Source organism: Mustela nigripes, chromosome 3 (assembly GCF_022355385.1).
Source record: "Mustela nigripes isolate SB6536 chromosome 3, MUSNIG.SB6536, whole genome shotgun sequence".
In the NCBI taxonomy this organism is placed as follows: Eukaryota; Metazoa; Chordata; class Mammalia; order Carnivora; family Mustelidae; genus Mustela; species Mustela nigripes.
Genome location: NC_081559.1, coordinates 3,457,952 through 3,530,040, shown reverse-complemented (window position 1 = coordinate 3,530,040; position 72,089 = coordinate 3,457,952). Strand labels below are relative to the sequence as shown.

General features: G+C 40.4%; 2 protein-coding genes and 1 long non-coding RNA gene across 3 annotated transcripts; 1 reads left to right on the top strand and 2 right to left on the bottom strand.

Moving 5' to 3' along the window:
• Positions 1-12,017: 12,017 nt before the first annotated feature.
• Positions 12,018-35,775, bottom strand: LOC132012805 (nascent polypeptide-associated complex subunit alpha, muscle-specific form-like). Its single transcript, XM_059392626.1, has 3 exons — positions 34,441-35,775; positions 29,800-29,932; positions 12,018-12,073 (listed from the first exon to the last, which is right to left on the bottom strand). The coding sequence occupies exon 1, from the start codon at positions 35,764-35,766 to the stop codon at positions 35,146-35,148; it is 621 nt and encodes a 206-aa protein (XP_059248609.1). The 5' UTR covers positions 35,767-35,775; the 3' UTR covers positions 12,018-12,073; positions 29,800-29,932; positions 34,441-35,145.
• On the top strand, positions 29,505-35,048 carry LOC132013368 (uncharacterized). Its single transcript, XM_059392999.1, has 2 exons — positions 29,505-29,601; positions 34,450-35,048. The coding sequence occupies exons 1-2, from the start codon at positions 29,505-29,507 to the stop codon at positions 35,046-35,048; spliced, it is 696 nt and encodes a 231-aa protein (XP_059248982.1).
• A 20,442-nt stretch (positions 35,776-56,217) lies between the features above and the next one.
• Positions 56,218-64,440, bottom strand: LOC132012804 (uncharacterized). The gene is made up of 4 exons (XR_009402763.1): positions 64,010-64,440; positions 58,656-58,729; positions 56,832-56,968; positions 56,218-56,360 (listed from the first exon to the last, which is right to left on the bottom strand). It is a non-coding gene; the product is annotated as an uncharacterized LOC132012804 (long non-coding RNA).
• Positions 64,441-72,089: the final 7,649 nt, after the last annotated feature.

Genomic DNA, 72,089 nt, shown 5'->3' with positions numbered 1-72,089 from the left:
CAGGCGCCTTTTGAACATTTCTCTTTAGCACACATCTCTAGACTATCTTCCTTTGCCTTCATAAACCTTCCCAGGAGCGGGCTTTCTGCTCTGTTGTTGACCACAGATTGAGAACTGCCAGGATCTTCTGAGCCTCACTTTCTAACTAGAGTGTCACAAACAGCACGGACACATATAACCCCAAATTGTGCTTCGATCACTGTGTCCTCTGATGTTTACGTTTTCCTGCCCGTGTGTATTCTTCATTGCTTCCCCTTTTTTCTTCCTTTCCTTTCCTTTCTTCCCTTGTATACCTCCTGGCTTCTCCTCTTCTCCATCAGGATTAATTAACCCTTCAGGTGGGGTGCTGTCAGAGCCAAAAGATCAAGGCAATAACTTTTCACTTTTTACTGTTGTAGTCAGTGCTTCCCTTTCGTCGTTTGTAGCAAAGCTCACTCCCTCAGAGGAAAGGATGAGCAACATAAAAACTTTAAAGTTGAGAGGTACTATTCTAGATATAAAAATACTGGCCTTAGTTAAGAAACATTTCATTTTCATTCTTAAAGGTGTCATATGAGTATAAGGACTCTTAACAGAAATATAGAATCCCAAAGATTAATTCATTGATTTATTTACTCACTAAATATTTGTTGAGTAACTTCTACAGGAAATACTCTTCCAGGTGCTGGTCATACAAAGATAAGGCTTGATCTTTGCCCTGGGGGAGGTTATCATTTAGTAGGGAAGCCAGATGTGTAAACATAAAATTGTAATACAGAATTCTATTACAGAACTGCCAGAATTCTGGCAGTTTGTGTAAACTACTGTTTTGTCAAACGGAGATAGTCAAGGACTCTGCAGGCTGGGGCAGAAAAGGCTTCCCTGGGGAAGAGATTTTGAGTGATGAGAAATAATGGAATTCACAGCAAAGAGGGAGGCGTGAGCACTGACTAGTGAAGTTTGCCTTGAGCATGGAGCTCATGTTAGGGTTAGTAGGAGATTTAGCCCCAGCGATAGCCAAACTGAAAATGGAAATACGAGAAATGCTGAGGATGTGAAGTGACAGGTAGGGCTCAATAATGTGGCCCAAGATGATGAAGAGGATCCCCAGGTCTCTCTGTTTGGAAAGAGGCTAGATATTGTTTAGTCCCACTTTTGACTAAATGAAGGAATCTTGTTCACAGCATCGGCACGCGGTGACTCGCTAGACTCTTTTGGGACACTTCCAGGCGCGGAAGCCATCTGACTCACAGGCAGCAGGCCTGCTGCAATCTGGACAGCTTGGACTGAGGAGAGAGCCGCTTTACAGAGACCTGATACCCGCCTGCCCTTAAATGCCATCCACTGTTCTTAATTCTGCAAAGACTTGGTCTGTTTTCTTTACTCTCGGTCTGGGCGTCTTGATTCTTAGAACAGTCATTTATCACTCCATAGTCTTCTCCATTCTTCTTCCTTCAGAACATTCCTAAGGCTCCAGAAAAATCCTCACAAAATCTCTATTGATCATAATGCTGACATTTGAAAGAGGCAGCTTTTCACCTTCTTCCAGAGATGGGATGTGGTGCCACAAGTGTTTAATGCCATGACCTTAAAATACGAAACTCTCTGGCTTAGTGGTCATTTGAAGTAACAGTCTTGTTTTAGTATTGCAGAAGAAAAGATGATACAGTTTTACTGTTGGAATCGCCATCATCAAAACGCAAATGATAACGAGTGTTGGCATGGTTGTGGAAAAAGGAGAACCCCTGTGCACTTTGTTGGGATTGTAAATTGGCACAGCCAGTATAGAAAACAGTATGGAAGAGCATCAAAAAATTAAAAATAGAACTGCTAAATGATCCAGAAATCCTACTTCTGGGAATATATTCAAAGGAAATGAAAACAGTAACAGGAAAAGATACCCTCACCCTGATGTTTATAGCAGCATTATTTATAATAAGCAAGACATGGAAACAACCTAAGTGTCCACTGACACCTGAACAGATAAAGAAGCCATGGTATATGTAAACAATGGAATACTATTCCGCAATTGAAAAAAAAGAGAAAATCCTTCCATTTGCAGCAACATGGGTGGACCTTGAAGGCAGTATGCTGAATAAAATCTCAGACAGAAGAATGCAGATACTGTATATCTCATTTATATGTAGAATCAAAGCAAACAAAAACAAAAACAACCTCATAGACGAAGAGACAAATTTGTGGTTGGGGGGTGTTGGAGGACAGGGGTCGAAAGGCACAGACATCCAGTTGTAAGGCAAGTCAGTACTAAGGATGTAATGTACAGTATGATGACTGTAGTTCATGCTGCTGGATGGTATAGACGGAAGTTAGGAGAGTTAATCCTAAGAGGGCTCGTCATACGGAGCTTTTTTATACTTTTTTTTTTTTTATCTATATGAGATGATGGATATTAATCATTGCATGGTATATGTGAATGGAATCATCATGCTGTATGCCTAAAACTTACCCAGCAGTCTATGTAAGTCAGTTATTTCTCAGTACAACTGGAAAAAGGCATTACAGCTTGATTCAAATAAAGTCAACATTTCAGACTAAGAGAATGAAATAACATTCAAGCTTAAAGTGATCTTTGAGATGTTCTTACCCAAGCCCATTTTATAGACCAGGCAATGTATGACGGCTTGATGATGATGAGTCAAATTATTTGTTAATACCATTTGAAGATTAGTTGATGGGTGACTAGACACTCCTGTATTTCCAGATTAACACCAAATAGATTATTTTCTTTCTTAAACTTTATTTTGACTCCTACATAGTTGGCATACAGTGTTGTATTAGTTCTAGGTGTGCTATAGTGGTGCAACACTCCCCCACATTACCCCGTGCTCATCACAGCAAGAACAATTCCTTTCTCCCCATTTTTTATTTCGCCCACTCCCCCACCCACCTACCTCCTGGTAAGCAGCCATTTGTTCTCTGTAGTTAAGAGTGTTTCTTGGTTTCTCCCCCCCTTTTTTTTAATCCTTTGCTTGATTGTTCAATTTCTTAAATTCCACATATGAGTGAAATCATATGGTATTTGTCTTTCTTTGACTGACTTATTTTGCTAACATACTCTTCAGTGCCATCCATGTCATTGAAAATGGCAAGATTTCATTCTTTTTTATGGCTGAATAATATTCCACTGTATATATACCACTTCTTCTCTATCCATTCATCTACCAATGGACACTTCGCTGCTTTCATAATTCGGCTATTGTAAATAATACTGCTATAAACATCAGAGTGCATGCATCCCTTTGAATTACTGCTTTTGTATTCTTGGGGTAAATTCCCAGTAGACTGGACTGTAGGGTAGTTCTGCTTTTAACTTTTTGAGGAATCTTCAACCTGTTTTCCATAGTGGCTGCACCAGTTTGCCTTCCCACTAATCGTGCACATGAGGGTTTTTTTTCATCCACGTCCTCACCAACACGTGTTGTTTCTAGAGTTTTTTTTTTTTTATTTTAGCCATTATGACAGATGTGAAGTGATATCTCATTGTTGTTTCAATTTGCCTTTCCCTAATGATGAGTGATGTTGAGTATCTTTTCATATGTCTATTGACCATCTATCTGGATGTCTTCTTTGGAGAAATGTCTCCTCATGTCTTCTGTCCATTTTTTTATTGGATTATTTGTTTTTTGGGTATTGTATCAGTTCTTTATATATTTGGGATACTAACCCTTTATTGGATATGTCATTTGCAAATATCTTCTTTCATTCAGTGGGTTGCCTTTTAGTTCTGTTTCCTTCACTGTGCAGAAACTTTTTATTTTGAAATAGTCCTGGTAGTTTATTTTTGCTTTTATTTCCCTTACCTCAGCAGACGTATCTAGAAAAATGTTGCTATAGGCAATTTCAGAGATATTACTGCCTTGCTCTTTTCTTGGAATTTTATGGTTTTAGGTATCACATTTAGTTTCTCAATTTATTTTGAGTTGATTTCTGTGTATGATGCAAGAAAGTGATCCAGTTTCATTCTTTTGCATGTAGCTGTCTGGTTTTCCCAACACCTCTTGTTCAAGACAGTGTCTTTTTCCATTACGTATTCTTTCCTGCTTTTTTGAAGATTGACCATGTATTTGTGGTTTTATTTTTGGATTTCCTGTTCTATTTATCTATGTGTCTATTTCTGTGCCAGTACCGTACTACAGCTTTGTAATATAACTTGAAGTCTAGGACTGTGATTCCTTCAGCTTTGTTCTTCCTTTTCAACATTGCTTTGGCTATTTAAGGTATTTTGTGGTTCCATACAAATTTTGGGATTGTTTGTTCTAGTTCTGTGAAAGATGCAGTTGGTATTTTGATAGGGATGGCATTAAATCCATAGATTGCTTTGGGTAGTATAGATATTATAACAATGTTTGTCCTTCCAGTCCATGAGCGTGGAATTTCTTTCCATTTCTTTGTGTTGTCTTCAATTTCCTTCATCAATGTTTTATAGTTTTCAGAATACAGGTTTTTCACCTTTTTAGTTAGGCTTATTCCTAGATACTTTATTATATTTAGTCCAATTATAAATGGGATTGTTTTCTTAAGCTCTCTTTCTGCTGCTTCATTATTAGTGTATAGAAACGAATCAGATTCTTTCATATTGATTTTGTATACTGTGACTTTACTGAATTCACTTATCTGTTCCAGTAGTTTTTTGGTGGAGTCTTTAGGGTTTTCTACATTCAGTATCACATCATTTGCAAATTGTAAAAGTTTTACTTCTTCTTTACTAGCTTGGGTCCATTTTACTTCTTTATGTTTTATAATTGCTGTGGCTAGGACTTCCAGTAATATGTTGATTAAAAGTGGTAAAAGTGGACATCCTTGTCTTGTTCCTGTTCTTAGGGGAAAAAGCTCTCAGTTTTTCACCATTGAGTATGATGTTGGCTGTCGGTTTTTCATATATGACCTTAATTAAGTTGAGGTATGTTCCTTCTAAACCTACTTTATGAGGCTTTTATGAAATGGAAGTTGTCCTTTGTCAAATGCGTTTTCTGTACCTATTGAAATGATCATATGGTTTTTGTCCTTTCTCTTACTGATATGGTATATCATGTTGATTAATTTGTGAATAATAAACCACATGTTTATCTCATGATCAAATACCATTTGATCATGGTGAATGACTTTTTTAATGTATTGTTGGATTCAGTTTGCTAATATTTTATTGTGGATTTTGTCATCTATGTTCATCAGAGGTATTTGCCTATAGTTCTCTTTTTTGTAGTGTCTTCATCTGGTTTTGATATCAGGGTGATACCTCATAGAATGAATTTGGAAGTTTTCCTTCTTGTATTTTTTGGAAATATTTTGGAATAGTTTTTGGAGTATTTTGGAAACTACTTTGGAATAGTTTGAAAATAGGTATTAACTCTTCTTTAATTGTTTAGTAGAATTTTCCTATGAAGCCATCTAGCCCATCTGGGAGTTTTTTTGATCACTGATTCAATCTCCTTGCTGGTAATCAGTCTATTCAAATTTCCTATTTCTTCCTGCTTCAATTTCAGTAAGCTATATGTTTTTAGGAATTCAACTCTTTCATTTAGGTTGTCTAATTTGTTGGCATATAGTTTTTCATAATGTTCTAATTGTTTGCATTTCTGTGGTGTCGGTTGTTATTTCTCCTCTTTAATTTGTAATTTTCTTTGAGTCCTTTCTCTCCCTCTCTTCTTTTAATGTGTTGGCTAGATCAATTTTGTTGATCTTTTTAAAGAACCACCTCAACTCCTCGTTTCATTCATCTGCTTTACTATTTTTTTTGTGTGTGTCTACGTCCTTTATTTCTGCTCTAATCTTCATTATTTCTTTCCTTCTGCCATTTTTAGGTTTTGTTTGTTGCTCTTTTTCTAGCTCCTTTAAGTATGAGATTAGGTTGTTTGAGATTTTTTTTGCTTCTTGATTTTCTTGCTATAAAATTCCCTCTTATACTGCTTTTGCTATGTCCCAAATGTTCTGAACCATTGTATTTTCACTTTCCTTTGTTTTCATGTACTTTTTGATTTCTCTGATTTCTTGGTTGACTCATTCATTGTTTAGTAGCATGCTGTTTAAGCTCCAGGTATTTGTGGTCTTTTCAGAATTTTTCTTGTGGTTGATTTCTAGTTTCATAGCATTGTGATGAGAAAAGATGCATAGTATGACATTGCTCTTTTGAAATTTGTTGTGATATGTTCTGTGACCTAATATGTGATGTATTCTGGAGACTGTTCCTTGTGCACTTGAAAAGAATTTGTAGAATCTCCACACTGTTCTCCAAAGAGGCTGCACCAGCTTGCATTCCCATCAACAGTGGAAGAGGGTTCCCCTTTCTCCACATCCCGTCCAACACATGTGGTTTCCTGTCTTGGCTAATTTTGGCCATTCTAACTGGTGTAAGGTGATATCTCAATATGGTTTTAATTTGAATCTCCCTGAGGGCTAGTGATGATGAACATTTTTTCATGTGTCTGATAGCCATTTGTATGTCTTCATTGGAGAAGTGTCTGTTCATATCTTCTGCCCATTTTTTAATATGATTGTCTGTTTTGTGTGTGTTGAGTTTGAGGAGTTCTTTATAGATCCTGGATATCAACCTTTTGTCTGTACTGTCATTTGCAAATATCTTCGCCCATTCCGTGGGTTGCCTCTTTGTTTTCTTGACTGTTTCCTTTGCTGTGCAGAAGCTTTTGATTTTGATGAAGTCCCAAAAGTTTATTTTCCCTTTTGTTTCCTTTGCCTTTGGAGACATATCTTGAAAGAAGTTTCTGTGGCTGATATCAAAGAGATTACTGCCTATATTCTCCTCTAAGATTCTGATAGATTCCTGTCTCATGTTGAGGTCTTTTATCCATTTTAACAGTGTGGAGATTCCTCAAGAAATTAAAAATAGAACTTCCCTATGACCCTGCAATTGCACTCATGGGTATTTACCCCAAAGATACAGATGTCGTGAAAAGAAGGGCCATCTGTACCCCAATGTTTATAGCAGCAATGGCCACGGTTGCCAAACTGTGGAAAGAACCAAGATGCCCTTCAACGGACGAATGGATAAGGAAGATGTGGTCCATATACACTATGGAGTATTATGCCTCCATCGGAAAGGATGAATACCCAAATTTTGTAGCAACATGGACAGGACTGGAAGAGATTATGCTGAGTGAAATAAGTCAAGCAGAGAGGGTTAATTATCATATGGTTTCACTTATTTGTGGAGCATAAGAAATAGCATGGAGGACATGGGGAGATGGAGAGGAGAAGGGAGTTGGGGGAAATTGGAAGGGGAGGTGAACCATGAGAGACTATGGACTCTGAAAAACAATCTGAGGGGTTTGAAGGGGCAGGGGGGTGGGACATTGGGGTAACAGGTGGTGGGTAGTATAGAGGGTACAGATTGCATGGAGCACTGGGCGTGTGCAAAAATAATGAATACTGTTATGCTGAAAATAAATAAAAAATAAATTAAAAAAAAAGAATTTGTATTCTGCTGTTTTAGGATGGAATGTTTGGTGTATTTATCGGTTACGTCCACTTGATCCAGTGTGTCTTTCAAAGGCAATGTTTCCTTGTTGATTTTCTGTTTGGATTATCTGTCCAATGATGCAAGTGGCGCGTTAAAGTCTCTACTGTTATTGTATTATTATCAATTATTTCTGTTCTTGGTTAGTAACTGTTTTATGAATTTGGGTGCATAAATATTTACAGTTGGTATATCCTCTTGTTGGATTGTCCCCTTTATATATTTATATAGTGTCCTTCTTTGTCTCTTATTACAGTCTTTGTTTTAAAGTCTGTTTTGTCCAATGTAACTATTGTTACCCAGGCTTTCTTTTGACATCCATTTGCATAATAAATATTTCTGTATTCCCTCACGTTCCATCTGTAGGTGTCTGTAAGTCTGAAACGAGTCTCTTATAGGCAGCATTTAGATGGGTGTTGTTGTTTTATTTTAATCCACTCTGTCACCCTTTGTATTTTGATTGTAGGATTTAGTCCATTCACATTCAAAGTAATTATTGATAGAAATGTATTTCTTGCCATTTTATTTGTTTTGTGATAATTTTTGTGATTTTTTCCTAATTTTTTCTTTTCTTTCATGGTTTGCTGGTTTTCTTTAGTGATATACTTCGATTCATGTTTATTTATTCCTTGCATATCTATTTGTGGTTTTTGATTTGTGGTTACCATTATGCTTTCATATAACATCTTCTGCATGTAGCAGTCTATATTAAATTCATGATTGCTTCAGTTTAAAAATCCATTCTTTTAAGTTTCCTCTCTGCCCACCCACCTTTACATATATAGTGTCATATTTTACATCCTTTTATTTTGTGAGTCCCTTGATTGATTTTTTGCAGAAGTACTTATTTTTCCTGTTTTTGTGTTTCCGACTTTTTAAAAAATTTTTTAAATTTTTTTATTTGACAGACAGAGATCACAAGTAGGCAGAGAGGCAGGCAGAGAGAGAGGAGGAAGCAGGCTCCCCACTGAGCAGAGAGCCCGACGAGGGACTCCATCCCAGCACCCTGAGATCATGACCTGAGCTGAAGGCAGAGGCTTAACCCACTGAGCCACCCAGGCATCCCAGTGTTTCTGACTTTTCATACTCTCAGCTATGACCCCTTCTGGCCAGCAAAGTTCTTGGTGAAAAATCTTATAGCCTTATGGGATTTCCATTGTACACAACTGTCTTCTTTTCTCTGCTACTTTTTAAGTTTTTTTCTTTATTTCTACTTTTTGCCATTTTGATTACTGTATGTCTTGGTGTGGACGTCCTTTAGTTGATTTTGTTGGGGGATCTCTGTGCATCCTGAATCTGAATATCTGTTTTCTTCCCCAGATTAGGGAATTTTTCAGTTATTACTTCTTCAAATAAATGTTCTGCCCTCCTCCCTCTCTCTTCCACTTCTGGGATCCCTATCATGCAAATGTTATTATGCTTGATGAAGTCACTGAGTTCCCTAAATCTATTCTCATTTTGCATAATTCTTTTTCTCTCATGTGTTCAGCTTGATTACTTTCCAGTACTTTTTCTTCCAGTTCACTAATTTTTACCTTTGCTTCTTCTAGCCGGTTATTTAACCCCTCAAGTATTTTTTTTATTTCATTTATTATATTCTTCATCTCGGACTGGTTCTTTTTTATGTTTCTGTCTCTTTCTTAAAGGTATCACTGATGTTCTCCACTATTTTATTTTATTTTATTTTACTTTATTTCTTTCCAGGGTTCCAAAATTCATTGTTTATGCACCATACCCAGTGCTCCATTGCAATATTGCCTCCATAATACCCACCACCAGGCTCACCCAAACCCCCACCCCTCTCCCCTCCAAAACCCTCAGTTAGTTTCTCAGAGTCCACAATCTCTCATGGTTTGTCTCCCCCTCTGATTTCCCCCCAACTCGCTTCTCCTCTCCATCTCCCAATCTCCTCCATGTTATTCCTTATGCTCCACAAGTAAGTGAAACCATTTGATAATTGACTCTCTCTGCTTGACTTATTTCACTTTTTTCTCAAGTCCAGTGAGTATCTTTATGATCATTACTTTAAATTCTCTATTAAGGCATATTTCTTCTTTTAAAAAAAATATTTACTTATTTGTGAGTGAGAGAGCACACGCAGAGGGGAGCAGCAGAGGGAGAGGGAGAAGCAGGCTCTCCACCAAGCAGGGAACATGACTCAGGACTTGACTCCAGGACCCTGGGATCACCTGAGCCAAAAGCAGATGCTTAACTGTTTTGGCACCCCCAAAACAGTTATTTCTTATATCCCTTTTGCTTAAGTCTCTTGCTGTGGTTTTGTCCTGTTCTTTCATTTGTGACATATTCCTCTGTCTCATTTTCCTTACTCTCGTGTCTGTTTCTGTGTGGTAACAGAGTCAGGTATGTCTCTTGTTCTTGAAAGTAGTGTGTGGATTTCTGCAAAACATGCACAACTGGGGGAGGGGTGCAGTTTTAATAAGGTGCATCTGTCCTCTTGGAGGGGGCAATATTGACAAGGTTTGCATGGGTCTTTTGGGGGAGGGGATCCACAGCGTGGGGCCCAAGAGGGCCTGGCTGGAGGGTTTGGGGCATGGTATAAGCAAGTTAGGTAGTCAATGCTGGTGCTGCGCTGGTTCCCACTGGTGGCTATGTGTTTATGATGAGGGGAACAAGACAGAAATGATGCCTGCCAGTTCCTTTGTTCTTGGAGAAGTCCCTCAATAATTTCTGAAATTAGTAACTAACTCTTCCTTCCATAAACCCCATGCACCTTTAAAATTGCTGTTTCCAAGCTGTATCTCCATGGGTTGTTTGCTCTACTGTCTCTTTAAGGGCAGTGCTCAGCTTCCTCTTGCCCTCTGGGCTCTCTCAGAGCTAAGCCCTTTGATTTGTTTAAAGTTCCAGACTTTAAGTCCCACTGGTTGTAAGCTTTCATGGAAATCAGAGGGACTGAATTTCTTGAGTGCTTACATGAAATTCAGTCCCTCTGACTTTCCAAGCCAAGTGCTATGGGGATTTCTCTTCCCCTTGCAGCCTTCCTAGTGTGATAGTCTGTCTCCGGTCCCTTCTGCAGTTCCCTCCCTCCAGCAGTCAGGTCTTTGGTGTTTAGGAGTGTTCACTCTTTCTACTCTCTTTGATATAGCCTCTTTTCTACATTTAATTATGGAGTTTGACCAGTCTTTAGGTCCCTTTCTGGATTGTTTGCTCTGATGCAAGCGTTACATAGTTATGTCTGTGGCACAAGATGAGTTTAGGGTCCTCCTTCCCTAGAAGTTCAAACAGATTATTTCCTAGTCACAAATGAAAATAACACTATACAATGGAGGTATCCAGTGGTCATCACAATAAATAAACAGTTAGGTTTAGGTTTCTAATGATAGTTCATCCACATAATATCTTCTAATGAGATTGAACATGCAAAACTTGACATCACCTATGATGTAATTTAGTAAGCAAAAATGTGTATTAGAATACACGAAGTTCAACAGATGGTACTGGGACAGTTGAATATCCACATACAAAGAATGAATTTGGACTCTTTCCTCACACCGTATACAAAAACAATTCAAAATGGACCAAAGACCTAGATGTAAGCACTAGAATGGTAAAACTCTAAAAGGAAGCACAAGTATAAATCCTTGTGATTTAGGATTAAGCAATGGATTCTTAAATATAACTTCAAAACACAAACATTTTTTTAAGAAAAATATTAATTAAAACTTCACTAAAATTAAAATATTTTTTGTATCAAAGGTCATTATAAAGAAAGTAAAAAGACCACATATAGAGTGAAAGAAAAAGTTTGTAAATCATGTATTTGTTAAGGGTCTAAAATCCAAAATATATAAAGAAACAACCCAATTTAAAAGTGGGCAAAGGATTCAAATAGACATACCCCCAAAGAAGATATACAAATGACCAATATGCACCTGAGAAAGTGTTCCATATTATTAATTATTAGGGAAATGCAAATCACAATGAAATACCACTTCATACCACTAAGATGAATATAATTTTTTTTAATGGAAAATAACAAGTGTTGGTGGGGATATGGAAAAATTGGAACTCTCATACATTGATGATAGGAATGTAAAATAGTATAGCTACTGTGGCAAACCATTTGGCAGTTTTTCAAAAAGTTAAAGATACAGTTACCATATGAACCATCAGTTCCACTTCTAGATATATAGTCTAGATAACTAAAAACTTTTCTTCATTTAAAATAAAAAATGTGTGCAGGAATGTTCATGGCAGCATAACTCATAATAACCAAAAAGTAAAAACCATTCAAATGTCCAAATGTCCACTGCCTTCAGCTCAGGTCATGATCTCAGGGTCCTGGGGTCGAGCCCCACATTGGGCTCTCTGCTAAGCAGGGAGCCTGCTTCCCCCTCTCTCTCTACCTACTTGTGATCTGTCAAATAAATAAATAAAATATTAAAAAATAAATAAAACAGATCAACAGCATCACAACACTGCTCTTCTGGCTGCTACTGACCTACTGAAAAGGCTCTACTCCACCAGGGCCGCTCCGCTGGTGCTGCTCTGGACGTGGGGCTTGCAGGCCACAAATGCAGTGTCTCCACTCAAAGAACAGATTATAGCCTTTGCAAGCAAATGAATGCTCCCCTTCTGGACATTCTGTTGAAGAAAAATGAACATCTTTTCTGAAGACTGTCACATATTTTCATGATTTAACAAATTCGCTTTACATTAGAAAAAAAATGTAATGCAATATTATTACAATGTAATATTATTCAGTGATAAAAATGTAACAAGTACTGATACATGCTACAACATGAATGAACCTTGAAAACATTATGCTGTGTGAAAGAAGACAGATATAAAAACAAAAATTACATACTGCATGATTTCATTTATATTATGTGTCCAGAATAGATAAATTCATAGAAACAGAACGTGGATTATGTTGTCAAAGCATGGGGGGAGAAAGGTGTTGGGAGTTACTGGGTTTCTTTTTTGAGGTGATGGAAGTATTGGAATTAGGTAATGGTGTTGGATACACAATATTTTGAATATACTAAAAGTCACTGAATTCAACACTTGAAAATTATTAAAATGTTAGCTTTTATAATAAGTGAATTTTTATCTTAACCAAAATCTTTAAAAAATAATACAGTTTTTTAAAAATTTTTTTAAAGATTTAATTTATTTATTTGACAGACAGAGATCACAAGCAGGCAGAGAGACAGGCAGAGAGAGAGGAGGAAGCAGGCTCCCTGCTGAGCAGAGAGCCCAATGCAGGGCTTGATCCCAGGACCCTGAGATCATGGCCTGAGCTGAAGGCAGAGGTCTTAACCCACGGAGCCACTCAGGCGCCCAATATACAGAGTTTTATATGTGACTTCCATTTCACAGTAGATTCAGGCACTAGGGAAACAAACTAAATGATAGCAGGTGGGAGCAACAGAACAAACCCAGAACAATTGGACTGACCTTCAATAATAACATAAAAAGGTGACTGTGCTAGATATTAGAAAGATATAATAGAATACCCTAAGAAGTGTGTGCTTTAATAGTAAGAATATAATGTTTTCACTGTTTTGTCTGTCAGCGTTTGATTATTTTCTGACAAGCAGATGTACCACTTCTATAAGTATATTTAAGGTTCTCACTTGAGGTTATATAGCTAACGGGGGGAACTAAAACAATTCAGAAAAAGACTGAAAAGTGCAAGGTAGGACTCACACTTAGATATTGGCTCCAAGGAATAAGTTCCAAATATCTGGGTTTGGAAATGAGCACAATATCCGTATGTGGGTGTAACATGAAGATTTTCCTATTCGTTCCTATATTTATGTTTCTTTAAATATTTTCCCTCTCTCCCCCCTTTGCACCTTTTCCCTCCCATCCTTCACTTTTGCTCTTTCCTCTCTTTCTGTTTCCCACCCGTCTCCTTTTTGTTTTCTTGGTTTCTTTCTTTGGCCCTTCTCTGAGGGTCTGCATCTTCCCTTCTCCGTTCCCATGGAAGATGCTCTTGATTCAAGTAGAAAACAGTAGTTCTTAGGATGAGACCTTGGCTGCTCTGACATTGCTCACAGAGGAAGTTACTCTTTTCTAAGCACAGGCAAAGGAAGTCAGTGCTGCTTCCAACCTTAAAGACATCAAAGTTTGTAAGGGACTGTACTATGGGAGATAGTGGGTGAAACTCCTGGCTCCATCCATAATTTGGATAATGGAACTGTAAACATAGGGAGAGGAGATTGGGGAAATTGGACGAAGTGGATCCTTTCTTCTTGTTGTTTATTTCAAAGGACAGATGTTTGCAGCACTATGGATAGAAGTGGATTGGATCGAGGATTAGCTCCTGGAATGTCTGATACCATAATTTATCTACAAACTGATTCAGTCTTTGAGAGTCTGTATGCTATATCAGGAGTCAAAGGTGGTAGTCAGAAAGACATGAAAGAACTCAGGAAGGGTGATAACTTTGATAATTTTTTTGTATTTGATAAATAACAAGGTATTTTATGAATTACAAGGTAAAAAGAAATTGTTTTATTATGAATGTGTTGACTGATACATAGATTTTTTTTAAAAATCTGGTTTTTTTTTTCAGCATAACAGTATTCATTATTTTTTCACCACACCCAGTGCTCCATGCAATCCATGCCCTCGCTAATACCCACTACCTGGTACCCCGACCTCCACTCCTCGCCCCTTCACAACCCTCAGATTGTTTTTCAGAGTCCATAGTCTCTCATGGTTCACCTCCCCTTCCAATTTCCCCCAACTCCCTTCTCCTCTCTAACTCCCCATGTCCTCCATGATATTTGTTATGCTCCACAAATAAGTGAAACCATATGATCATTGACTCTCTCTGCTTGACTTATTTCACTCAGCATCATCTCTTCCAGTCCCGTCCATGTTGCTACAAAAGTTGGGTATTCGTCCTTTCTGATGACTACGTGATCATCTATAACTTGAGTTTCCCCAGGCCTTGCCAGCCTGAGGTATATATGAAGGGAGTTAAAGGTACATTTTGCATTGTTTATATTTACCCTACTTGCTCATGTAGGACCTCAGATTTCTAAAAGATTTGCCCTAAAGAATTTCTGAGAATCTACACAGCATCCAATCAGCTATAATGAGCTGTTCTTCTGCTGGCTTCCTCTCCTGAGCGGGCAGCTGTGTCCATCAGTGTTGCCTCATTCTTCGCTATACACTGGCAATCTCCACCCCTGCTTCTCCAGCCCACCACTGCTTCCTGTTCAGTCCTTGTGTCTCTGTGATGGTTAATTCATGTGTCAACGTGATTGAGCTAAAGGATACCCAAAGAACGAGTAAAACATTATTTCTAGATGTATCTCTGAAGGTGTATATGAAAGAGATTTGCATTTGAATTAATAGAGGGAGTAAAGAGCATCCACCCTTTGCAAAGTGGGGCATCATCCAATCCATTGAGAGCTCCAGTAGAACAGAAAGGCAGAGGAAAGGCAAATTCATGCTCTCTCTTCTTGAGCTGGGCCTCCATCTTCTTGAGCTGGGCCTCCATCTGGCCCTGCTGCCTTTTTGTAACCGAGTTCTTGGTTCTCAGGCCTTCAGACTCAGACCAAAGTATTCCATTGGCTTTCCTGGTTCTACAGGAACCAGGAAACAGTAGTGGGAACATATAGTATTTCTATTTTTAATTTTTTGAGGAAACTCCATACTGAGAAACCTCCACAGTGGCTGCACCAATTTACATTCCCAACAACATTTCCAGAAGGATTCCTTTTTCTCCACATCCTCACCAACACTTATTTCTTGTCTTTTTTTATTCTAGCCATTCTGACAGGCATAAGGTATCTCATTGTGGTTTTCATTTATATTTCCCTGACAATTAGTGATATTAAGTATATTTTCATGTATCTCTTTGCAATTTTACATCTTCTTTGGACAAATGCCTATTTAGGTCATCTGCCCATTTTTATTTGGGGTTGGTTTTTGTGGGTTTTGTTTTGATGTTGAGTTGTATAAGTAAGGCTTTTATATATTTTGGTTATTAACCCCTTATTGGATATATTATTTGCAAATATCTTCTCCCATTCAGTAGGTTACCTTTTTGTTTTCTTGATGGTTTCCTTCACTGCAAAAAAGCTTTTTATCTTGTGTAGTCCTGATAGTTTATTTTTGCTTTTGTTTCCGTTGCCTGGAGAGACATATGCAGAAAAATGTTGCTAAGGCCAATATAAAAGAAATTACTGCCTTAGTTTTCTTCTAGGAGTTTTATGATTTCAAGTTTCATGTGTAGATGTTTAATTCATTTTAAATTTATTTTTGTGTGTGGTATAAGAAAGTGCTTCAGTTTCATTCTTTTGTATATAGCTGTTTAGTTTACTCAGCAGCATTTATTGAAGAGGTTATCTTTATTGCCCTGTATATTCTTGTCTCATTTATTGTATATTAAGTGACCATATAATCATGGGTTTATTTCTGGGGTTCCTATTCTGTGCAATGATCTATGTGTCTATTTTTGTGCCACTAACATACTGTTTTGATTACTACAGCTTTATAATGTGTCTTGAATCTAAAATTGTGATACTTCTAGCTTTGTCCTTTTTCTTAAGATTGCTTTGGTATTCATGGTCTCTGTGCTTCCATACAAATTTTAGTATTATTTGTTCTAGTTCTGGGAAATATGCTATTGGTATTTTGATAGAGATTGTATTACATCTGTAGATTGCTTTCGATATGGATATTTTAACAATATTAATTTTTCCAATCCATAAACACGCTACATCTTTCCACCTGTGTATGTTGTCTTCAGTTTCTTTCACCAGTGTTTTATAGTTTTCATAGTACAAGCCCCTTAGTTTTTTGGCTAAGCTTATTCCCAAGTATCTCATTATTTTTGGTATAACTGTAAATGGAATTATTTTCCTAATTTCTCTTTCACAGAAATGCAAATAATTTCTGCATATTAATTTTGTATCCTGCAACTTTACTGAAGTCATTTATTACTTTTAATAGGTTTTATATGGAGTTTTTAGGATTTTCTATGTATAGTATCATATCATCTGCAAATACTGACAGTTTAACTTCCTTCTTACTAATATGGATGTCTTTTTTTTTTCCTGTCCGTTTGCCATAGCTAGGACTTCCAGTACTATAATGAATAAAAGTGGTGAGAGTGGACATCCTTGTCTTGTTCCTAATATTAGAGGAAGGGCTCAGTTTTCAGCATTGAATATGATGCTGTGGGTTTCAAATATGGACTTTATTATGTTGAAATCTGTTCCCTCTAACTCCACTTTGTTGAGAGTTTTTATCATTAATGGATATTGAATATTCTGAAATGATTTTTCTTCATCTATTTAGATGACCATATGATTTTTACCCTTTGTTTTGTTAATGTGATATATCACAATGATTTGCAAATATTGAATCACCCTTGCATCCCTGGAATAAATCCCATTTGATCGTGGTGAATGATGCTTTTAATGTATTGTTGAATGTGGTTTGCTAATATTTTTTTGAGGTTTTTTAATCTGTGTTTATCAGGGATATTGCCTTGTAGATTTTGTGTGTGTGGTGTTTTTGTCTGGTTTTTGTATCGGGATAATACTGGCTTTATATATTTAGAAGATTTCCTTCTTCTTCTATTTTTTGGAGTAATTTGAGGAGAATAACTATTAACTCTTCTTTAAATGTTTGGTGAAATCCATGTGTCAATCCATCTAGTTCTGGACTTTTGTTTGTTGGTAGTTTTTTGATTACTGTTCAATTTTGTTATTAGTAATTAGTCTGTTCAGATTTTCTAGTTCTTTCTGATTCAGTTTAAGGAGATTGTATATTTCTAGACATTTATCCATTTCTTCTACTTTGTCCCATTTGTTGGCATAGGCCATTGTCACCAATTTAATAGCCATTTCAATATATGCCTAAATTTCTTTGGAATCCTTGCTGGATAGCTATTTGGCAGAGTATGTCAATAAAAGTATGTACATAATAAAGTTACATTTATTTGAGATGAAAATTACAATATAGTTTGTGGTCTAATGGAAAAGTAAACATTGAAAGTAAGCAGAGTGTGACATGTAGGGTAATAGCAAAATCAATTTAGAAGACTGGCACCATATATATAAATTTATTAACCTAAGGCAGGAAGTTCAGACAATCCTTGGCGAGATTTTCAAAAAGAAAAAAAAACCATACGAACTGCCTGTCTCCCTCTCACTCTAACACTCCTGTGATTGCATCTGAGCTCCCTGCCCACCCACATATTACAGTAGTTCTTAAAATGGCTGTACATTGAGAAGATCTGGGAAACTTTAAAAACCACTCATTCCTGAGCCCTACACCAGAAGTTCTGAAGTAATTGGTTTGTGATTAGGTTGTTTTTAAAGCTCCCCAGGTGGTTCTAATATTCAACTAGGGACTAAGCACTGTACCTGGCTTTGGGAGTAATTTAAGCCTAGACTGAAGAATTAAAATGACTTCTGGTGCAGAGCACCCTGACTTTGCTGGTTCTTACCTCATTCTTCAATTCCAAACACTGGGCTTCTGCCTTTTCCCGACACAAAGTGCCCCACCTTATTCTTTCTTCCCTGCTTTGTTCTTTTCTTCCTTCCATGCTTCCTTCCTTCCTTCTTTCCTTCTTACTTTCTTACGGAATCCTGCCTCATTGTGTCTATGGGTACTGCTGCTACATAATTTTTCTGGATTTTCACAAATTACTTATTCTTAGATCATTTCACACATGTACTTCCTGGGACTACTCTGATACAAACCCCTAATTTGGGTTACCTCCTGTTGCTTTTCACTATACTTTGTATATCATGTTCTACCCAGATAGTTATTCATTTGTTTGCAGCTATATTCTTCATCATAAGGTTTGAACTGTCCCTAGGGGAAGTGGCCTACCCCAGACCTTAGCCAGTTCTCCTTCTCCTCCTAATGTGCAAATAGTTTTTCTCAGCTTGATGGTGTCATTTTATAGGATTTGTAGTTAACGTTGTCAGAGAAGTATAGGAGAAACTTCCCAGGTCAGTGGAAGTTTTGAAAGGTACCTCTTTAAAAGCAAATTGGGAGAGGGGGTCCCTAGATGGCTCAAGAGGTTGAGCAGTGGACTCTTAATTTTGGCTCAGGTCACGATCTCAAAGTCCTGGGATCAAGCTCAGAGTTGGGTTCTGCACTCAGTGGGGAGTTTGAGAAGTCTCTCTTTCCCTCTCTCTTCCCCTTCCCCCACTCATGTGCATATGCTCTTTCTCTCTCAAACAAATAAATAAATCTTGAAAAAGAAAAATAAATTGGGGATTGAGACTTCCAGAATGAGGAGCTCTGCAAATCTTCTCCCCAACAAAACAACTATATAATTAGAGAAAATTACTTTTAAAAATCATCTGATATCTCTTGAAATTTTCCTAAAGGCAGAAACTTTTTTAAAAAATTTAATTTTTTTTCAGTGTTCCAAAATTCATTGTTTATGCACCGCACCCAGTGCTCCATGCAATATGTACCCTCCATAATACCCACCACCAGGCTCCAAAACACTCAGTTTGTTTCTCAGCTTGGTAAGCCTCAAATACTGGGGCCTGCTTACTCCTTCCCCAGGTGCTTGAACCACTCCTAGAGAGGTTCCACATTGTCAAAGGCAAGTTGAGAAGATCAGAGCCTACCATCCCTCACTTCCAGCATATGCACGTACTGCTGGGTGTCATTCTGGGAGAATCAGGCTATTGTCCCTGCTCCCAGCTCTAATGTGATTCGGAGAGTCTGTTCCTGAGAAGGGACAGGCCAGAAGGACAAAGGGCACCACACCTCTGCCTGAAGGGACTGAGTTTATCTGGAACAAAATGTAGAAATTCCATGCTTAAGGGTATTGTCTGAAACAAAGAAGATTTTTGTGGAGAACAATTGAGAGGATGCTGTTAGCCCCATGACACTGGTATTAACAAGAAAACACAAAAGCTATAAATAATAGCACAAAAAGGGGTGAGGCATGAAGCTATATAGTAGTAATGACAATACATTTCCAAATTAACTAGAATCAGTTTAGTAAAAATCTGAAGTAGATTTTAAGAACTATTGTAATCTGTAGAATAACCACTAAGAAAATAACTCAAAAATAAAATAAAAAATTATTAAAAGAATTAAAATGTTACATTATAAATGTAATGTAATGTAATGTAGCTTAATATGAAAGATAACAATAAAGAGGAAGATAGGAATAAAAAAACATATGAGATTTAGAAAAAGCACAATGGTAGATGTGAATCTAAACATATCTCACAGGAAATATATAAGTATACAGATCATGAATGTGAATGAGTCTATAGAACATTCTACCTAACAACAGAATTTTTCTTCCTTAAGTGCACTTGGAACATTTTCTAGGATAGACCATATGGTAGGCCATAAAATAAGGCTCAATAAACTTAAAGGGATTGAAATCATACAAAGTATATTATCCAACCAAAATGGAATGAACTAGAAATTAGGAATCATTAGCAAGGAAATTTGGGAAATTCACAAATATGTGGAAACTAAACAACACACTCCTAAATAACCAATGGGTCGAGAAAGAAATCACAAGGGTAGTTAGAAAACACTTTGAGAACAATGAAAATGAAACTATGAATAATGATATGCCAACAAATCAGGTAGCTTAGATGAAAGGAAGACACAAACTGATGAAACTCTCTCAAATAGAAACTGAAAATCTGAATAGAGCTATAAGAAGAGATTGCATTAGTTATCAAAAAACTTGCCACAAAGAAAAGTTCAGAACCAGATAAGGTACTACTGAACATTTATAGAAGAATTAATGCCAATCCCTCAATCCCTCATATACACTTCCAAAAAAGAAAGATGAAGGAATATATCCCAAATAATTCTATGAAGCCAGTTTTAGCCCAATACCAAACACAGATGAAGATACTACACAAAAAAGAAACTGCTTATCAATATTCTTTATGGATGTAATCACTAAAGTCCTTAAAAAAATACCAACAAACCAAATCCAGTGACATATAAAAATAATTACACCCCATAACCAAGTGGGATTTATCTTAGATGTGGTTGGTTTAATACCTGAATATCAATTAGTGTAATACATGAAAAGAGTAGCATGAAGGACAAAGATCAATCATCTCAATAGATGCAGAAAAGGCATTTTACAAAACCAGCATCTTTCAGTGATAAAGTTGAAATAGAAGGGAATGTCCTTTACCTGATAAATGGCTTCCACAAAACCCTATAGCTAGCATCACACTAAGATTTGGAAGAAGACAAGGACGTCCACTCTTGCCACTTACATTGCACATTATACTAGAAATTCCATACAAAGCAATTAGGCAAGAAAAAGAAATAAAATATGTCCAGATTGGACAGGAAGAAGTTAAACTCTCTCTATGTGCAAATCACATAATCTTAAGTCTAGAAAATCCAATGGAATCCATTAATAGACTATAAGAATTAATGAGTTTAATAGGTACAATCTTCCAGTAAAAATTCCCTGACGTGAACAGAGTGTCCAATGATTTAATTCAGTACTGATCCTAACTACCCAGAGTTAGTACAAACCCCAAAAGTAAACAGCTCACTCCCACATGACTTCCCTTACTTTTAAACACCAGCCTTACCTGGGGGCTTCAGACTACCCACACTTCTGTCCAAAAGACTAAAATTTGGGGGTTACCATGACCTCCTACTCAGGTTTCCTAATTTGCTAAAACAATTCACAGAACTCAGAAAAGTAGTATACTTATAATTATACTTTTTTTATAAAGGGTATAACTTGGGAACAGACAAATGGAAAATGCTCATTAGACAAAATATGGAAGTGGGACAAAGAACTTTCATGCTGTCTCCAATAGGATGACCTGCTCAGCACATCAATGTTTTTATGAATCTAGAATCTTCCCAGATCTCATGATTCAAGAATTTTTATTGAGGTTTCATTATAGGCATGATTGATTAAATCATAGTCCACATGATTGAACTCAATGACCAACCCCTGCCTCCTTTCTTCAGAGACTGGGGGGTGGGGCTGAAAGTTCCAATCTTCTAATCATGTGTGTGGCCATCTCCTTCCTTGAAACTATCTGAGGACCCACCATGAGTCATCTTGTTATCATACTTTCAGATATTATTATGGATAACAAAAGACACTCCTATCACTCAGGAAATTCTAAGAGTTTTTGAGCTCTGTACCAGGAACTACTAATAAAGACTAAATACATAACATATATTTTTATTATATCCACATAAGTAATGCATTAAAAGAGCATTAGAATTAAATAAGTTTTGTAGAGTTGCAGGATACAAGATTTGTATTAAAAAATTAGTTTCTGTATAGTAGAAAAAAATAATCTGAAAATGAAATTAAGAAAACAATTCCACTTATAATAACATCAAGAACAATAAAATAGGTATAAATTTTAAAAAATTAAGTGCAAGTCTTGTACACTGGAAAATGCAAAACCTTGTTGAAAGAAATTAAGGGAAATCTAGAATAAATACAGACATTTCATTTTCCTGGATCATAAAACTTATTGTTAAAGTGGCAATACTCTCCAAATTATCCATAGATTCAGTGAAATCTCTGTCAAAAGCCCAATTAGATTTTGTGCAGAAACTGACAGTGTGATCCTAAAATTTATATAGAAAACAAGAAACCCAAAATAGCAATCTTAAGAAAGAAGAATAAAAATAGAGGACATACTACAAAGCTACAGTAATCAAGACAATATGGCATAAAAATACAAATATAGATTATTGCAATAGAAATGGGAGGCCAAAAATTAATCTTTACCCTGTGGTTAATGCATTTTTCATAAGAACGTCAAAACAATTAAATGCGGGAAAGAATAGCTTTTTCATCAAATGCACTGAAACTACTAGATATCATAAGTAAAAGAAAGAGGCTGGACTCCTACCTCACACCATATATGAACATTAACTCAGAATGAAAACTAAAATTAAATACTAAGACCATAAAACTCTTAGAACAAAACACAAGAAAAATCTTAGGACCCTTGGATTTATATATAGATTTTTTATAAATGACTCCAAAAGCACAAGCAACAAAAGATAAACTGAATTTCATTGAAATTAAAATCTTTTCTACATGAATGGATACTATCAAGAAAGTGAAAAGACCTACAAAATGGGAGAAATCTTTGCAAATCATATACCAGTCTTATATCCAGAATTTATAAAATACACCTAAAACTCAACAATAAGAAGATAAATAATCCAGTTTTTTAAATGAACAAAGGATTTGAGCAGACATTTCTCCAAAGAAGATACAGAAATGGCAAATAAGCACATAGAAAGACGTTCAATATTACTAGTCGTAGAAAAATGAAAATCAAAACCGCAACTAAATATCCTTTTAGACCTACAAGTATGGTTGAATTGTGCCCCCCTAAAATTCTATGTTGACGTCCTAACCCCAGAATATGACCTTATTTGGAAGTAGGGTCAATGTAGATGTAGTTTAGATGAGATCCAGAATAGGGTGGCCCCAAATCCAATATGGCTAATGTCTTTATAGAAAGTGGAAATTTAGACACAGACATGTACACTGGGAAAACACCATGTGAAAAATAGATTTATATTTCCAGTAGCCAAGGAGCTACAAGAAGCTAGAAGAGAAGTCTGGAACAGATAATTCCCCTAGGCTCTTCAGATGGAACATGATCCTGTGGACACCTTGATCTTGAAATTCTAGCCTCCAGAACGGTGGGAGAATTTCTGTTTTAGCCACTCAGTTTGTAGTACTTTGTTACAGCAACCCTAGCAAAACATTACATCTGGATATAATAAAAACATCAACAATTATAAATGTTGGTGAGAATGTGAAATGTGATGTGAAATGTGGAGAAATAATTTAGCATCCCTCAGAATGTTAAACATACAGCTACCATCTGATTTGGCAATTCCTCTTTTAGATATATATCCAAGAGAACTGAAAAAGGATGTTGTTGGTGGTGGTGGTGGTGGGAGGGGCAGAGGGCAAGGTAGAGGGAGAGAATCTCAAGCAGGCTCCACACCCAGCACAAGCCTGATGTGGAGCTTGATCTAACAACCCTGAGAGATCATGACCTGAGTGAAAATCAGGAGTTGGACACTTAACCAACTGAGCCACCCAGATGCTCCTGAAAATGTATATATAAACAAAAATCTATACTTGGGTGTTCATAGCAGCATTATTCAGAATAGCCAGAAGACGGAAATAAGCCAAGTGTTCATCAAATGATGGATGAATAAACAAAATGTGGTATATCCATACAATGGAATGTTATTCAGCCATACAAATGAGGTATTGATGCATGCTACAACATGGATAAACCTTGAAGATGTTATACTAAGTGAAAGAAGCCGGTTATAAAAGGCCACATACTGAATGATTCTATATGATATGCCCAGAACAGGCAAATCTATAGAAACAAAAAGTAAATTTGTAGTTTCATAGGACATGGTAGTGGGTGGTAGGGTTGAGGGGCATGTGATGTGTTGGGAAGGAATGAGGTATGACTTAATGGACATAGGATTTTTTTTTTTTGAGATGTTGAAAATGTTATAAAGTCAGATTATGGTGATTCTTGCATAATTTTGTGGATACACTAAAAAACATTGAATTGTACTTTAAATGGCTGAATTTTATGATATGTGAACTATATTTCAATAAAGACATTTTTAAAAAGACAGACCCTGAACGTGAATTATCCACTTGATCCCTCCCTGCAATCCTGATGTACAGAAACCAAAAGAGAGTATAAAATAATGTTGATTAAAAAAAAAAAAAAGAAAAGAAAGCTAATTAGAAAACTACCAAGACATGCTAGTTATAAGAGGTCTGAATTATGTAGATATATGCATGGCAGTGGCTGTCTGTTACAACAACATTATTATTCTTGATATTTTGGAAAATACTATGTGTGTTAGCAAACCAAATAGTTTGCGCTTCAGTCAGGTCTTGTGAGTGCACAACTCTAGTTCTTGGAACACTTTGTATATGCTAACAGTATTCAGTCTGAAAGACCCTGGGTCAGCCCTTTGACTTCTGTGGACCTCCTCGTTGTGTATAAGGGGGAGGTATCCTAGATAATCTCTAAGACATCCTCTTATCCCAAATTTCTTGTGTCCCATTCATCAGTCTAAGAAATGAGACAACAACAGGAGAACTGGGGGACACTAGAATCCCCTGGGGGAAACATGTTATATATGATACTAGGTCCCACCACCAGGAATCCTATTGGCACTGGTGAGCCCTAGAAACTGACCTTTTACAAAAGCATGCCAAGCAGTTGAGAAATATTGGCAGGCTCTGGAAACCAGTCACCCACAAGAAATCAGGGACCCTTTTCCCTTCTGTGTCTATGAGCTAAATGGACACCTCAGTTGCCATCTGTTACTTCTATCTCTAAACCTCTTTATAATCTTTTTAAAGTTAGTTAATATCACCATTAATTTGCTTCTTTTTATTTGCCAAACATATGGAGTGGACGGTTGGGATATTAAAAGATCCTACTAATTCCACTTAAGCCCTATAAGTATTACTAATCAAGAAATAGCTACAATTTTATTTTTCACCTGAGAATGGGACTCATGGAAGACCAAGGAGGTAGTATGTTGGTTACATAGGTTTGTAGTCTATTATGTGACATTTATAGTTCTCCTTCCTCTGGACAGAAATTTATGTTCCCTGGGGTGGGATGGGGGGTACAGCACTTTGAACAGAGATGTCATAGAAAGGGTTAAAAGGAAGTGGGTGGGGGATAACAGTGGTAAGACTTCCATTGACTAAAATAGCTTTCAGACCTTAGGGGTAGCTTTGCTCAGATGCCAGAAAAAGGATAATGCCTTACCAAGAGCCACTGACCTGCCTTAAAAGATTAAAAGAGATTCAGCTTCATCTGAACCATCCCTCCTATCCAAAGAGAAGGAATTCAAGTTGTTACAGTCTACCTTTAGACCCTTAAACAATAACCAACATGGTCTTTACTGTGCTCAAGTACTGTTCCAAGAGTTTTGGCTGCACAAACTCAGTTAATCTTCACCATAGGCTGACAGATAATCATTTCTATTTTAAACATGAAGAGATTGAGACAGAGAGGCTAACTAGTTTATAAAGATTACAAAACTCCATGACTGGAGAGAGGGATATGAATCCAAGAAACAAGGCTCCAGAGTCTATGAGGCTTAAACACTAAACTTCAGTCTTGTTCACCAGAGTTAACTAAGGAACAGAATACAGTGTGCTTGCCGTTCCTGGACTAGTGAAATCTTTATCAGCAGGATAATATTTTGCAAATTTGTCTTTAATGAAAAGAGCTTAAGGTTTAACTGGTAAAGCATAATGCTAACTTTGATCTATTAACTGAAACATTGTTCTTTGAAGAATAAAGGGATAACTCAAATTCTATTAGGAGTGAGTGACTTTGAAGAACTTCTTGTAATCAAATATTTTTCTCATCATTAGGTGTCAGAAAATGACCCTTAGTTAAATATTGATTTTTAGATTTTTACACTAACCTAAACACTCCAAGTTTGAATTCTGTACCCTCCAATCCCACTTAGGGGCTCAAGAGCTTCATAATTGACCCAATAGTAGAAAGTGAATCCAAAGGACTAGACTTTTGTTGGCATTGAAATTACTACATACCGGGCGCCTGGGTGGCTCAGTGGGTTAAGCCGCTGCCTTCGGCTCAGGTCATGATCTCAGGGTCCTGGGATCGAGTCCCACATCGGGCTCTCTGCTCAGCAGGGAGCCTGCTTCCTCCTCTCTCTCTGCCTGCCTCTCTGCCTACTTGTGTTCTGTCAAATAAATAAAAAAAATCTTTATAAAAAAAAAAAAGAATTTTGAAATTACTACATACCAATAGTAAGAAACCTCTTTCAGGGGTGCCTGGGTGGCTCAGTGGGTTAAACCTTCTGCCTTTGGCTCAGGTTGTGATCCCAGGGTTCTGGGATCGAGCCCTGCACTGAGCCCCGCATGGAGCCCTCTCTGCTCAGTGGGGAGCCTGCTTCCCCACCTCTCTCTCCCTGACTCTGCCTACTTGTGTTGTGATCTGCCAACTTGTGATCTCTGTCAAATAAAAGAAAAGAAACTTTTTTCACCTGGTGCTTTTCGTTCAGGGACTTCTAGGAATGAGCAAATTGTTGGACAAAAGATGTAGTCCATCAAAAAAAATTTTTGCTGCTTTTCAATACTTCATTTTTGGATGAACCCGGTCATTCAGTAGGTATTCTTTAAGCACCTGCTCTGCAGAGAGCAATATAATAGCCATTGGAAGGACATGAAGATGAATTTTGTCCCCTAGGAGCTCATTGTCAAGTATGGGAGACAAGATTAAAAACTGAAAAACAAGACACAAGAGTAGATGATGGTACAGAGTAATACTAGTAGTGACCATCATTGTTCCAAGGGGGACATAGGTTGGAAAGAAAAACTTTTAGTTCAACTCAAAAGGACACTGAAGGTAGTATAGGATTGGGACATACAGAGTTGAGGAGAAAGACTGAGCCCTTTTAACCGAATCCTGGGAGTGGTTTGAAAGCTCTAACAATAAGTGGTTATAAAGCAGGGACTTTGTGTCTTACATGATCACATAGTCCCATGCCAGGCACGAACTGGAATGAGTGAGGGGGGAAGGGTGGCGGGAAGAGAGCCAGTCATTCCGATCTCTAGGGGAAAAGGACAGAAGTGCCAGCTGACCTCTGCTTGATCACTCTGGTGACCTCACTGGATTACAAACTCTCAAGTTCGGCACTTCATTTAGGATGGAACATGGTCACCTCTGATTAATGACAAGAGAGTGCATGCAAATGACTAACAAATTACCTTTCCACTGTGAACTGGCACTACATCCTCAACTAGGAGAATAGTGTCAAATACATGTGGGTAAAATTAAATAAGATTGTTGAAATGACAAAACTATTATCTTGAAAACATTGAAATAAATTATAATATTATAATAATATTTGAATAGTATTCAAATGTTGAGGTGTTGAAAAAGTGATGGGATCAATCATGGAAACAGAACATACTTAGATTAATTAAATATAGTTATGTTCTTTCAAAATACCTTCCTTTTGCTCTTCTTAGAAGATCGTGACATGTTGTGTTCACAGATCTGTCCTGGGGAACCAATATCCAAACCTAATATGGCCACCCAAACAACCAAGAACTGCCTTCCCCCTCCCCCCACTAGTCAAAAAGGCAAACCCCTTGATGGAAAGCACTGTAGCGAATTAAAAACTAATCTTCTTTCTTTAACTAAGGCATTGCTTTTTGAAAGATTTTTATTGAAAATGGTGAGTACTTTTTCTGAAATTGGATATCAGTCCTCACTAATTTGTTTTAACCTACAGAAAATAGTAATTTCTTTATTTTCTCACTTTTGTTGCTTGTCTTTGCCAAATGCTTTCTCTTGGCCATGTATGGCAAATGTGTCCCCAATCCTCTGTGCAGACATTTTTCAGCTCTCTGAAAGCTGGGACGAGATCAGTCTTTGACTTTCCCCCTCCCTTGGCAAATAGAACCAGAAAAGCATCTTTACATTTGTCATTCTGGTCGCAGTATTTCCAGTGTTAGCATAGAAGCAAAAGGGGTAAGAGGTTAGCTAATGAAAATATGATTTTTTTTTTGGATGATTTACCACAAATTAGAATACCTTTACACACCAAGTGCTGCCCTGGAGGCAATCAGGCACTTATTTGTTGACCTGTGCATTAACCGGCACATTTTTCTGGGCGAGAAATTGTCTCTTTGCCAGCATGGACACTTCCAGGTAAAAATGCATGGCAATTTAACTGGTGTGATTTGAGAAACTATGAGATGTTTCCTACACCTAAGATTATTTTCCTTGCCCACCTCTTATACTGCCTGAGGCAGCATCGTTATAGACTTGTTCTATGAATTAACGAGCGTATGAACCAATCCCCACAAGAGTTATGGCACATTGTAAGAGTGTCCGTACTTTTTGGCTTCATTTTAGCTTATCAGTTCTTAGTTACTCCCTGGTAACTTTCCAAGCTACAGGCACTTTGGAAATTCGAGTTTTTATGAATGGGTACCTGAGACACTGTCCATTACTGCAAATGTGGGTGAGGTACCATAGAGGATACAACTGTACTGGACTAGGAAAAGAGAAAGAGAGCCTATAGCCATTGTTAGTTCTCTAGACAAACTCGTTTTTTAGTTACTGCAGTAACAAAATATTCACAAACCGGGTGGCTTAGAACAAAAAGGTATTATTAGTCTCACAGTTTCAGAAGACAGAGTTCACAATCAAGGTGTTGACAAGACCATGATGTCTTCAAACGGTGCTGGGGGTGCATCTGTTCCAGGCCCTCTTCTTGCTTCTGGTGTATCCTCAGGTGTTCCTTGGATTATAGGTGCCTGTCTTCTCCCTGTGTCTCTCCATATTCTCTTCCCTTTGTATCGCTATGTCCAAATTTCCAATTTTCATAAGGATGCCAATCGTATTGGATTCGGGCCTACCTTAATGACTTCCTCTTACTTGATTACTTCTATAAAGCTCCCATTGTCACAAATTAGGTCACATTCATATGAATCTGGGGAAGGACACAACTCACTCTATAGCAGAGGTGTGTACAGGCGCTGGATGGGGGTCTGAGGAAGAAAGTATATGAGGCACTTGAATACGGAACTCATCTGATTCACAGTATGCCCTGAGCTGGCCCTGCCTATTTAGTGACTTTGTGCAATAAGAAGTCTTGGCTAGTTTGGGTGTGACTCCTGGAATCCAAAAAAGTTGGCTGATAGGGAGACTCAGCTGAATTTTATAACTAAGAGAGTCAGGTAATAGTAATGTTCAAAGCAAGTGGGAAGTCAAGAATCTAGGCAGGACAAGGGTAAGACAAGGGTAGAGAAATGGGCTCTTAGAAGCCATGACTAGGTAAGAGATGAGATACCCAAAGAAACATTTTTTCCCTCAACTTTTATTATGAAAATGTTCAGGTATACTGAGAACTTGAAAGAATTATATAAGGAATACCCATATACCCAACACCTAGAGTCTGTGATTAACATTTTTGTGTATTTTTTTTTATCACATATCTTTTTAATCATGTCTTTTTATTTTCTGTATTCCCGATGTTTGGGCATCTAGGATCTTGCCTCGCTGACCCTGGAGAGACCGCCACTCTCAGTGCTGCCCAGCTCCTGGAGACAGTAAGGGATTTGCCTGCACGTATGTCTTTCTTTTGCTAACTAATCAATCCAGAGCCCACATCCCCACTGTCCCTCTAAGGGGCTTTCATACTCAGGGCCACTATTTGTTGTACTCAGCCCGAAGCCAGGTATCAGGCAATCTGAGAGAGCTCTATACCTCAGAACATGCTGAAATTACTCAAACTAGCCAGTCCTAAACCTGTTTAGCCTGCCTTACCTTTCCTTCCCATGGAAGCCACAATAAAATCTCTTGCCCACATTTTCCACAGGCTTTCTTTGCCTTCTGACCAGCCCAGGTATTTTTCAATGTTCCTTCTGTGTACAGCATGGGTGTCTCTCCCTCTTGGGAACTGTGAGGAACAAGCAATCTTTTTAGTGGTAGCCATTTCTTGACCTATTGACCTCACCATTCCTGAATAACAATAATAGAAATCCTAAATTTTAAAATACCATCTATTAACATTTGTTGCATTTTGTTTGTTTTAATCATCTTTATTGAAATATAATTTGCCTTCAATAAAATTCACCCATTTTAAGCATACAGTTGAGTTTTATAAAAAACAAACAAACAAGAAAACCTGTTAAAAACTACCACCACTTTCACAATACAGAACATTTAAGTTACCTAAAAAAATTTCGTCATGTCCCTTTATAGCCAATCCCATTCTCTCCATCTACCCCTGGAAACCACTGATCAATTTTCCTTCACTATAGTTTTGCCTTTTCTAGAAGTTCATATACATTGTATGTGATCTTTTCTGCCTGGCTTTTTACAATGAACATAATTACACTTTTGAGTTTAACTGATTTTGTTGCTTATATCAATAGTTTATTCTTCTTTATTGCTGTGTAGTACACCATTGTATGGCTATGCCACAATTTATTTATCCATTCACCAGTTAATGAGGATTTGGATTGCTTCTAGTTTGGGGCTTTTCTGAATAAAGCTACTATGAGCATTAAAGTACAAATCTTTGTATGGAACATATTTTTTTTCTTTTATCTTGAGTAGATACCTAAGAGTAAGATTTCTAGTTCATATATTAAGAGCATATTTAATCTTACATGAAATTACCAAGCTGTTTTCCAAAGTAGTTGTACCATTTTGCATTTCCACAGCAATGTATGAGAGTTCCAAAGACTGCATCGTTGACAAGACATGGTACTATTTGTCTTTTAAGTTAGGCATTCTGATGGCATTTGTAGTAGTGCCTCCTTGTGGTTTTAATTTGCATTTCCCTAATGACTGATGAAGTTGAGCACCTTTTTAATGTACTTCTTTTACATTTGAATATCTTCTTTTGTGAAATCTGGTACTTTTTGTTCATTTCTTTTAAAAATTTTTAAAAATTCAATTTAGTTAACATATACTGTGTTATTAGTTTCAGGGATAGAATTCAGTGGTTCACCAGTTGCATGTAACACTCAGTGCTCATTACATCAACTGCTTTCCTTAATGCCTATTACCCAATTACCCTATCCCCCTACACACCTCCCCTCCAGCAACTCTCAATTTGTTTCCTAGAATTAAGCATCTCTTATGATTTGCCTCCCTTTCTGTTTTCATCTTATTTTATTTTTCCTTCCTTTCCCCTATGTTCTTGTTTCTTGTTTTGTTTATGTTCTTGTTTCTTGTTTCTATGTTTTGTTTCTTAAATTCCACATATGAGTGAAATCATGCGGCATTTGTCTCTCTCTGACTGACTTATTTTAATTAGCACAAAACCATCTAATTCCATCCACATCATTGCAAAAGGAACGATTTCATTCTTTTTGTTGGCTGAGTAATATTCCTCTGTATATGTATACCATATCTTCTTTATCCATTCATCTGCCAATGGACATCTGGATTCTTGTCCATCATAACCGGGTTGTTTGCCTTTATTAAGCTATGAGTTTTTTAAATACCCTGGATGGAAGTCCTTTATCAGATATGTATTTTGCAAATCTTTTTTTCCCAGTAAAGAAGCAATTCTTAAGTAGGAAATACCTGAGTTCAGGGGAAACAAGGGGCCCCAAATCCAGGCAACTAAGTAAATTAGAGCAACATGTCAGCAGGGAGAATGCAGAGTTATGAGCCTCATTCTGGGCAAAAAGTTCTGGCCCAGCCATGGTTCTTTTATATACTTCTGGTTAGGGAAGAACCACTTGCAGTGCATGAATAGCCCCCTATGCATAATGCTGGGGGTGATTCTGTCTGGCCCACCAGCAGGAAGTACAGTATGCTTTCATATCATTTGTGGCAGAGCATTTGGGGAGCAAGGAGGAAGAGGAAGTAAGTTGAGAGAAAGAGGGAAGGTTAGGAAGAAATTAATACAAACTTGAGCCACGTGGGAATAGTGGCTTCAGTATTCATGGAGAAGGTGAGCTTTCCAAGAGCAAGTCCTAATAAGAGAGTAGCAAATTCAGACTCATACTGGGCAAACAGTGATAGTCCAAGGAAATGCTAAATCTGAGGATAATAGGATGGTAAGATGGAGATACATATTCTGAAGTCTAGAGAAGAGAAGGTAGCAAATCCATGGGAACGTGATATCAAGGAAGAATGGGGCCTGAGGGGTCATGACTATGTGACTCGCACTCATATAGTACTTGTAAGTTTGATTCTTCTTCCAGAAATGTTTTAACAGAAAATGCAGTGAGTTTTGTAGACGGAGCTTTAGTCAGTATCTTATCCTACAGTGTCTTAGTACTGACTTTGTACATATGGAAGTCGGCCAGATCCTGTGGGTGGATCATTAAATTAGAATTCTTTTCTTAGAACACCAGTACCTTAATGTGTGACCTTGACCTAAGGCTAGCCATCAACTTAACAAGATGAATAACCACAGGAGAAAGGCCTTTCTGCCTCTAAAGGACTGTTCTTTAAAAAAACAGAAACAAAAACCAATACAAAAAAGAAAAAAAAGAATGCAATCCTCTTTGGTTTCTACTTGTTTAAAGAGTATGTTATGAGGATTCTAAAGATACTATCTGTGGAGAACTTTGAACTCCTGCAATAAAAATGTATAAATATAACCAAAGGAATTCTGGTAGACAAATATTGCAAGATTGTATGTCAGTCTCTCTATCTATATTCAGATGTTTTTTTAACTTGGCTTGTGTCCAGAAGTATGCATGGAATAGATAGAAAATGCTCACTACTAGATATTTAGTTCAATCTCGTCCTTTAAAACAAGGTCAGAGAGTAGAATCTCCTCAGAGCTCAGGAACCTGTACTGTAAGCCTCCCTCACAATGAGAGGTAAAACTAAGTACAGGTGAATCCTGTGTGACACATATTTTAATGAGAACTTTATACATAATTTGAGTTATTTATATCATGCTTCTTTAAATGAAATGATTGTTGATCAAACTTATTTCAAGTGTTATTCTCATGTTCAAGCTCTGTAGGTTTTATGTAATTATAAAGGGCTTAACATTTTTATGAAACATTGTAAGATATGATTTTGGTTCTAACAGTTTATCTTGACACTAGTATATAATTCAAAGAATGAGATCAAGACACTAAAATGAGGGTGCTCGTGGGGCACCTGGGTGGCTCAGTCAGTCAAGCACCTGACTCTTGATTTTCATCCAAGTCATGATCTCAGAGTTGTGGGATTGAGCTGTGTCAGGCTCCGTGCTATACAGGGAGGCTCCCCAAGATTCGCTTTCTCCTCTTCCTCGTCCCCTGCCCCCTCCCCGCTCCCCCTCTAAAAATAAAATAAAATGAAGATGCTCATGAACTTTGAAGGATAAAAGATCATTTGGATTTAGTGTCTATGTGTGTACTTTTCTCTGTGTTTTATGAGGTGGTTACATAAAAGGGACTTCTAAAATAGAAAAGGATGACAAAAAATGGGCTGAACATTTCAAACAGAGTTCAGTGTGAAATCAGTAGTATATTCAGTGGAGGTGACAGGGAACAAAAATGTAGAGGAGAAAGGAGAAAAAGAAAATCAGCAAGCAGTAAAAATAATGATTGGGGTCAGGCAGTAACAGTAAAATCAAGAAACTTGAATATGATGGAAAAAGCCATGGGTAGCTATAAAAGAGGCATTTGAAATAGGAAATGATGTGCGAGGAGAAGATAATTTTAGTACAGTTAAAGGAGGTAGCAGCTATGGGAGAGAGGATTAATTTTAAATGTGTCCTAAAAGTAAGAGAAATATTTTTTAAAGGGTGGGGGAAAGAATGATGGGAAAAGCCTAGCTGAATGTTATATGGCTATTCCAGGAAAAATTCTACATAGAGTATTATGTTCATTTTTGGTCACTATACTTTCACTGGAGCATTGAACCAGAGGTCATTCAAGACATGAGGGTGGTGAGAAAGGGCAGCTCTCCCCTGACATCTGTAGGTCTGCCACAAGGAAGAAAGATCACATTTGGCTCCATATTGTTCAAAAAAAAAGAGAAATAGACACAAGGCAAGTTAAAGGGATGCAGATTTTGCTTAACATAATGTTCTAAAAGGGACGCCTGTGTGGCTCAGTTGGTTAAACCTCTGCCTTTGGCTCAGGTCATGACCCCAGGGTCCTGGGATCGAGCCCTGAGTTGGGCTCCCTGCTCAGCAGGGAGTCTGCCTCTCCCTCGGTCCCTCTCCCTGCTCATTCTCACTTACTCATTCTCTCTCAAGTAAGTAAATGAAATCTTTTATATATATATATATAATTTTTAAATTATATATAATATATAACTACACATATATTTATATGATGTTCTATTATTATCAAATATGTCTGTAATGTTCTGACAATTAGACATGCGCTGTAACTCAGTGGGCTACTGTACGTACAGTAATGCTTTCCACCTTTGCAAATATTTAAGTCGAACACATTCAATAACCTGACTAGCTAATCGAATGGCTTCTTTTACCTTATTAAGGTCCTTTCTGCCTGGAGGAACCTGCGGTTTGCCGGGCGGGGACACAGGGCCTCCCAGCTCCGAGGCCGCCCTTGGGCCTTCTCCGGACGGCGCAGCCTCCCCGACGCCGCCGCGGCAGGAGGCAGAGCAGAGCGGCAGACGCGCCGGCGGGGGCGTCCTCCGCGCACTCTGTTGACCGGCCGGTGTTCAGGGTCGGCTCATGCGTTTTACTTCCCCCTTTATTAATTCCGAGCCCCCCGGAAACGTTTATGAAGGCCTTTTCCGTCCTTGGTGATTATAATGTGAAATCCGGGTCGGAGCAGACCGCAAGCGAGCGTTCACACTGGGTCACTGGAGGCGAGTTGGACGAAGACGTTCGCAGAGGTGTGGACGGTGTCTACAGACACCAGAAGGGCCGCACTGTCCCCAAGACTTGTGGCGGCGGAGACAGGACTCCCCGGGCGCGAAGATGGCGGCGACGGGGCTGCCCCGGCCCTGCAGGGGGCGGTCGTGCGAGAGGCCGGCCCGGAAGCGGCGCCGGGAGCCGCGCGCGCGGGGAGCCGGGCCCGAAGGAGCCGCGCCTCACGTTGCGTCCGCGGGGCTGTCGCCGCCACACCTGACCCCGAGCGGGGCGTGACGGGAGCCGCGGGCGTCGCCTCGGGTCCGCCCTCCGGGGCGCGGGGCCGCACGGGGCGGAGAGGGCGAGTGCGGAGAGGCTCACGGACGGCGCCGCAAACGCCGTACCTCTGAGGTGCGGCCGGCGCGAAGCAGTGTGTGTCCTGCGGGGGATGCGGCCACGGAGCGGCGACAGTCCGAGCCTCGGGCCCTGCCGGCCGCCCTGAGTCGGGACTGCCCGGGGCCCGCAGCTCGCCGCGGGGTTCCCCTCACCGCCACGCTTCGTCCTCTCCAGCCCGAGGAAGACCCAGAGCAGCTTCGCGAAGACGACGACAAGGCGAGCGCTTCGCCGCGGTCAGGCGGCCGAGTTTCCTGACCTGGAAGCGAGGAGACACTTCTGCACGGAAAGGCGGTTTCGCTCCGAAGACAATGAAGCTTCAGCCTCGGGCCCTGCCCGCTGGCCTGTGTGCGCGCCGGGGCCGCGGGGTCGCCGCGGGGTCGCCCCGGGGTCGCCGCGGGGTCGCCCCGGGATCGCCGCGGGGTCGCCCCGGGGTCGCCGCGGGGTCGCGGCGCGGAGGGCGTCCGACTGCTCTTCTGTGGGCGCGTTTCCAGCACGTTCCTAGGCGAGTGTCCCGAGACAGACCGGCCTTCCGAAGCTCCAGGGTAATTCGTCGTGAATCCTCCTCGCATCTGTAATAAATGTTCATTGTGGAGACCGAGCATTGGCTTTCGTATTTTATCTTCCTTTTCTGAGGAAGGATGAACCGACTAGTACAAGCTCTAGCCCTCGCACATCCTGGGCCCCGCCTGCCCACGTGGAATCTTCATTACGCTCCCCCCAGGTCGGAGGTCGGTGTCTCACGTGGGCCTGGGAAGGGCCTCGGGGCGGACAGTCAGGGGGGTTGCGCAGGGCAGCGGCGGGAGGTTTGGCGGGAGAGAGGAGCACCGGTGCGGCCTGTGTCTGTGAGCGAGAACGGCCCCGTCTACCGGCACAGGGCCCGGGGCACCAGAGTTTAGCCTTTCCCGCTGTTCCATCCCCTTCCCAGTTCCTTGCACACACACTTCATACACGACGTCCCACCTCTGAACTACGTCCCGGGCCTTGACTCTCTCGAACGCACGTCGTGCCCCTGCCCCCTGCACCCCACTCACCCCTAGAAGCCTCCTGTCCGCTGGAATATCGAGACTTCGTGGAAAAGTCCGAAGACGGTTTCCGACGTGATCATTGCAGTTTCTGACTCGATGCCTCATCAATGCGCCGTTTTCCCTTTGTTGTGACTAGCATCGCTTCAGAAGCTTGGCCACGGGACTCCGGCTTCTAGGGGGTCATTTGCTCTGAGGATCGTGTGGTACCACTTTCTGCATCTATTGAAGTTCCTCAGCCTTTTTTCTCCCGGGAATAATCTAGGCTAGAAATCACCGCCCTCCTGTGAGATTAGGCTCTGCCCACACTGAGATCACACGTGTGTCTCTTCCATCCGTTCTCCCCGGTTTTCATGTTACCAGCCCTTTTTGCTGTTTCTTTCAGTTTTCTCCTCCCTCTGATCCATTTCTCTGTTCAGTTCATACAATAGGGTCTTCTTTTATCCAGAAGAATAGTTATCTTTAATACAGGAAGTTAACCTCCAGCTGATAGAAATGGAAAGGAAAAGTGAGGCAGACACATCGGTTCCTCTGATACTTTTGCCCAGGAGAGACACATAAATCATTCCTGCTCGCCTTCCAACTGCAAGAATTTATTCAAAACTTGGTCTCTTGGTCGGGTTCTCCCCTCCAGATCTAACCTTCCTAACCACCGCTCAGAGTGACCTTAGACACGGGCATCTCAAACCACTCATGAGACAGCACTCCTATCCTTAAGATTCCGTAGCGTCCTTCCACAATCCCACAACGCACATTCGAACTGTTTTCCCGAAGTCCCATCACTTCCTTATTTAACATTCACTTGCTCAAATCTCCTTTTGTCTAATTCTATCCCTATTTTTTAAAAAACTGCACAATGCACCAATGCACCTATCACCACTCCTTTGTGCCACTTACTATGTGCCGGACTCTAAGCTATTCAACCCAAGTAAATGGCCCAGAGTTAGAGACTTAGTGTAAGACTTGGTTAGAGACTTCATACACTAGTGTATAAACAAAGTATCTCTGTTCTTAGAGTTTATATTGTCAACCACTGTCCAGGTGTTTCTCAGAATTTGGGCCAGCGACCATCCACATCAGAGTCTCCTAGGGTGCCCTTTAAAGTGCAAATGCCTGGTTCCTACCACCTATCTGTAAATGATGAAAATGAATCAGTTACTTGAAGATTTAATGAAAGAATCTTTTAGATAAAGAGAACAGCAAATGCAGGGTTGGCAATAAGTAAGGATCAGAATAAAAGCCTTGGGAGCCAGAGCACAATGAGACCACAGAGGTAGAAGGGGTCAGATCATGAGGGTCTGGAAGCTCTGGGTATAGTTAGACAGGAAGCACTAGGACAGTTGTAATCAGATGAATAAACTCTTCCTTATATTTTAACAGATGGCAGCTGCCCGCATCAGAGTTGTAGAGCACTGGAGTTGTTTTAGGGGAGCAGCTGCCCAGCCAGGGTTGCCTTGCATCCAGAGAAGCCATGGATGAATTCTTGCCATTGGAATGTGAGCAGGAGCGATTTATGAGCAAACATATCAGAAGAACAGATGTGTCTGCCTCACTTTTTCTTTCCATGTCTATCAGTTTGATGGATGTTAATTTCATGTGTTGACAATAACTAGGTTTTGCCCTGCGCTAGCCTAGCCCTGACAAAGGATCCCCTAAATGGGACTATGAGGCAAGTGAGAAGTCCACATTACACAAATATGAGGGTTTCTTTATTGTAGTAGTGACAGTTACCTTAAATGATACAAGTCACATGACTTACCCTTTGCTGAGACCATGTGGGCTACTGTGTGGACAGTAGTCTGGGAGGTGGTAGGGAGTGGCAGCAAGAGTGCTAATAGTGGCAGTGTGGTTGTTCTAATGGACTGATGGTGGCTTGTATTTGGTTGGTGCACTGGAATGGTATGAAGTGAACGTATTAGATATACTTGGAAAAATTTTTTTTATGAAACTCACAAGATGTGTGAATGTTCTGGATGTTGGGTGTGACAGGAGAGAGAAACCAAGTAGTGCAAGATGTTTGTCTTGAACTCACTGCAAAAACAGTGATGCGGTTTCTGAGCTGGAGACCAGAACTCTCAAAATCCTCCCTTAATTGCCATCCTTCCAGTTAGCATTAATGATCAGAAAAAAAAAAAAAAAAAAAACCTTGGCTTAAACTATGGAAAGAACCTAGCTGTCCATCAGCAGATGAATGGATAAAGAAGATGTGGTATATATACACAATGGAATACTATGCAGCCATCAAAAGAAATGAAATCTTGCCATTTGTGATGACGTGGTTGGAACTAGAGGGTATTATGCTTACCAAAATAAGTCAAGTGGAGAAAGACAACTATCATTTGATCTCCCTGATACGAGGAAGCGGTGATGCAACATGGGGGGTTAGGTGGGTAGGAGAAGAATAAATGAAAAAGATGGGATTGGGAGGGAGACAAACCATAAGTGACTCTTAATCTCACGAAACAAACTGAGGATTGCTGGGGGGAGGGGGGTTGGGAGAAGGGGGTGGGGTTATGGACATTGGGGAGGGTATGTGCTTTGGTGAGTGCTATGAAGTGTGTAAACCTGGCGATTCACAGACCTGTACCCCTGGGGATAAAAATATATTTTTATAAAAAAAAAACAAAAAACAAACTTGGCTTACCCTCTGTCAGCCAAAACATCTGATAAAAGGAAACTCATCAACAAGAAAAATGGCCATTTTAACCTCACATGGGTTTAAATTGCTTTACTCATTCTTACCAAGTTGGAGGATGGGTGGAGAAGGATTGTATATTTTGTACCTGCAATTGGGAAGTAAAGGTGATGATGTTAGTCACAAGTTTCTGTAGCTCTGGACTGATCTAGATTTGGAGTATGGTTACAACACACTTTATAACTATATAGTTCTTGGAGATTATGTTTATTGCTTCCTTTCCTCTCTGTGTTCTCTGAACGTGGGTCCACTCAGAGTCACGGTGTCTCCAGGGAAGGGCTCTGTAAGTGCTGGAGGGGTTGGATAGGAAGGTGCTCTGTAGGCTAATGATGACTGTCCCCTTGGCTCTCAAGAGAGGTGGTCATTTCCTTACAAATTGGTCACAGGAGGAGCCTATCTGGGGCGAGTAAAAGAGAACCCCTAGGAAGTGTCGGTAGCTGGATCTGAACTCGAGAGAGAGTCTTTGTGCAGATACATGACGGTCTCGAGTCAGTACTGTAGTTTATTCCTTCTCTTTCAGCCAAACTGCCACTATTAGCACTTGAGATCCCTGTGACTCTCACTGCCATCCATAAGCCTGCCTCAGTGGAATTAAGCCAAGTCCCCACCTGTGAGACCTTCCGTCTTAGGAAAGAAGGGGACTGATCGTGAAAGGAGAAGGCGCAGAGGGGGGAGGTCATCACATACCCCCCGAGAGCCGTTCCTGCTGATTCCTGGGTTCCTGCTCCCCACCGAGCCTTCACACACACTCCATGGCTCCCCGTCTGTTTTCAGTCCCGTAGGTGGGAATTCAGTACGTGTGGCTTCTGCAACCAACTGAGTGAGAGAAGTGAGCCGTAGTGATGACTCTGTACTTACTTTCATTCATTCATGGCTTTTTAAGTCAAAGATGAAAAAGAAATAGCTCTTGGCCTCAAGGAGCTCTATTTGAGAAAATAATAATACCAGTTAATGTGGTAACACATGTATAAGAACAAAGTGCTCTAGATGCAATCGGAGGGGCGCTTAGTCCCACAGGCCCCTCTGCATGTTTACGTCTGCTTCATCTGGGAAGACTGTGTAGCCTGGGACAAAAGGCAAATTTGGCGGAGGACACGATACCAGAGCAATCTTGACGGCTGGGTAAGATTTCATCATGCAGAGAAGGGGGTGCTGAAGAGAAGTAAGACAGGAAACAGCAGGTGAAGGCATTGTATTCTATTTACAACTAGGAATTGTGTCCTGAGGATATTCTTGGCTGAATAAATTAGAATGTATCATCATACCATAAGATAATGATTTGCCAACAGCAGTAATGGCTCATATTCTAACCACAGAATCTCTCATAGGGGTCACTAGGGATATGAGCTGGAAACGGGAGCATATTCTATCGTAAAGTTATTTGTAACATAAGGCAGGGCTTACTCTCTGCTTTGTCTGCTTTAGTTTCATTTTCAACCCATAATTTGACACGCATCATTTACTCGGTGTAATGTGGTTGATTTGCTGCAAATTAAAAGTTGAAAAAAATGATGATAAATAATCTACCCAAAATTCAGACAAAACCATTTGACTCTCCCACTAGATGGCATAGGAAGAACCTAGAATAACATAATACCCAATTCTCATGCTAGACTTGAAAGAAAGGAGTTTCTATTTCCATGGTTGCCTGAATCTGCGTATTTTCTATTAGAAACAAACCTTCTATAAGTAATATCTTTGTAATTGTTTTTTCTTGAACAATGATCTATTTAAAGCAGTCATGAATGCATACGGTTTAAATTCATAGTAAATAGGAGGATATGCTGATAATTTATTAAACCCTTTTTTTCAACAGATTTAAGCCATTTTTTTTTCATCAAGCTATTTTTTTGTTCATTTTTCATTTTTCCATATAGTTTCTTGGAGAGCCCAATTTAGGGTTTATCTTAGTGATATCCTTGTCAGAGATTCCTGACTTGGGGAAGAAAATAAGTTAATAATTCTATATTATTGTGACCTTGGTAGACAAGGCACTGTCATCTACCAGTTACAGGTTTTACAGAGTCATCAAAAGAGAAGGAATCATGAGAGACTGTGGACTCTGAGGAACAAACGGAGGGTTTTGGAGGGGAGAATGGTGGGGGGTTGGGTGAGCCTGGTGGTGGGTATTAAGGAGGGCATGTATTGCATGGAGCACTGGGTGTGGTGCATAAACAATGAATCTTGGAACACCAAAAAAATAAAATAAATTTTTTTAAAATGTGAAGGAATCCATATTTACTGAGTAGAAGCAAGAGGGAACTCTCATGTGACCTGTGTAATTAAATCCACATTACTTTAAGAATATTAACAAGTATTACCCAAGATAAAAAGAAATCCTACTTACTTGACCTTTAATAATAGAACCTGTCTAATCTCAATGTAATTATTCAAAACATTGAGTCCCAAATAATTTCGTCTTCATGTGAACTTCATATAAGCCCTAGTCTAACTTTATTTTAAGAATGTTGAAGGAATGTGATTTTTGATAAGCTGCCGTAAGTGACTGTTGGGGTGCAAGAGCTATCTTACGTAGCTAGTCTTTTCTGGGCATACCAGGACTCAAACTTCCCCAAATCCCTGAGTTATCTGGAGTAGAGCTGCATTGGATAGGCACTCAAACTTTGGAAAGACTGCTTGATCATGAATACCGAGCCAAGTAAATATATCTTCCAAATAAACCTCAATCTTTGATGTAGCTGGTGCTGTAGCTCCACAAGGATTCATTCAACACTTGTTTACTGAATGCCTTCTTTGAGCCATACTCTGTGCTGGACTCTGAGCTAGCTTGAACAGTCTGACTCTAATAATGGGGCAGTGGGTAAGGAGGCAGGAATAGTATCACCTGCAATAATTATCTCTTTCTGCAACAAGGGCTTCATAAATCATAGTAGTTTGCAACACTAGAATCCAAAGGACACTTGACTTGAACCAGAGTGCCCCCGGTAATCATAACTGACAGTCTACCTGGCTAATGAGAGTCCTTACTGAATGTAGAAGCCCTGCTTGATTCTGTTCCAGTAATTACAGCAAGCAGGAGCAGAAAACCAACTCCTGCTGGTTCCTACACACTCCCAGTGTAGGGTTTTTTCCTATATTATATAACCCTGGGACACCTTTCATCAGGATCTCCTGAATTCACTTATTTTAATAAACATTCTGGAGCCCTACTGTAGGTCACAGAACCGTATCTCCAGGTTTCTTAACCAGGAGGCTACAGCAGAAAATATACATGGGCCAGTTCCCAAGCACACATGAGATCACCAAGGACACTCTGAATCAGAAGGGATGTGTGGGGACCTCAAAATGTGATGAGTTCCTAAGCACAACTAGGGTCGGGAGACATCACAGTTTGGTCCTGGACATCAATGGGATGTCATTTCTTACTGCTTATCTTCGGTGAAGACCAGCTTACGAATGTCCTCCCCTAGGGAAAACATCAAAGAATTAATTGACTGAAGGCACTGAGTATGGATTCTACTTAAGTAACTTATGTACAGGAAATTACTTATCTGGAATGCTTCACTTCATTGTTAAGTTTTAATAGCAGTAAAAATAGTGTGACTTTACCAAGGCCTAGTCTTCCCTAATTCATTAATGCATAGAACTATCAGAAGTCAAAATGCAGAGGAATACTAACGTGGAGTCCCCACATGTTCTGGTAAATGTTGCTTTGAAGCAGAATTAAGTTTGGGGAACTTACATAGAAAAATCAGAAAGTGATTTTTTAAAAAAGCTTTCCTGTTTGGTGACAGACGTGTGCACGTGTATACAGGGATCTGTATAAACACCATACGTTCCAAAACAAGTCCAGCATTGTACTGGGAATTTAAATGTTTTGTTCCACTGATTTTCACAACTGTGCTGCCGGGTGGTAGTTATTACGATACCCTGTTATACAGAGTGGGAACCTAAAGCTTGAGTAACTTGTTCAAGGTAACATAACACAGCAAAGAAGCTCACAAAACAAAGGAAGATGTTGAACCCTCCAAGGTTCGTGAGATTTCCATTCTACTGTGCTTATAAAGAAACATAGAAAGAAACTAATGCAATAAAAGAAAGATATTTAGTGCTAAAACTTTCATGACATTTTTTCTTTTGCAATATCAGAAACATCCAGTAGGCTGTACTCCTGAATCAGTTTTCTAACTGAAAACCAAGCCATTAAACAGTGACTTTTTTAGAGCTTCAGATGTTTTTTCGATGTTTTATTTTATTTTATTTTATCTTTTTACACTTTTAGAAAATTCTAGTTTCTTTTTAAATTTTTAATTTTCCAAGTTTTATTATTATGTTCAGTTAGCCAACATATAGCAGGACATCATTAGTTTTTGACGTAGTGTGCAATGATTCATTAGTTACATGCAACCCAGTGCTCATCACAACACATGCCCTCCTTAATGTATTATTTTAAATGAAATCTACAACAATAGTTTTAAAATTTCTGTATGCATACCTGGAACATCAAAAGAAAACATTGTTTTGCATGTATTGTTTTTGGTCCTTAACTGATTTTTTATATTAAAATAGTACCCTATTAAAATTGTTTGTGGAATGTATTGATGCTTCCCAGCTAGGGACAGAGCTTTATTTTATTCCATCATTGTGAAAGTGATGTTATATTATCACAGGCTGCCACACAGCTTAGCCTGATTTACAGACTTGTGATTAGTTTACCGGAATGTCTCCAGGTATGCCAAGGCTCAGTTATTTTAAAAACATCAAAGACAATAGTTCACAAAATATGGTCCCCAACCTGACGCACCAGCACCACCTGGGGTCTTGTTAGGTAAATTCTTAGCATCACTCCAGGCCTACTAAATCAAAACCTCTGGGAATGGGGTCCAGAAATCTGTGGTTTAACAAGCCCTCAGGGCAATTCTGAGGCACACTAAAGTTCCAGAACGACCAACTTAGGATAGTTATCACAAGTATCGATTTCTGGGGTGCCTGGGTGGCTCAGTCGGTTGAGTGACCGACACTTGGTTTCAACTCAGATCATGATCTCAGGGTCCTGAGATCCAGCACTGCCATGGGGTCTGTGCTCTGCAGGAAGTCTGGTTGAGATTCTCCCTCTCCCTTTGCCCCTCCCCCTGCCTGTGCACATGGTCTCTCAAATAAATAAATGAATAAATATTTTTAAAAATGTAGATTTCTGATTCTCGACCAGATTGAATCAGAATCTCTGGGTCCTAGGAATCTATATTTATGAATGTCCCAGTGATTCTTAGACACGCGGAAGCTTGAGGACCACACTGGTCCACGTGGTATGATTTAAGGACACTAGGAAAGATCTGCTCTTAATATTTTTCTCTCCTTCTTAGATGGAGAGAAAATCAGACACAAAAGGCAATTAATTTTATAGAATTAAGTTTATCTTTGTGTATGGTGTAAGAGAATGGTCCAGTTTCATTCTTTTGTATGTAGCTATCCCATTTTCCCAGCACCATTTGTTGAACACACCTACAGTGGACTACTACACAGCTGTCAGAAAGGACGAACACCCACCCTCTGCGTCAACATGGATGGAACCGGAGGGGATGATGCCGAGTGAGATACGTCACACAGAGAAAGACAATGATATGGTTTCACTCCTATGTGGAACATATAGAATAGCACAGAGGCCCACGGACAGGGAGAGAAAACCGAAGGGAGGGAAATCAGAGAAGGACAAGCCATGAGAGACTACGGACTCTGGGAAACAAATGGAAGACTGCAGAGGGGAGGGGCCCTGGGGAGGATGGGGCAGCCACGTGAGGGGCATTAAGGAGGGCACGAGTTGTGATGAGCACGGGGTGTTCTACGCAACTCATGAATCGTTGAACACTACATCAAAAACTAATGATGTACTATATGTGGCTAACTGAACAGGATAAAAAAAATTATAGAATTAAGCAAGTATGTTTCCATTAGTTTCTAAGTTTATTAGGTCATATATATTTTAGAGTAAATTTTTTTCATTAACTAGGTACTTAACCTTTGTAGGAGAACTAGAAAAGGGAACAATTAAACAGGACAGATGTTACAAAGAGAGACTAAAAAAGCCTGGGTGCTTTGCCTCTGAGATCTGATTTATGGATACCTCACATTATTCGTTAGGAGATGTCATAATTCCAGCACAACATCTTCAGGGTAACATCCTTTAGCCAACCCCTGCCTCCTGCAAAGAGAACCTTGTAAAAGTCTACTGGACAATAACCAAGCAAAACTTATACTCTGAGTATAGGTAATAATGTATTGTCATGTTTATTTAGTTGTGTGCATTTTTTTAGTGTAGATAGAACTTATATAGTCAAAGACATAAATACAAAACACGAGACACATAAGAAAATTAGTATCATTACTTTATACTCACTTAAACATTTTTCAAATAATATATATCTACCTTATTCAGCAGACTAGGTTCCATATGGCTTCCTGTTGCTTCAGAATAGATACAGTTACAACATGGGTGATCCCGGAAAGAGTTATAAGTGAAAGAAGTCAGGTACAAAAGGACACATACTGCATGGCTCCATCTGTATGAAATACCCCAAATAGGTAAATCCATAGACATAGAAAGCAGATCACTGGTTGTCAGAGGCCAGGGGAGGGGATAATGCACAGTGACTATTTCATGAGTAGGGGCTTTCCTTTTAGAGTGACAAGAATGTTGGGCAGGGGATGGGGGTGCTTGTTGTGGTGGGAGTTATATGTAAGTGATGAGTCACTAATTTCTACTCCTGAAACCAATATTATGCTACATCTTAATAGAATTTAAGTAAAAATTTGAAAACAAAGCAAAGCAAAACCAAAAAGTTCAAGATGAAAATGAAAAAAAACAATAGAATGATGAAAATTTTCTTGGACTAGATTGCGATGATCATTGTACAACATCGTGAATGTAGTAAATGCCACTAAATTGTACACTTTAAAAGGGTAAACGGAGATGGGTAGTACTCAGGCTGTAAAAAAGAATGCACTGCTGGGGTTGGGGGAATCCTAAAAGATACACCCCCAAATGGCTTAAGGGGTGACCTAAATTTGGGAAAATGTCAAGTTACAACGTTGAAAGCCAACTTTGACTTACATAAATGCTCTGGCATGTATGTAAACCATACGTATGCTTTGGCTTCCCAACAAAACAATAAAACAACAACAACCTCCCACCACCCCCAGACAAAGCACACGAAGCCACATCACCTGTAGTCTCTTTGATATAGAGCCACGGTGCTGCTGTCACAGCTGGGCCACAGTCCCTGTAGGTCCACTCACGGGGCACGGCTTCCTACACCGCAGTCCGCACTGGTTTCTCATGTGACTCCACAGAAAGACAGGGAGCACGTTCATCTACTCCTCTCCTACCCCTCTCCCACCCCCATCACCCAGCCCCCAGGCAAACATAGGTCTCCCCTATGAGGTAATCTAAGAATGGATGTTTACTTCTCATGCTGGCTTTAATTAGTGATTATCAGTGTTCCTTCAGATAATTCAGATGTATTTACAAGCTGTGACCCCAATTCTTGTACCTTCCTATTCCCACTCCCACTGTCTAGAAGCCAAATTGCCCTCCTAAAAATTCATATATTATATCAGGTTTAGATTAAAAAAAAAAAAACCTACATCTGAAAGCTTCAACTGAAAAACAAGATTGTGAACGGCGTTGGAACGAGACAAAATGGTGTCTGCTGCGCCTTCTGAAGGGCTGCGCTTGGTGTGGGCGCTTCCGTGCAATTCGGTGTCACCCACGCTACCCACGACAATGCTCACAACATTGCCATCTCTGATCTGCAGGAAATGTAGCGGGCGCTGTGTTTATTCCTGTCACCTCCTGTCTTGAAGCAAAATGCCAGCGCTTCATGCAGCCTGGAGTGGTAAACATCAGCTGGAGAGAAGCTCTTATTTAGGGAATTTATCGCAAAATGAATTTCTGAAGAAATTAATATAAGAAGGCGGAAGTACCGTTTACGAAGTACAGCATGTGCAAGGAGACGTGTCCAATGATCGATTTCCGAGGTAGCCACGAACACCGTCTCTTCTGTGGTTTCCTGTTTTGTGGTTTTTATATGAAACACAGATTTTGCCCCATAAGCCCACCAGTTGTGCGCATCCGTGACCCAGATCCTTGTACTACTAATACAGGAGACCTGATACGGGCTGATGATTTGATACGGTGCTAATAAAATTAAATTATTTTTTAAAAACCTGCCAAATGGGTAAGATGTTTGCCCTATATTAGTGACTATCATTTTGAAGTGAAACCTACTTTAATGAGTACCTGACAAAGAAACCTTTTAAAGGAAGGATTATCTCTGACATGAATATATTCAGCTACTGTTTATACAATGAAATCTTAACTAGTTGGTAAAAATGGCACAATATTAGGACGGGCGTAGAAATACTCCATAAAGAAAATGTAAAGGCTGCCTGAAGAGTTAATGACTAATTCTGTTATCCGAGCTGGTGCCTCAGTGACAGTTTGCTCTGGGAAAAGCTTATGTTTCTGGCATTGTGAGTGCAATCTGTACATTTGCATTATACCCAGAGCCTTATTAATGCTATGTGTAAATTATAGATATTATCAGAGGAGGAAAGCATTAAGTTTGCATTCTGCTTTTTTCAGATACAAGGCAAGGTAATTATGATTTATGACCCTGTGACTATGTTTTGTGTCTTAAAACTGAAAGATAAGGGAAAAAATGGGAAGTACTGGAGTATGAATGTAATAGAACTTAAAATGATGACCTCATTGCTAGGGGCATGTGGGTGGCTCAGTGGGTTAAACCTCGGACTCCTGGGTTTGGCTCAGGTCGTGATCTCATGTGTCATGAAACTGAGAGTCCCGCCTGTCAGGCTCCAAGCTCCGACCGGGCGTCTTCTAGAGATTCTCTCCCTCCGCCCCCCCACACTCACAGGTGTACTCTCTCTCTCTCAAATAAATAAATCTTTTTAAAAATGATGACATCATTGCATTTTTCATCTTCAAATGATCTCTTAAGGCACAGATAAATACTTTGTCATACAGTGGTCTATTATGTTCAGAGAAGAATGAAAAATTTTAATGGTGGGCAATTTAGGCCATAATGACAGGATAAGTTGTTTATTATGAACCTGAAGGGAAAAAGGCTAAGTTGTGAATTCATGAGTCCACAACTAAACAAAGGATACGTAAATGGGCAATCTGTTCATTGTTCTTCATCGCTGCTGAAGACAGCAGCTTAAATTGGTTAAGTAAAAAACAGTCTTAGTAGTGTGGCTAAGAATGATGAAGGAAAATACAGATTACTTCTCCTTGTAGACTTTTAACAAAGGGGACATGTATCTCTAGGTAAAGATTTCCCTGGTGGCTGAAATATGAATCATATATTTCTTGCTGGTCATGAATTCCATGGAAGCCTGTTCTCCAAAATAATGCAGTACTGTGTTGTCCCACACAAGTGGTGATGTCTTCTGTGTTTAATGTAAAATTAAATATTTTTTGCATTGAACTTCACTAATTTAGGAATTTCCCAATAGTCAGTAGTGAAACCCAAAATGAGGACTCTGCATTCTGCGTCTCCTACTTAATCATAGAGTAAGGCATGAGGGAGAAGTTGGGAGAGGTGGATTGGAAAATGGATAAGGACATTGAATATGACTATTTTAAGGCAATTATTTTTAATATGAGCTGTAATCAGAATCATTGGTGCAATTTTTAAAAAAATACCAGGTCTTTTTAAAAGACCAGGGTAGGTCTTTTCCAGACTTTTAAGGATCTGCAATGTTTATAAAATTTAGCAAAGTATGATGGTTTAAAAAAATCTCTATACCAACTCTTGTTTCAGAGTAATATGAACCCATGATAGGATTTAGTAGAAGCATATGATATAGTAGTAAGAAGCATAGTGAATCAGAACAGGTACAGTCTAGCCCTTACTCCATTATTTGTGAGGTGTGTGATATTGGGCAAGTTACTTTATTCCTTAAGGCTCTGATTTCCTCATGTGTAAAGTGAAGGAAGTACATGGCCTTCGGGTCACCTCTGGTTTCCTGATTATCTGGCGATATGATTGCACAGATTTTCTTGTAGGAATCTGTGCTGACAACATATTTTCCAACTTGAAAGATATGGCAATAGCTTTACAACAGAGAGGCTCGAGACATCTTACTAATTTTATTTCAGTGTATTTGTCATAACCAGTTTTATTTTATTTTTTTAAAGATTTTATTTATTTATTTGACAGAGAGAGACCACAAGTAGGCAGAGAGGCAGGCAGAGAGGGAGGGAAGCAGGCTCCCTGCTGAGCAGAGAGCCAGATGCGGGGCTTGATCCCAGGTCCCTGAGATCATGACCTGAGCCAAAGGCAGAGGCCTAACCCACTGAGCCACCCAGGTGCCCCTCATAACCAGTTTTAAATAAGACTATTGACTCGAGTCAGATCATCAAGTTGAAGACCATTTTGTAAAAGACGTTATCCATGTGTATTCAGCAGACATTTTTGAGCAACTGCTGTGTTCTAGACACTGTTCCAGAAACTGTGATGATGCAAAGATAAAGAAGACACAGTCCTTATTACCAACAACCTGATGGTTTTGTAGAAAAGACAAAGCAAATTTGAAAATGGAATCCAAATTCTTTTAACCTTTAAAAGGCACATGCATTTGCATCAACACTCCCCAAAATAATAACAATAGATCTGAGAGAGAATTGTGAGAAATTTGTTCTTTTACTGGATTCTTTCCTTTCTTGAATAATATCTTTAAATCCCTGAGGAACATTTCCATGTCCTGTCGTCTGTTCAGGTACTCACTGATCAGCTGACCAGCCATCCTGATCTAGATGTTGTAGCTCCAGATCCTACAACTGATTTTTTGAAGTTCTGTAAACATCTTCCCACGCTGCTGTTGGCTCTTTTTCATTTCACACCTGCTGTACGCTGAGTTCTTCCTTAATTCCTAAAGCACAGCCAAACCTACCATCACACTTAAGATTTAACTGAAGGCTCAGGGATAACTGAAGCACCATTCAGAAAGTACTTGCAACTCAGCTGCCCCTAAAAGTTACTTGCTACTTTTAGGATCTTCCATTAGTATTAAATACAAATAAATTAATACTGTGTGTTGGAGACATGGCAGGTCCCCCAGGCATCTTCGTGTTGTGGAGTTCTTACACTTAACCCTCTTCTTTTTCTAGAACCAGGAAGAAGTCTGCCGTCTTCCAGTCCATGCCCGGGCCCACCTCATCTTCCACCCTAGAATGACTGACTGTGGAAACATCTGGTTCCTTCAACCTCATCCACCAGGTGCTCTTTAGCCTTAGGAGGTCGGCAAGGCGAGAGTACCACTTTCAAAGACATACTTCAAAGTCTGGTTTATGTAATTAAAAGAACCTGGGTGTGGGTGGCCAGCAGTTCAGCCGTGGTCACACTCTTACAAGACCCTTGTGGGACATGACTGCAGCATGAAGGTAAGAGAAGGTCAGATCTGGCTCCCAACTCTTCTAAACTGATCTGTGGGAAAACTTCTATGTAAAGGACATTCGAACCTCCCAACGGGAGGGGGCAATTTTCAGGCATAAGACTAAATCCATATTTAGGAAAAAAAATTTATCTGTCTCTGTCTCTGCAAGGGTATATTTATGCCAAAGACAGCAAAATGTACATTGATCAATGGTGCATTTAGTGTGTTTGTCTGAAATACTAGCTTTCAGATTAATGGTGACTTAGTATCTTTCTCTAGAACAGTAAGTAGTTATTACGTTTATGAGAGTATTCTGGTGATTTTCCTAAAGCAAAAGAATCTGCTCCCAAGATGAATTAATGTTTCCACTAACACTTTGAGAGGATGTATTTCCAGTAAAGAAAAAAAAAAAAAAACTTGACTTCACTGAACACCCCATTCTAAGGGTGAGAAAGACCTTTATCCAGACTGGGGACAAGAGGGAGTGAGGATGGAGAAGCGTTCAGGACAGGGAATGACTGAAGAGCTCGCCAGAGTTTAGATCGGGAGCCGAGTGAATGGGGCCGGGAGGCCAGGAGACAGTGATCCAGGCAGATGGGAAAACATTACTGAACTCTTAGAGACCAGAGAGAAAGAGGGTGCCTCTAAGAGGAGGTGACATTTTGGTTGTGAGGTCCTGGAGGGGGTAACATTTTGGTTGGGCAGTTTTGACATTCACACCTATTTCATGACTCTAAAAACAAACATACAAACAAAAAAACCATTAAACTTTGATTTTTGAAAATCATTAGGCAGTTTGTAAAACAGACACTCTCACCTCATCTCTTACTCTCGAAGATGGAAGGGCACCACAGAGAGAGGTTATGTTGAAAATGCAATCAACTGTATGCTCTATCAAAGACTACGTAGTTTGTAGACTATGTGAAAATGGATATAAAATATCTTATTTTCTGAGGCTTTATCACAAAATTTCTCTGTACCTAATACCATGCCTGCAGTATTCTATATCTATTGATGAATGAATGATTATGGGACGGTTATAAAGGATTTTAATATAATTCCTCAAATAGGTGTCTCATTTCTAATTCTCCCATACCCAAATAAGAGATTTAACTACCTTAATGTGATGATCTTACTATATTATCTCATTTGATCATCCTAACAACTCCATAAAGTATATATGGCATATAATTTTCATTTTATGGCTGTAGAGACCTAAGCTCAAGGTAAGTGATCCAAGGTTATGATTAGAAATGAAAAAAAAGGTGAATTTTGAATCTAGGTGTACTGCTTCTAGTTCCTTCATAATTTATACATTCAGCAAACATCCGCTGCAATCTCTGTTGAAACCTCAGCTCAAAGCACCAAGTCACACCGGACAGTAACTGAGAAATAGGTTCTGTTGTTGACTAGAACCATCTTATGAACTGAATCGAAGGTTTCCAATATTTGTCACAAATAAAGACTTTTGGGGGAGATTCTGGCTAATCAATTGTATATTATGCCAAATTGTTTTATTTTGAGATATAAAGAAGTGTTGATTGCCTTTGGTGATCCCAGCCACCAAAAAGGTTGTGAGGCCTTCCCACAACCCCTCAACGTCTCATACATGTATTTCAAAACAATTTTTAAAAATTTTGTTTATTTATTGAGAGAGAGAGAGAGAGTGAGAGAGCATGAACAGGGTGAGGTTTAGAGGGGAAAGGGAAAGGGAGAAGCAGACACCCCACTGAGCAGGGAGCCTGATGCTGGCCTCAGTCCTGTGACTCAGGGATCATGACCTGAGCCAAAGGCAAATACTTAACTGACCGAGCCACCCAGGAGACACCCCCCTCCCAATTTTTAAAATTATGATCCATAATGTCAGTATAATGTAGTTCATTAAAGTCTACTTTCAACCCACTACTTGTAAACGCTTTTTGGCATTCTGTGGTACGCGAAGCACATACTTAAGTTTGCTCTCTGCTCTTTGCTTATTCTAATCTGGGATACCAGATGCCCATTTTCACATTTTCTTTCTTTCTTTCTTTCTTTCTTTCTTTCTTTCTTTCTTTCTTTCTTTCTTTCTTTCTTTCTTTCCTTCTTCTTTTTGAGATCTATTTATTTATTATTTTTTAAAAGACTTTATTTATGTATTTGGCAGACAGAGATCACAAGTAAACAGAGAGACAGGCAGAGAGAGAGGAGGAAGCAAGCTCCCCACTGAGCAGAGAGCCTGATGCGGGGCTCGATCCCAGGACCCTGGGATCGAAGGCAGAGGCTTTAACCCATTGAGCCACCTGAGCCGAAGGCAGAGGCTTTAACCCATTGAGCCACGCGGGTGCCCCTATTTATTTATTTTAGAGAGGGAGAGGGGGAGAGCCGGAGAAGGGGCAGAGGGAGAGAGAGAATCTCAAGGAGACACTGAGCTTGGGGCCAGACAAGGAACTTGATCTTAGGACCCTGAGGTCATGACCTGAGCCAACACTGAGAGTCGGCCACTTAACTGACTGAACCCGCCAGGTACCCCTGTCCATTTTCTGTAGCATTGTGCCCTACTTGTAAACCTGTTGGTTGATTTGGAAACCAAGGATCAGTTGGCAAACTAACTTTCTGGTTGAAGGCTATAATTCTGTTCTCAAGTGGAGAGTAATTATTGCCTTTTGGGCTTCAAAGGGAATAAGCTACTAAAGTCGCCTCCCCCTCTCCCGGGTGGGTAGAATGGCCGACATGGTGTGCTATATAACTGATTGTGTTACTAGCATGCCATAGAGATCTTCTTCAAAGATTGTGGTCTATGTATTTTGGTATAGGAAATGTTGACACTTTTGAAAATAAACATTTGAAAAGGTTCTTGCTACTCCCGGTGACCTGGAAATAAACATTTTTGAAATGTTTCTGGAAGATAAAGTATTCTTGGCTGCATGTTCTTCTCATTTAGTGCCCTAAATATATCTTGCCAGCCCTTTCTGGCTTGCCAGGTTTCTGTGGACAGGTCTGGCGTTATTCTGATGGGCTTCCTCTGTACGTAAGGAGCTTCTTTGTCCTAGCTACCTTCAAGAGAGCCTGTTTACAATTATAATTCCTCATTCTTACTATTAGGTGTCTTGAGGACTTTCGAGATTCTATAATCTTGGAGGGAGACCATTCTGCCTATAGTACATGAACACTGGTACCATTTGCGAGATTGGGAAAATTTTCATGGAGAATTTGTTCCACTATATCTTCTAGACTTCTTTCTTTCTCCTTCCCCTCAGGGATTCCAATAATTTTGACGTTGGAATGTTTCTGCCATTTTGAAACTTGAGCCTTCATTAATTACTTTTAAATTAGTTGTGGGAACTAATCTTATAATTGTAACCTACCAATAAAGCTTTCTACTCTTTTTAAAGAAACGTATTATGACCAATTTGAAATATATAATTAATTAGGAATTAACTGGAAAAGCTTCAAGACAACGAAGACTCTTGTGTACATAAAGGCAGATAAATCTTGAGTTACAAATTAAGTCTTGTGTTAAACTTCTTTTCTTTCTTAAGGACAAGGGGAAATCAGAACATAGAACTATTTTTAAACATCAGTCGTATGTTGTGCAGGCCAAGAACACAGATATTTTCTTGACAGTAAGTAGTGCAAAATTTAGTTTCAAATACCCTGATCTCTATGGATATACTATGTGAAGATAGTGTTCTATGTTGTTTGTTTGATGTCTTTTGGCTTTCTTTGTCAAAAATTCCAGTGATAGAGAAATAAGAAAGTCTTTTGACTTTTGCAAATCTGAGTTTCTTCATTTATAAAATAGAATACACACACACACACACACACACACACGGTTGGGGGAAGACAGAGATATGCATTTCATAGCAATTAAATCAAATCTTGAGCTGTGGAGTCAGACAGGTATGGACTGGTATCCTGGCTCTGTCATTTTCTAACTGTATGACCTTGGATAAGTTGATTCTCTAAACTTCAGTTTCTTTATTTGTAAAACAAGGATAATAACAGAACCTACTTCTAGGGCTCTTTTAAGGGTTACATGAGGAACGCGGTTGAGTACATAGCATGGTGCTGGTATCTTGGACTTTGTATATATATTCAGTAAATTAAGTAATTTTATTATTGTTTTTTTAAAGCATTTTACAGATTCTTGGTGCTAGTTGTTTTCATCAGAACCATTTACTAAAAGTGAGATTCAGGTGAGATCTGTATCTTTCTCCACATTTTCAGAGGTAGTGACCACCCCTTTCAGAATCCCCATACAGCACTTTACTCAGTTTATAGATTAGTGTCCGACTTCTGCAGTCAGAAATGACTATAGCTAGCTAGAAACATCTGCACCCATCCTTCTCACTGGTTTATAAATTGTGGAGGACAAGGACCATATATTTTGAGTTGAAGTTTAATTTCACCCTGGCTGCAATTAAACTCTCTGCACATAGTTAAATTATCAACAAAGATAAAATTTCGGTCAACAGTTCATCCCTGCCCTCTTGAGCCACACCAAAGAACAACTGAGAGCAAACCTCTACCTGACTCGTCTCTGGTCGGGGCCCGGCTCTGCTGGATGAATGCTCATGGGGGTCCTATGGGGAAGGGGTAGGAAGAGTAGTTTGGCTTTCCTGGTCTCCAGGAGGAAAGCTAGCACTCTTCATGTTAACGTGGTTGCTTGTGCCCTGGGTGTCCTTAGGTACATCCACCAGGCCCTGCTCACCCAGTGACTGCTCTTTGCAAAGAGTATTTGTGATGGGATCATGAGACCCGAAATTCCATTTCTGCTAATAAATCTGCTTTCCTTCTAAACATACCCACATGTGCCCACACACAGACACATATACGCAGCTATATGTAACCATATGCAGAATCCTCATTCAGTGTTAGTCCTTACCTGAACTGCAATACCATTTTAATGGTGTGAAACTCCATGGAAATAAAACTAGAGAAGTCTGTCATTTGGTACGTTTATTGTAATGCATCTGTATATCCATTTTAGAAGTGGGTGGTATTTTACATGGCTATTTTGTATTACTTGAGGTTAATTATTTCAGGTCTTTTTTGCTCATTTCTCTATAGTGTTCTGGAAAAAAATTTTAGACGTAAGTGATTCAAAGAGCTAATCATAATTATGTCAATTTAATTCAATTCATTAAATCACTTTCGAGCTTCTATTACATACAAAGCACTGAACTAGGCAATATCAGAGATATACAAATGAATAGTAGTGCATGGTCCCTGGTCTCTAGAGAGGTCATAATTTAACATCATTAGCATTGTCAAAGTGTGTTACTTCGTGATGATTCTATCCATATGTGGTATGCCTAATGGGGTATGAAACTGGTTAAGCAAACATCAAAGCCTGTTCAATTTTTTTGTTGAAAAAGAGAATGTATATATACAAATAATAATATGCTAGTTCCCAAGACTTACTTTTGACAAGCAACACAAACACCAATAAATATGAAATATGTTCAATTAAAAATTATAGTAAAGCCTAATCTATCCATATTATGAAAGAATGAGAAAGTTTATGTATTTTAATTTTCCTGATTATGGAAACTTACATTCCTTTTAAAGCACCAAGACATTTTAAATACTAACCAATTTGAGGTGTAACCTTTCCAAAATGTGTGATCTATTTCTCTTCCCTTCTAAAGGAATGTATCCCAAACCAAATTTAACAGTTTCTTAATGAGACTGGAATATTATCGTGAACATAAAATCATATGCCATATTATAAATAGGGAAGTTTTCAGGGAAAATATTGAGGTGTACAATATCGTGGTTCAACAATTCCATACATCTACTTCAAGTATTTTTTCAGAAATCTTCTTCCCTTAGTGGTCTGATTGTCTGAGTCAGTTACTATTGCTATGTAATAAGTCATCCTAAACTTAGCAGCATGAAAAAAAATCATTTTATTACACTCTTAGAGTCTGTGGATCAGGAATTTATTGTGAACAGGTAGGGGCAGCTCTTCTTTGCTCTCCGATGTCTGGCCCTCAGGTAGGAAGACGACGTCTGCAGCACCTGGGATGAGAGGTTCCAGTCGCAAGATGGCGTCTCACACACCTGTCTGGCTCCTGGGCTGGAACAGCGAAAGGCTGGGTTTAGCTGGGACCATTGCCCAGAACCCCTACCCAGGGCCTCTTCACGTTGTGCTGTTCACGGCTGGTGACTGGGTTCTGAGAGGGAAGGCCACAAAGAGGCGCTTCCAGAAGGTGGGTGTTCTAAGAGAAACCAGGGCACGTTCATGGCCTTTTCTCGTGGCCTCAGAAATCATGCAGTGCCGCTGTGTTAGTAACAAGTGAGTCACGAGATCCGCCCCAGATTCAAAGGGACAAGACTGAGCCTCCACTTGCTGATGGGCAGTGGCTAGATTACACTGGAAGAGAGAGGAGGGACGGGAGAGGTTGGTGCGGCCGTCTCTGGAAAACACAATCTGTCGGCTACCGTTTGTTACATTTAAAAGTTAAATGTGAAATCAGAATGTGCAGCCACTTGGGGGAGGCCTAAGAGTTTTCGTATGAATGAGGCGGCTGAGTTTCAATACACTGACCTGAGGAGAGCTGGTCTGGGCGCTGTGAGGCAGTGAGGGGATGCGGCAAGACGGTGGCTGTCCACAAGCCAGGGACAGAGATCTGGGGAGAAACCAGCCCTGCTGACACCTCAATCTTGGACTTCCAGCCTCCAGAACTGTGAGAAAATAAATTTTTGCTGTTTAAGCCACTCAGTCTGTAGTATTTTATATGGCAGCCCTAGGTTACTAACATACCAGATAACTGACTTCTCGGAGGATGCGGTCTGGGTCCTGCTGCCTACCAGAGGCTCCTCTGTGCTCTCTTTGCTCCACCCAGATACTCCCATTTTCTGTGCCATCCCTCAAGCTGTTCCTTCTATCTAAAAGTCCTTGCCTTCTTGTCTGGGCCTATTAAGTCATTTCTCAAGGCTCAGCTCAGATTCCATCTTCTCTGTGTTTTACTTCACCAACCATCTAGACAGAATTAGACACTTGATCCCCATACACATACCTTGATTTTATCATTTTTAATGTTGAGTGATAATTAGTTGTATCTGATCCCCTCTCCCCAGCCATAGAATAAGACGGTTGAGGGGAGGGACTACATCCTGATTCCCCCAATTTCTGGTACAATGCCTGACATTTAGTAGGTGCTCAATACATGTTTATTGATTTCATACATTGCACTAGAAATGCAAAAAATTTAAGATCTGGAAGACACCTCAATGATGATCTAATCTAGACTTTCACTTTATAAGTGAATAAAAGGTTGTTTCAGACAGATATTCCAAAGGAAATCACCACCACACTTCCAGTTAGTACCAAAAAACATCCTGAAAGGTAATAATTTTTTAGGGATGACTGCACAATTGAAAAGACATGAGCTCATGGAGTTGAGAAAGGGAATGTGCCCTGGACGTTGGGTGGGGCGTCGAGAAGGTTTGGAGACAGGGGACGACTGCACAAAGTGAGTACCAAGTTAATGTGCGCACATTTAAGATGCATTATTGTGATTTAGAGGGCCTATTCACAGATCGTTAGAGAAACTACATGCTAAATGTTGTTATTTTATTATCTCTATCTCCTAATTTTCCCTACCTCATTTTTGATGCAAAGGTTGTTACAGTGACACAAGTCAGACCTTTATTCAAATGTAGATTCCTTTATTTTCTGAGTAAAGCAGAATTGTGCTGTGTGTAACTGCAGATAAATTAAAATAATAATTTTCCCACCAATCAAACCTAAAGTAAGAGCAAAGATCTTAAACACTTCCTTTCAGTTCCAGACTTCCAAGGATGGGCAGGGCTGCAATCTGTCATCCCTCATCCAACTTCCCTCAGAAATACTTTCCATTCATTAGGGTGTCTGGGTGGCTCACTTGCTTACATGGCTGACTCCTGACTTCGGCTCAGGTCATGATCTCAGGGCCGTGAGATCGAGCACCGTGCTGGGTTCCATGCTAAGAGTGGGATCAACTTAAGGATTCTGCCTCGCTCTCTCCCTCTCTCCCCACTCTCTCTCTCCAAAATAAATAAATCTTTTTTTTTTTTTTTTTTTTTTTAAAGGGGGATGCCTCAGTGGCTCAGTTGGTTAAGCGACTGCCTTTGGCTCAGGTCATCATCCCGGAGTCCCAGGATCGAGTCCCACATCGGGCTCCCTGCTCTGTAGGAGTCTGCGTCTCCTGCTGACCTCTCTCCTCTCATGCTCTCTCTCTCTCTCTCAAGTAAATAAATAAAATCTTTAAAAAATAAAATAATTTTTTAAAAAAAGAAAAGAAAAAGACAAATCCTTTCCATTCAGTCCTCAGGGGAAAATGCTAAGGGTTGTGAGAGTATGATTACTTTCTTGTCTCCTAAAACGTACTGGCCGTATGGACTCCAGGCGGTAACTCGTGAAAGGGCCTGTTTGCCGTCTGCTTCTTGGAATGGTCTTTGTGGCTAAAGAGACAAACAAAACAAAAAATAACAACAACACAATAACAGTAACAGCACAAAAGGAGCTACAACCGCACGTTTTCATTATGGAGATAAAGATGATGTTTACCGACACACCAACAGCAGCCCAGGGATTGCCGTGGCCTTCAGCCCGCGACACTCTGGGGCGCTCAGTTCACTGTTCACTTCCTGCCTGAGTGTGCACGGGGCTGTGGACCACTAGCTGTGGACACCGGCCAGAAGTTCCACGTGGCAACATCATTTGCCGTGTGTGTGCGCGTGTGTGCGTGTGTGCGTGCGTGTGTGTGTGTGTGTGAACTTGGAATAATTTCTTATCTTCATGACCCTTGGTTTTCTTATCTTTCAAATGGGGATAGCGATGCCTTTCTGGGGGCTATTGTGAGGATTTGGTGAAATGATAAGGGAAGAACACAGTGCCAGGCCCTCACAAAGACAGATTTCCTTTTATCAGTGGCAACACTGGGGTTCTTCTTCTTCTTCTTCTTCTTCTTTTTTTTTTTTAAGATTTATTTATTTTAGAGAGAGGAAGGGAGTGAAAGCATGGGGCAGGAAGGAGGGGCAGAGAGAGAGGGAGAAGCAGACTCCCCGCTGAGCAGGGAGCCAGATGCGGGGCTTGATCCCAGGACCCTGGGAATCACGACCTGAGCCAAAGCAGACACTTAACTGACTGAGCCACCCAGATGCCCCAATACCTGGGTTCTAATTTTTAAAAACTAATTCCATCATGACTTTGGACAAGTCAGGCCTTTGAAGCTCATTTTTCTCATATAAAATGAGGTGTTGGCCAAGGGTATCTCTTTTAACCGGAACTTCTTAATGAAGAAGGGACCCCCTCAATGGGGCCATCACTCACCATTTGACCTTGGCTTCCTCTTTTCTCCCTCTGCTTGTTGGGGTCACTGTAAGACCTGTGTTAGGAATCTTTATGAGATAATGACAAATGATTTGTCCCATACATGCCCAGGATTTCTCTTTCATGCATGGCTACCTCCTGAAAATGTTGAGATTACTAAGTAAATAATGTGTGCAGATGAAACATTTAATTGTGCTGTCACGGTCTGGGCTCGTGTTGGCACAAAGTTTGTTAGCGGCTCAGAGCTTGGATACCGTCAGGTATCAAATCCTTGTGCCTCCAAGCTCCACACTCTGTAGGAGTCATTCTCTCGGTCTTTGTGCCTAAGAGGAAATGGAGACTTGAGAGTTAATGATTGAAAGGACTTGACTGTAGAATTTTTAAAAAATCAGTAAGAGAATCCTGAACACACGAATGTCAATCCGAAGGCTGACTATTTATATAGCCCAGGCCTGGGATTTCCTGCGTCTCTGCCAAGGTAGAAACTTACAAAAATGAGTCCCTTTTATCTTTCGTATGTTAGAGGGAAGGTAATGGATGTCCAGTTTCTCAAATCCCACTTTTCCCTAAAGTACACAGAATTAATGGGTAGCTAATAAGCATAGATTCTATGATGTATTAAGCATGATTTGTCGTCAGTGATGGGAAGAAAATTTCCTTAGAATTGCAGTTTTCTAGAATATAAAGGGCACATAACACAGAATGAAGAAAAAAGCTTTGGAAAAGCAAGACTGTCCCTTTGAAAAGTAAGAAAGGAAATGGCAGTGGGAAAGGACGTGGGTGGCAGAAGATGATTCAGCCGGAGGGGGCTGGGGTGAGCGCTGTGGGCTGGCCTGATGAGTGTGAAGTAGGCGGGCGGTTATGACTAGCATTGAATGGGAGATAATTAAGAGCAAGTTGGTACCAGTAACTGCCAGGGAAGGGAAGAGAATATGTCCAGAAAAAGCAGTTCTTTATTTTAATGCTGAATTAAAACACCTACCCATTTGGGGCTTGAGAATTTCATTTTGAAATGAAAAAGTATTTGCTGGAAACAGCATGCAGATAATTGTGAAATTTTACATGCCTTTTTCTAGTTGTTGTGCTGCAAGAGTTTCAAAATGAAATAACTGTGCTGGCTCCTCTTTCGTAGAAAGAACATAGATTTTAAAATATGAGCCATTCTCTAAAGGAAAAGACAGTGCTGTTCAAAGTCATGCACAACACAAGAATCAAGTTTCAATTTGGGATCAGCTACACATACATTTCTGAATCGTTTTTAAGAGAAAGGACTGAAAATGCACAGCTTCCATCGTCCTTTAAATAGCTTTCTGGATTGAGGAGCATTATAATTAAACTGCACCAAGTGTCACTGCAGAGAAGCTTCTAAATTATGGGTCTGAATGGGGGCGAGAAATGCTATTTGATTGCTTGACAATCAAAACCAGAAAATGTTCAGATATGCTCAACCCAGACTTATTGTAATTATATCAGATGGAGATGTGGGAGGAATAGGTGTAGCCTTGAATTCAGTAATTACTTGTTTATCTCTCTTTCAAAAATTTAAAAGAAAAACTATTCATAAATACTCAGGAATGCATATTCACAGAGTAGTCTTATATAAGAAAGAACGGATTAGCAAGTAATCAGTCCCTTCAGTGTGTCCCAGAAATCGGTCGTGAAAGCATGACCATGTATGTCCTCAAAGTACTCTCAAACTTTGGAAACTAGTACCCTGAACTCTTCAATAGGTACTTTATTTCACACGGACTGTTGGAAGGGATGTCCGTCAGGGCTCTGAAATCTACTTGGCGCACTGGGTTGCTCTTTACTCCCCGGGAGCTCTCCTTTCTCTCTTAAGGTGGAAAGGAATAGGGAGATGCTCTCAAACATTGCTCAGACAAGCCAGAACCTTTCTTGCCTTTTAAAGAGGCCCAAAAGATGCCTCTTGGAAGGAAGGTAAGGATCTAATGCCATGCCCGCACCTTTACAAAGTGTTTGAGACCATCTTAGGTACTACATATGGGGAACAAACACTAAACATTTGACTGGGAAACAAACTTCCCAGTTTTGTGCCTAAAAACTGTCAGGCTGAAAAAGGAAGCCATAGTACATGCTTTCCCAGCTGAAACACTAAGACCATAAATTATACACATAATACATGTATTATCTATATAAGCAAAATTATGTCATGTTCTTCAGTCTTCTGGATTGGCCTTGTCTTTAACATTTAACTAACTATGGATCTAGTTTCCATCTCAGGTGATGGGAAAGTCATTAACCTCCTCCAATCTTCCCTCTCCGGGGCGTTTTTCACTCCTGAGTCTCACTACTGGTTTTGTATACTGATTAACAATTTTTCTTTCATAGACAAATGAGTGAAATGTAGAATATATTCAAGAACAATTAAACAATTTAAGAATTGGGTTGAATGGTTCTTTCTGAAGAGGGATATTTCTGGACAGTGGTATCCAGTCCCATTGAGTGAACCACTAGCCAGTCATAGTTTCGCTTTAGCAAGGGGAAGATATTTCTGTGGGTCAGAGGTTTCCCAAGACAGCCTCAGGGTCTGGGGATGCAGGTCCCCTCATCTCTGGAGGTGTCTGAGTATTCACGGGCTACAGGAACTTGAGATTTTCTCACAGAAGTAGACCCTGAGACGAGGATCCACACATAAGCGGCTTCTCCAGTAGGTGATCCCAGGAAAGAGTGGTACGAAAAACAGAAGCGAGACAAGAAAAGGATGCCGGGTGTGAAGGACATACTATTCATGCAAGAGTCCAATATAGAAATAGGAACCCTAATCCCACTTGGAAATTCCGGAGACCAGTTTCACCAGTGTAAAACACTCACCTCGGGTGAGAGCTGGGATGCGCACGCACAGAGTTCCCTCAGCTGAGGTGGAAACCCCCCCAGGAAACCATTCGTCCTCCGCCGTCTCCTGCCTGGTGCTACTGCTGGCAGTCGGAAGCCAGGCTGGGACACAATGAACTCATCAGAGTGAAACTGCTGTAAGTCAGGGTCTCAGCAGTATCTGTTACACTAACTAAAAACTTGAGAAGGCAACGGTAGGAAAGAGATTGTAACATGATAACCAACGGACTGACTAATGCCCAGAGATGTGCGTTTAATGGCTTTTCACAGTGTTAACTTTTGAAATTGAATTTGAATGACCACAGGTGCTACCATACCGTCTTCAGTATGCCTCAAGCCCCATGACTCTCTACGGCTAGTCTCACGTGTTTGCATCACTTGTCTGCTCTTTGAATTTGCTGCCCAGAAGGAAATTCAAATCTGAGACGACGGGTGAGTCTGGGCAATCTCGCAGGCCACTGCTGACTGTGAAATTCTGTGCTGCTATAACTCTATGATCCCTAAACTCCTTTCAGCAATAAAATTTTGTAGATTTAATTATATGCTGTCTTTTTAATTTTCTTTGCAAGTTCCTTAAGGCCAGTAATATAGGCGCATAAATGCTCTTGACTGGCTAAAATGCAATTATGCAATTCTAAATGCTAATAAATGGAGCCACAGTCATGTATAAATTCACTAGCCTGACACACATCCGAACAGATAACAAAGAGGAAGAGCTCGGTATTCAGCAGGCTTGATTGAGGGTCTATGGTCACACCTCGGTGAATCTGTTAAGGCAAGTTTGCACGCCGATGCTCACCCACTTCGTCTGACGTCACAAGGAGAGATGATCTTGGCAGACAGCACTGGAGCTTTAAAAATTGACCTTGCATTATGCTAAGTGCAAGAAGCCAGACATTCAAGGCTATATACTGTATGATTCCATCTATATGGCATTCTGGAAAAGCCAAAACTGTCTGGATGGAGATTAAGTCCCTACTTGCAGGGTTGGACATTATGGTGGAGGCAGCTCACTACAAAGGGGCAAGAGGGAGCTGTGTGGGGTGATGGAAGTGTCCCGTCTTCTTCCTCCTGGGTTACACTGTGGTGCACATTTGTCAGATATCATCAAACTGTACATGGAAAAGGACGATGTTATTGTATTATATATTATGTATCTATGTATTATACACTATATACACACACGTGTATGTGTGTACACACATACACGTGTGTGTGCATATATATTATATATAATATATATAATACGTATTATATATGTATATAATGTATATAATACATATATAATCGTATACATATATTGTATACATATACATTAGTATAATACATATATAATACATGTATATGTGTGTATACACATATATGTGTATATATATAATGTATATATACATTCATATATAATGTATATGTACATACATATATGTGTGTATATGTATATACATATTATATATATATATATATATATATATATATATATATATAAAACCTCAGTAAATCTGACATTTTAAACAATTGAACAAAAAAACAAACCTCTAGGTCCCAGGCAAGTTCCTTACCTGCTGCTACACGGGAAGCTTCACCGCATCCCACGAAGACCCGGCGAAGCTGCACTGGATGTCCTCTCTGATAAAGACACAGTTTCCCTAGCCCCTGAGTTACCGCCTCCTTTTAGCTCCAGATCATCTTTGCTCCTCCAGTTTGACAAAAACAGGTCAGTGGATGAAATAAGGTTTGTTCCGTTGCTTTCAACTTCCTGCAGCAGTACCTGCCTTAAGCCTTTTTACCTCCGTGTTTTTCTTTAGGCCGATTTCAGAATTCACAATCCAGCGTACTGATGTGTTTGTTCTTCACTTGTTGAACGGCCCCGGGGGCTGTCTAGCGTCCGAGCACAGCCCCTGGCCAAAGAACCCTAAGTTGAGAGGAGAGACGATGTGCTTTGACTAAGCCCGAACGCCTCCAAGACGGACTTCAAAAGCTGAAGGACTGGTCTTCCCTGTCCAACCCGTTTCTGTTTTCTTGAATTGCCTGTGCACGATTCATTCCTGAAGAAGCTTGTCCTAGATTCTCCTGTGGGTGAGCTGCTCTCCATGAGGCTCCTTCGGGGGCAGCTGTCAAAGGCACTATCGCGGGGAGCAGCCAGCAGGACGCGGTGTCGGGGGTCACTGCAGCTCCCTAGACAAGGAGAGTACGTGCCGCTCCGTCAGGGAACCAGGGTGAGTCTAAGAACCCGAGCCTGCACTGTATTTACTCTCGTCTCTACCAGCCTCCAGCGTCCGACACGTTCCCCGCCTCACACGAGGTGCTTGGTAGCGGCCAGTTATTTGACGGACTGACCCTTACTTCTCTCTGCGCCAGGGTTTCCCTCCCGGGCACTTGGACTCGCCCCTCATAGTTCTGTTCCACATCCTGAGCCTCCAGATCCGTCCTTCCCTCCCAGCCAGCCCTGAAGTGTGTCCGAGGCACCCCTTCTTTGAGCTCTCCCAAGATCTTCTCATACCTATCGTAGTCTCCATCCCTCTGTATTTTAACTGTTTCCTTAATTTCTCTGCCTAGCCCCTCCTCCCACAGTGGGCTATGAGCCTTTTTTATTCTTGGTATGTGTGTGTTCTACCTGGAACATTCTTGGTGTATGTATGCGTGTGTTTTCTATCTGGATTCCTTTAAGTGTTTGACCGCGAACCAATAAAAACTTGCTCATGCTACTTTCAGAAGTTTGCTGTGTTAGTTGGAAATGATTTCAAATACAATAAAAGAGAAGCTTGCTAGCCTGTATTGGCTTATACAATTAGACATTTCTCTGGTGTAAAAAAAGGTTTGGAGAAAAGCAGCTGCTGACCATGATTTAGACATGCAAGAAGTCAAGGCCGGAGATTTCTGTGATTTATTTGACATTTCCTTTATGATAACAAGATGGTTTTTTAAGCACTCAGCTTTTGAGATTATGTGAAAAGGAGGTGTATTAGTTTTCCACTGTTTTGTTACAAATTGCCACCAATTTAGGAACTTAACACAACATAAATTTGTTATCTCACAGTTTCTATGGGTCAGGACTCTAGTCATTGGTTGAATTCACTGCTCAGAGAATCACTAGACTGTAATCAAGCTGTCAGCGGGGCTGTGTGTCCTCCGAGGTCCAGGTCCTCCTTGAGGCTCACTGATGGTGGAATTCAGTTCCTACGACTGAGGCTCTCAGCTCCTAGAGGCTGCTCCTGAGCCTTTCACACCATTGCTGTCTGTTTTCTTTTAAGAGTCCGGCAGGAAATGATTTCTTTCAAAAAGCTTGCCTGATTACGTGAGGCCCACTCAGGATAACCTTCCTTTTGACTGACTCACAGTCCACCAGTTGGTAACATAATCATACGGCAATGTCCCGTGGCTCCACATACTCCAAGGGAGGGGATTCTACAGGGCCTGGACACCAAGAGGCCATCTGAGAACTCTGCCTACCCCGGGAGCAATGTCATCTCTTTCCTTTGAAAAGCAAATGGCTTCTCAGAGTTCCTCGTAATAGAGTTCTGCTTAGATCTCGTGGGGCAGAACTACCTTACGTAGCCAGTGCTAACCACACGAAGGCTAGTAAAGAGGATATCTAGCTTTTCCAGCTTCTACAGAGAAGACAGAAAAAGGGGAGGGGCTGGGAATAGACGTTGGATTAGTCTATCAACAGACAAATCCCCTCAAAACCTTGATTATAGGAGATTAGAGCTGTACAAGCACTGAAAATCATTTAGTACAGTTTTTCAGTTTTCTAGATAACAAAACTGAGGTCCAGAGAACTTACGTGACTTTCTTGAAGTCACACATGGCTTCCTTTGATGCACTGGACAAAGCCACCCTATTCAGCTTCTCTAACAGTTTAGTTTATCAAAGCTCAAAAAAAAAAAAAAAAAAAAAAAGGAAGGAAGGAGAGGTATTATACAAATAAACTAGTGGTGGAATAATTTCTCTTGAAGCTGATCACTGATATGCCTTTCTATCACATAAAACAGGTTTCTACCTTCTACTCATAAATTGTGAAGCCAGCAGCTCTGGCAAGAGGGACAGCTGGAGAGGCACAGATGCAGAGGGCAAGTCCGCGTGAGTTCAGAGAAAGAAGATCCACTCGTGGCTCAGGACGTCGGAAAAGCATCAGAGAGGGCCTGGACTTTGAGATGAGCCTTAAAGGCATAGCACCGAGCGTTCAAGGAGGGCATTCCATCTAGAGGGAAACATCAAAACAGAAATGATACGTTAAACTAGAAAAACGTGCAAGGAATACAGAGACCAACTCAGCTCAGCTAGGCTAGTTTCAGAGGCTCCTTTATTCGTCGAAGAAAGAGGTGACGATGACTTGAGCTTGGAGGTGACAATGGGGGTGAGAGGCATGACTGTGAGTCAGAAGGAGAGTTGGATGTGCTCATCGGACAGGTTTTCCCTGAGTTTCTAAGCACAAATGTGGAAAGTGGGTTTATTCACTTCCTCTCCCCAGTCCCGTAACCAGTCCCTGCACATACGAAATATTCAGTGTTTTTAGTTGAATTTCTGAATGATTTGGTGCAGAAGAGAAAGGAGACGTAAAAATAGCCGTGTGAGGCTGGACTGGAGGTTGGGAGGAGGCGGAATAGAGAGGGCTTGAAGTTCAGTTTCAGGTATGTTGAGCGCCAGGTAACTTCTGGAACCCACGGGTGGTATCTAGTAGGTCACTTGGGAGAGGTACCCAAGAAGCTGCTGGGCTTGGAGACGTGTATTTGCAATTTGTAGCTGTGAGGGAAAAAAGGGGAGGTAGTGGAGAACTTTAGGATGTGCTTACGAGTAAAAGGGGGTAAGACAAGGCAGAAAAGGAGAATGATTAGTTGAGAATTGCCTAAGGAAAGAAGATTATAGATCTAAGAAGACAGGGAGTAAGAGTGTCTAAATGATAGTAACCGACAGGGAACTAGACAGCTTTCAGAACAGAGAGCTAGAGTTTGAAGAATGAGTGCGGAGGAAGAGCTCACAACTAGTACAGTTCACTTTCAGAAGTTTTAAAGATTTTGCTTTTATTTATTTTAGAGAGAAAGTGTGTGTCTGTGTGTGCATGAGTGGAGGGGGCGGGGGTGCAAAGGGAGAGAGAAAATCTCAAGCCGACTCTGTGGAGCTCAGACAGCGCAGAGCTCAATCCCAGGACTCTGAGATCATGACCTGAGCCAAAATCAGGAGTCAGACACTTAATCGACTGTGCCACCGGGTTCCCCCTGGAAGTATTACTGAGAAGAGGAAAATCAGGGATGACAGAATCAAGGGAAGATGGTTTGGTTTATTTGCTTTTGAAAATGAGAGTGACTTGGGCACTTGGCTTCTGTTCGGTGGGACAGGTCGGGAAAACGGAGCGTGAATATAGAAGAGAGATCCTGCTGAGGAAGACCTCATAGCCCCTGGAGGGACTTGGAAGGTGGATTCAGGGGAGGAACTATTCCTCATCTTCTGAAGCGAGAGGAAGAAAAGAGAGAAGGAAAGGAAGCCTTTTTCCATCGCCCTGTCACTAGCTGGCTTTGGGCCACTTTGAAAACCTCGCTGAATCTCAATCTCCTCTTCCATGAAGTCAAGCCTGGGCTGAGGTGGGGCGTGGGATAAACTCGGTAGTTTTGCTCTAGACAAACTTCTTAGGATTCCCTCCCCTCCCCTGCTGTCCTCAAGCAACCAGTTGCCAATAATGGTGATAATAGCAATAACAGCAGACAAGTCTCAAAGGGCATACCCTCCGAGGACGCAGTCTGAAAACTACACAGTGGAGAAATCATTTCAATGTACCTTGAAAGATGGCCCGTGTATGTATATATGTATACTCAGTGTCTTAGTGATGAGGGAGCAGGAGGCCGGCTGAGGACAGAGCAGAAGCCGGCGCCCTGCACCCCCTCTGCACCCGCTCCCCTCCCCATGTGTGGCCTTCCTCAGGCGCCCCTGACCGCCATACAACGATAACTAGTTGACTTGCAGGGATCGCCATCCTGCGGGACAGCAGTCTCCCTCGCTCTACAGATGCCCTAGAGACCTAAACAGGGAGGTTGCCTTATCAGTAGCACAGATTTCCAGAGGCAAATCACTCTCGGTTCCTGAAGCCCTCATGTCTCCCTCCCACCGTACACCGGAGGCGGCTCAGGTAGAAGGGAAGGTGAATGACCGCAGGATCCTAACACCGCACCAAGGATCTCCCAACTCTCTTGATGTCAGTGCCTGACCTAAAGACGACACTGATCAGGCCACAAGGGCAAGGCCTCCCCCGCACCTTGCAGGCGGTCCGTCGCATGGGAGAACGCCCTGGGAACCTCCCTTCCCTCCCCTTCCGCCGCCGCGAGGCATAGAACCCGCCGACCCTCACAGCCCGGGGCAGCAGCTCTTCCTGCCCGCGGGCCCTGTCCCCGGGCTCTAATAAACCACCATTTTGCACCAAAGAGGTCTCAAGAAATCTTTCTTGGTCATCGGCTCCGGACCTCAGCCCACCGAACCTCACCTAGGTTCTAGAACTAAATCATTAGTGCAAATATCTCAAATCTTACAGGTAATGCGGTCTGATACTTACTCTATTTCTTTCCTGAGTTCAATCGACTGTCTCATTTCTTCCTGGTTTTTTGTCTGTTACTGTTTCTCATATTCCTAAATGCTTGTTGGAGGATACATAATTCAGTTTGGAGAGTTGTGTTACAGTTGGTGAATTTTCTCCCACTTTGACATTATTTGGAAGAGGAGTTTTATGAGTTGAATTTTTTGGATTCTTTTTGTCTTTTTAAAATATTTTTAATTTTTAGATTCTTTTTATTTTTATGTTAATGATGTCGCTTGCATGAAGACTGAGGTGCATCTCCCTGGGCAGGGCTGAACGGTGGGGTGGTTGCAAGATTTCCGGATCAAGAGCGCCCTCTTCTGTCAGTGTAGCAAAGTACGTTTCTTTTTTCTTTTCTTTTTTTTAAATTGATTATTATTTTATGGAAAAGGATTGATAGGAAAAGAAATTATGCTTCCTTCCATTTTAAAAAAGATCTAATTTATTTATTTGACAGAGATCACAAGTAGGCAGAGAGGCAGGCAGAGAGAGGCGGAAGCAGGCTCCCCACAGAGCAGAGAGCCCGATGCGGGGCTCAATCCCAGGACCCTGAGATCATGACCTGAGCCGAAGGCAGATGCTTAAGCCACCGAGCCACCCAGGCACCTGCCCCCTTCCATCTTAGAGGAGGGGGGTCTGATAGTTTCCTAAATTTGCCCCTCAAATTTTTTCCCCTTACCCTGCATAATTCCTGAAAGCCACCTCTACCTTCTTCTGACCCTTCTGCCTAAAAGTCTGTCTTTCCAAGACTGGCCCCTTGCACTTCACACGCACTGCTAGATACCGTCCGTCCCTGTAGTAAGCGCTCTGATCTATCAGCATGTTTTTTCAGTATTTTCAAAACTAAGTGGACTTTCTCTTTCGGTTGGTGGCTTTACATCAATCTTAAATCCACCACTAGCTCCCCTTTTCTAAACTCTGCACAGTTTTTCTCAAACTGACTTTGTTTTCCCGAGAGGGGTTTGCGTCAGGAGCGTGGGGACAACTCGCCGGGCTCAGTGTTTATTTTCTACGGACACTTAGTTTGAAGTTCGGACATTCTGTTTTCTAGTTATTGTGAAGACATGGGCATATGTAGTGTTATTTGATCTTCTTGCTCTTTGTGCTTTTTGTGGAGGGAAGAGGTGAGAGATTGATATTCTACTACATTCCGCTCCTGTTACGTTGGCTATCTAGAATTCCTCCATAATGTTTGCTCTAAATGTAATTTACCAACAAGATACATAGGAGTCCATTGACTCAAATTATCTCATCTTTCTCTTTAAGTTTCTGTTTCAGTTAAGAATTCGATTGGGCTGCTGGTTGAAGAGACTCCAAAGTCAATGGTTTAAACAAATAAGGGGTTTTTCTTGTATAAAAAGAGGTAGGTGGCAGTGAGCATTGGTGATGTCAGTGTTTGTATCTCTGTGACATGGTAACCTTTCTCTTAAGGTTGCCACAGTTACAAGAGGACTGCTCCACTTCTAGCATCAGCTCTAGAATCCAGCCAGGAAGAAGGACACAGTACACAGAGCCAAAGGTATCTGTTAGTTGTTAGGTCCGTTTTAAAGACCTTTACTGAAGGCCCCATCGAAAAACTTTTCTTATGCCTAATTGTCCAAAGCTGGGTTGATGATAACCTCTAGATGCAAGCAAAAATGGGAAATGTCATCTTCGCTCCTCTGGGGGCTTTTTGTTTGTTTTTCCTAAGTACCTTATCACCCACAGCAAACCTGGGGAGCTCATAATAAGGAAAAGGACATAGAGTAGGCAACTAACCTTCTCTTCTACAGATCCCAAATCCCAGAGCCGGAGAGCTGCTGGTCTTGCACCACTGACTCAGAAACAATCCCTAGACCCATGATTACTGACCATCTTTGGAAGGTTCTAGGAGAAACCTGTAACAGGAGAAGTAAGAAAATGACCTAAGGACTGACCAGCTATGAGAAAGGGCCAGAATAAAGCAAAACTATACATTGTCCCAGACAGATTGACTCTTATCTCAGGAGAGGGCCAAATAGCTGACAAGCAGTTCTTATTTAAGGAAAAAACAAACAAACACCGCACACATTAAGGAATACCTTAGTTTGTAAACAAGGACATAGTTTTTGTCATATCTTTTGTCTTTTCACCATTCTTTCTCTAAATGGACATAATTCCATATAATGAGAAAACTTCTTTAGGAGATAAAGTCTAGTAGAAGATCATCTGTTCTCAGCATAGAAAGCTCTAAAATTCATTTCCAAAATGAAACTCAACCATCTCTCTCTCTCTCACAAACACACACACACACACACACACACACACACACTCCTAGACTTTCATGTATGATACCCTCATAGATGCATGTCTCCAGGTAACCATGAACTGAGTTACATATCCATTTGAATAACCTCGTTTGCTGAAATCATACATTATTCTTTGGTCTTAAATGTAAGCTACTTTTGTAGGTACCCCAGGTATTTAAGATTGATTTCCGAGACTAGGGAACTAGCTAGTGAAAAAAATCTCCAAACCCAAAGACAAGCATCCAAGTTTATAAACACACCCATTTATTTACTCTGGCAGATAGAATCTTGGCATATAATAATTACATTTTGAGCCACAGAAAACGTTCAGGAGATAGGAACTTCTGATTCTACCACTAGCTAACTGTGCTGTTGAGAGCAATTCACTTAGCCTCTCTGAACATCATTTCTTATTTTTAGAACAGTGAAATTGGCATTAGTGTTTATTCCCTCTAAGTTCCCAAATCCTATGGTTTTGGAGATTCTGATATTCAGTTAACATTTGTTCAATGTCTGCTCTGTGTTAGGCACTGTTCTACGCACTATGGACACATTACAGTCTAGTTATTACAATGGGGGAGGATTTTCAAGTTAATTCAAAAGAGAGGGTAGGGGTTCTGGGGTGGCTCAGTGGGTTAAAGCCTCTGCCTTTGGCTCGGGTCATGATCTCAGGGTCTTGGGATCGAGCCCCACATTGGGCTCTCTGCTCGGCAGGGAGCCTGCTTCCCTCTCTCTCTGTCTGCCTCTCTGCCTACTTGTGATCTCTCTGTCAAATAAATAAATAAAATCTTTTTTTAAAAAAAGAGGGTA

Coding starts and splice junctions, on each gene's coding strand:
- LOC132013368 (XM_059392999.1), top strand. CDS start 29,505: ATGTTTGGGCATCTAGGATCTTGCCTCGCTGACCCTGGAGAGACCGCC. Junction 29,602..34,449: donor AGTAAGGGATTTGCCTGCAC/GTATGTCTTTCT, acceptor TACCTTATTAAG/GTCCTTTCTGCCTGGAGGAA.
- LOC132012805 (XM_059392626.1), bottom strand. CDS start 35,766: ATGCTCGGTCTCCACAATGAACATTTATTACAGATGCGAGGAGGATTC.